This window comes from Aphelocoma coerulescens, chromosome 10, assembly GCF_041296385.1.
Source record: "Aphelocoma coerulescens isolate FSJ_1873_10779 chromosome 10, UR_Acoe_1.0, whole genome shotgun sequence".
Lineage (NCBI taxonomy): Eukaryota > Metazoa > Chordata > Aves > Passeriformes > Corvidae > Aphelocoma > Aphelocoma coerulescens.
The window spans coordinates 19,594,117-19,662,384 of record NC_091024.1 but is presented as its reverse complement, the minus strand read 5'-3'; the positions used below and the strand labels follow the sequence as shown (position 1 = coordinate 19,662,384).

The 68,268-nt window shown below is 58.4% G+C and overlaps 4 protein-coding genes across 5 annotated transcripts in view; 3 read left to right on the top strand and 1 right to left on the bottom strand.

Moving 5' to 3' along the window:
- The window catches only part of PML (PML nuclear body scaffold), a 9,230-nt gene extending 7,167 nt beyond the window's left edge, over nt 1-2,063 (top strand). The window contains exons 6-7 of one of the 2 annotated variants that reach the window (XM_069026038.1): nt 1-135; nt 1,500-2,063. The exon at nt 1-135 is cut by the window's left edge and continues 58 nt beyond it. In XM_069026038.1, the coding sequence (XP_068882139.1) occupies nt 1-135; nt 1,500-1,588 (224 nt within the window). In that variant the 3' untranslated portion in view covers nt 1,589-2,063. Of the gene's footprint in view, nt 136-1,407 lie in introns of both variants that reach the window. The other variant, XM_069026037.1, reaches the window with a different exon arrangement.
- An 8,693-nt stretch (nt 2,064-10,756) lies between these two features.
- Nucleotides 10,757-12,892, top strand: LOC138116501 (immunoglobulin superfamily containing leucine-rich repeat protein 2-like). The gene has a single exon (XM_069025876.1). It carries the CDS (start codon nt 10,757-10,759, stop codon nt 12,890-12,892), a length of 2,136 nt encoding a protein of 711 aa, XP_068881977.1.
- Nucleotides 12,893-21,019: 8,127 nt separating this feature from the next.
- Nucleotides 21,020-24,556, top strand: ISLR (immunoglobulin superfamily containing leucine rich repeat). The gene is made up of 2 exons (XM_069026000.1): nt 21,020-21,088; nt 22,291-24,556. The coding sequence occupies exon 2, from the start codon at nt 22,300-22,302 to the stop codon at nt 23,545-23,547; it is 1,248 nt and encodes a 415-aa protein (XP_068882101.1). The 5' UTR covers nt 21,020-21,088; nt 22,291-22,299; the 3' UTR covers nt 23,548-24,556.
- Nucleotides 24,557-27,533: 2,977 nt separating this feature from the next.
- Nucleotides 27,534-54,858, bottom strand: STRA6 (signaling receptor and transporter of retinol STRA6). The gene is made up of 18 exons (XM_069025953.1): nt 54,797-54,858; nt 50,019-50,203; nt 47,044-47,122; nt 45,886-45,971; nt 45,672-45,811; nt 45,414-45,580; nt 43,830-43,949; nt 42,444-42,511; nt 41,442-41,518; nt 40,872-40,933; nt 40,526-40,706; nt 39,107-39,182; nt 34,029-34,162; nt 31,916-32,033; nt 30,947-31,048; nt 29,367-29,530; nt 28,927-29,058; nt 27,534-27,712 (listed from the first exon to the last, which is right to left on the bottom strand). The coding sequence occupies exons 2-18, from the start codon at nt 50,141-50,143 to the stop codon at nt 27,534-27,536; spliced, it is 2,010 nt and encodes a 669-aa protein (XP_068882054.1). The 5' UTR covers nt 50,144-50,203; nt 54,797-54,858.
- Between the last annotated feature and the right edge of the window lie 13,410 nt (nt 54,859-68,268).

Sequence of the window (68,268 nt, the reverse complement as noted above, 5' to 3'; positions counted from 1 at the left end):
AGATCTCTCCCAAAATCCTGAAGCTGGAATGTGACCATGTGCCGGGCCCCAGCCATCTCGAATCCCACTGGGAATTCCAGAGGGAGCCCCGCGCCTCCACGTCGCGGCACAACTGCAGCCGCGCCGAGGACACAGGTGGGGAGCGGGAATGGCGGCATCCTCGTTATCCCGGCTTTTCCTCGTCCCATGGGATCTTTCCCCACTGTGTCCCCAGTAGGGGAATCTTGGCCAAAGATGTGGATGCTCCGGATCCATGGGGTGAGGGATCCATGGGGTGAAGGATCCATGGGGTACAGGATCCATGGGGTGAAGGATCCATGTGAAGAATCCATGGGGTGAGGGATCCATGGGATGAAGGATCCATGGGGTACAGGATCCATGGGATGAAGGATCCATGTGAAGCATCCATGGGATGAGGGCTCCATGGGGTGCAGGATCCATGGGATGAAGGATCCATGGGTGCAGGATCCATGGGATGGAGGATCCATGTGAAGGATCCATGGGGTGAGGGATCCATGGGTGCAGGATCCATGGGATGAAGGATCCATGGGTGCAGGATCCATGGGATGGAGGATCCATGGGTGCAGGATCTATGGGATGAAGGATCCACGTGAAGGATCCATGGGATGAAGGATCCATGTGAAGGATCCATGGGGTGAGGGATCCATGGGGTGAAGGATCCATGGGGTACAGGATCCATGGGATGAAGGATCCATGTGAAGCATCCATGGGATGAAGGCTCCATGGGGTGCAGGATCCATGGGGTGCAGGATCCATGTGAAGGATCCGTGGGATGAAGGATCCATGGGGTGAAGGATCCATGTGAAGGATCCATGGGGTGAAGGATCCATGGAATGAAGGATCCATGGGATGAAGGATCCATGGGGTGCAGGATCCATGGGATGAAGGATCCATGTGAAGGATCCGTGGGATGAAGGATCCATGGGGTGAAGGATCCATGGGGTGCAGGATCCATGGGGTGGAGGATCCATGGAGTGAGGGATCCATGGGGTGAGGGATCCATGGGGTGCAGGGATCCATGTGAAGGATCCATGGGATGAAGGATCCATGTGAAGGATCCGTGGGATGAAGGATCCATGGGGTGCAGGATCCATGGGGTGCAGGATCCATGGGGTGAGGGATCCATGGGGTGCAGGGATCCATGTGAAGGATCCATGGGATGAAGGATCCATGTGAAGGATCCATGGAATGAAGGATCCATGGGATGAAGGATCCATGGGTGCAGAATCCATGTGAAGGATCCATGGGGTGAAGGATCCATGGAATGAAGGATCCATGTGAAGGATCCATGGGATGAAGGATCCATGTGAAGGATCCATGGAATGAAGGATCCATGGAATGAAGGATCCATGGAATGAAGGATCCATGACGTCCCCACCATTGCAGGGGTTGCTCCCACCGAGCTCTGGGTGGTTCCCGGTGCGAATCCTGGCAATGTTGATCCCGTGGGATGCCCAATCCCAGGATTTCCCTTGCAGAGAGCAGCAGCATCATCATCTCCAGCTCGGACGACAGCGACGAGGACACCGTGGTGGTGGCGGTGACACCGGGGTCACCACCCTGCTGATTCCCGCATCCCAGAATTCCCATCCGGAGCTCGGGGCCGAGCCTGCCCCATTCCCAGACATCCACTTGGGATTCCCTCTTCTTCTTCCCAAATTTCCTCCTGAAGCGGGCATTCCGGAGCGGCCCCAGATCCCACCGGGATCCGCTTGGAGCTGGGATTCCTCCCCTTTGAGGCTCGCGGTGTTCCCCGGAATGCGGCTCTGCTCTTTGATCCCAAAATGGAATTTGGGATGGAATGTGCCGGCGGATCCTGTTCCGGAGCCTCCCCCACAGGGGACATTTCCCCTTTGGATCAGATTGGGGAGATGATCCCGAGCGATCCCATCGCCACCGGGAGCGGGGAATTCCTTCGGGAACGAGCACGGCTGCTTTGGGGTTGGGATTGGGGTCGGTTTTCCAGGGGAACGAGGGATTCAAATCCCGGGGGGTTTTTTTAATGTGGAATCTCCCTTCAATAAACCCATTCCCAGAGAAAATCCCGACCCTGCCGCCACTTCCTCCCTCGTTCCTTCCCGTCCTGCTTTTCCTGGCTCTCCCCATCCATCCCTAACAGAGGGGAAAACCGGGAATGTCGGGGTAAAACCCGTCCCCGCTCCCTGCTCCTGGCACGGATCCCGGGAATGGGACGGGACAAATCCCGGAGAGATCCCAGGGATGAAATTCCCACTTCCAACCCCATTCCCACCACTCCGGGGCTGCGGAGAGCCGGGAGAGAGGGAAAGGGACGCCCCATTTCCCAGGAAAAGGGGGTGGGATTGTCCTGGAGGGAAAACAGGGAACGAACCTGGGGTTTGGATGTGGAGTTGTTGTTATCCCGCTCTTCCCGCTGGGATATTCCCGAGCTCCTCCTGGCCCGATCCAGCCTTTTTTTCCATTAGGATCTCACGGTATCCCATGGAATGGAGCCGCATCCAGATGGGATGAGCAGAAAGCAGCGAAAATCCCAGGATTTCTGCCTTCCTGCCTCAATCCCGGCCGGATACGGGGCTCTGCTTTGATCCCAGATGCCGTTTTTGGGGTTTCCCCCCTCCAGGATTTTTTCCATGGCATTAAATTCCTGTTCCTTGTTCCCAAGGGTGCTCCCAGAGCCATCCCAGCCTTCCCAGATGGGATTGGGATCCCTTCTCCCACCTCTTCCAGGATTTTGGGGACATGGGGACACCAGCACAGGGGTGGCACCAGGCCCTGTCCCCATTCCAGCCCCTGGGATTCCCAAATTCTGGAATTCCTCGGCCTCAAGGGCATCCCCAAAAGTGACCACGGCCCTTACTGGGGGAGGGGGAGACACAGAAGGATCCCAAAATCCTGATCCCAACCCCTTTTCCCAGGAGATCCTGGAGATGGTGGCACTGCTGTGCCGTGGTGCCACCGTGGAGGTGGCACCGAGTGTCCTGTGGAGGTGGCACTGACTGACCCATGGAGGTGGCATTGAGTGTCCATGGAGGTGGCACCGAGTGACCCATGGAGGTGGCACCGAGTGACCCCATGGAGGTGGCACCGAGTGTCCTGTGGAGGTGGCACTGACTGACCCATGGAGGTGGCACTGAGTGTCCATGGAGGTGGCATTGACTGACCCATGGAGGTGGCACTGGCCAAGCTCGTCAGGACTCGGGAACAGTGCCAAGGTCCTGGCAGGGCAAAACCTCGTCCTTGAGGAGCTGGAGGAGCCGTGAGGGACTTGGAAACGGTGCCAAGGTCCTGGCAGGGCAAAATCTTGTCCCTGGGGAGCTGTGAGGGCATCCCTGGGGTGACCCCAGCTGGGCAGGACTCGGTACCTGGGCCAAGGTCCTGGCAGGGAGAAACTTCATCCTTGGGGAGCTGGAGGAGCCGTGAAGGACTCGGGAAGTGCGCCAAGGTCCTGGCAGGGTAAAGCTCATCCTCAGAGGGCTGGAAGAGCAGTGATGGACTCGAGTGACTGCGCCAAGGTCCTGGCAGGGCAAAACCTTGTCCTCAGGGGGCTGTGGGAACATCCCTGGTGTTGCAGTGGGGATACTGTAACACGCCTATATCAAACCAGGAGTCCCGTGGAAAAGAAATATATACGGACGGATTCTTGCTAGATGTTTCAGAGATGTTTATTTCCCCAGCCGCATGGCCGGGGCTCTGCCGAGAGACTCCTGGTTTGATATAGGCGTGTTGCCGTATCCCCACTGCAACATAATGGTAGAGAATTGAGGGCAGAACGATCCCCGATCCCTAAGCGACTTTGTGTGAGTAAACCCTGGAAACTTTGGATTCTTCTTCTTGGTTTTGTTTTGCTATTCCATATCTAAACTATGGAGGAACCATGGGAAGACTCTTGGTTTTCAGAGCTGCATATGGACATTTATCTTAAACTTAAAATGATTCTTGAACAACGCTTTGTAAATTTTAGCTTGATTCAAGCTCAGAAAGAACTGAAACACTTCCTGGCATGGTTGTTTAAGAACTTTTTCTCTGTTTCTTGGGATTTAATTCTTACCAAGAGCTTTTGGAAGACCGTTTGGACCCAGTTAATATTTGAGTCAAAATATATGCCGATGGAAGAATATTTTCGTGAATATTATTTAATAACCGAGACTGTTGAGCAATGTCAGCTGTGTCTTGGTGAAGGGAAGCCTGGCTCAGGGACCGTGCGGCCTCGGCCACGTGCACCGAGCGCTCTGCGAGCAGCAGCGAGACGGTTCCCGTGCGCGGGCGGAGCCACGCGAGCCGCAGTGTCAGTGGCGGAGCGAGGCGCGGCAGGAGCGGCGCGGCCCAGCAGTGCCCGCCCGGCCCCGCGCAGCGCGTGGTGGAGCGAGCCCCGTGAGCGCCCGAACGAGAGGGGCGGCGCGCGGGCGGCGGCTGGCGGCAGAGTGGAGCCGTGCCCAGCCGAAACGCGCGCTGGAGCAGGGCACGGGGGGGTCATCGCTCGGGGGCCTGGCCGAGATGCAGCGCCTGGCAGTGGCAACGCAGCTGAGAGCAGAGGAGGCGACGCACGGAGAACGGAGCGGCGCGGCCCGGCCCGGCCCGCGCGACCCCAAACGCGACCCTGGGAAGAGCGCGCCGATAATTCCAACACGGGAGCGACCGAAAGAGAGAGCAAAGACACAGCGAGACAGAAAACAGCAGCCACTCGGAAAAAGGAAAAGACCATAGTAGCTAAGATCTTAGGGACAGTGAAATGGTATAATGTTAAACAAAATTATGGTTTTATAACAAGATGTGATAACCAGCAAGACATATTCGTGCATAGAACTGCTATTAAAAAGAATAACCCTGAAAAATGCATCCCAAGCTTGGGAGATGGGGAGGTGGTGGAATTCAAAATCATACAAGGTAGAAAAGGGTTACAAGCGTCGCAGGTCACTGGGCCTGATGGTGTTCCTGTAAAAGGCAGTATATATGCAAAAAATCGTAGTCATGTTAGACAATATCTCCATTGTAAACCCCCCCTACAGTCTCCCTTTCCTAATCCCACCTTTCCCTTTTACCCTATGTCCTATTACCCCCAGTGTATTCCCAATCCGTTTTTCCATCCATGGTTCCCCTCACAAACCCCTGCCTTTGCCAATTGTTTCCCCAAAAATCCCTTTCCGATGCCGATGGGGGGATGAAAAGGGGGAGGGAAGAGATTGAACCCTCTCCTGCCTCAGTTTCCCCACAGGCATGTCCAGAGAGTTCTGTCTCCCTTCTGTCAGCCCTAAGATGTTCCAAAGAATCTGTTTGGACATTTAAAGACTCAGGAGAGTGGCTTGTTTTGTTTTGAAACAGTTCTTGTTATGGTTATCCAGTTGTCTTCATTCTCCTTTTATTAAAATAAAACGGGTGAAATGTTGGGGTCCCTCCCCTGCCATGTAGCCCTGAGGGAGGCACGGGGTTTCCCTGCCCCTGCTCAGCCTCGTTCCCCATTGGTTGGTTTGTGTTCCCCTGCGTGGGCAAAGCAGCTCGGGCCCCGACTGTAAGAGTCTCTCGGCAGAGCCCGGCCATGCGGCTGGGGAAATAAACATCTCTGAAACATCTAGCAAGAATCTGTCCGTATAGATTTCCTTTCCACGGGACTCCTGGTTTGATATAGGCGTGTTGCAGTATCCCCACTGCAACACCCTGGGGTGACCCCAGCTGGGCAGGACCCAAGAACTCCCCAGGGGTGCCAGGAACCCCCCAGGCCAGCTCGAGATGAACCCTTTATTAATCGATTAATTAATGAAGCTGAATGATTGATTAATTAATTAATATGCCAGTGGAATAAATGGCATCAAATGACAAATGAATGCCACAAAGTAAGTGAGAGGTCACTGACGGCGGCGTGTCCTCCTGGGTGGCCCGGGTGGCCGGGGGACACTTGGGGACACCTGGGGACATTTGGGGACATTTGGGGACCCCTTGTCCCTGGCAGGGGTGGCACTTGGGGACACCTGGGGACATTTGGGGACACCTTGTACCTGGCAGGGGAACACTTGGGGGCACTTGGGGACACCTTGTCCCTAACAGGGGGACACTTGGGGACACCTGGGGACATTTGAGGACCCCTTGTCCCTAACAGGGGGACACTTGGGGACACCTGGGGACACTTGGGGACACCTGGGGACACCTTGTCCCTGGCAGGGGAACACTTGGGGTGCTTGTCCCTTGTAGGGGGACACTTGGGGACACCTCGTCCCTGACAGGGGACCTTTGGGGACACTTGGAGACACCTGGGGACATTTGGGGACACCCTGTCCCTGGGCAGGGGGACACTTGGGGACACCTGGGGACACTTGGGGACACCTTGTCCCTGACAGGGGGACACTTGGGAACCTTGTCCCTGACATGGGGGACACCTGGGGACACTTGGGGACACTTGGGGACACTTAGGGACGCCTTGTCCCTGGCAGGAGGACACTTGGGGACACCTGGGGACACCTGGGGACACCTGGGGACCCCTTGTCCCTGGCAGGGGTACACTTGGGGACACTTGGGCACCCTGTCTCTGACATGGGGGACACCTGGGGACACTTGGGGACACCTTGTCCCTGGCAGGGCAACATTTGGGGTGCTTGTCCCTTGTAGGGGGACACTTGAGGACCCCTTGTCCCTGACAGGGGACCTTTGGGGACATTTGGGGACACCTTGTCCCTTGTAGGGGGACACTTGGAGACACTTGGGGACACCTGGGGACATTTGGGGACACCCTGTCCCTGGGCAGGGGGACACCTGGGGACACCTGGGGACACTTGGGGACACCTTGTCCCTGCCAGGGGACCTTTGGGGCCACCTGGGGACACTTGGGCACCCCTGGTGGCCCGGCCCGGCCCGGGGTGGCCCCGGTGGCCCGCGGCGCGCGGGCGCTGTCGCCGAGCGGGGCTGGGTGTGACAAGGCAGAGCCACCGCCAGGGGGCGCCCTCGCACAGCGGCTCAGGGCCTGCGGCGGCTCTGGGGGTACCGGAGCCGATACTGGGAATACTGGGAATACTGGGAATGCTGGGAATACTGGGGATACTGGGAATACTGGGAATGCTGGGAATGCTGGGGATACTGGGAATACTGGGAATACTGGGAATGCTGGGAATACTGGGGATACTGGGAATACTGGGAATGCTGGGAATACTGGGGATACTGGGGATACTGGGAATACTGGGAATGCTGGGAATACTGGGGATACTGGGGATACTGGGAATACTGGGAATGCTGGGAATACTGGGGATACTGGGGATACTGGGGACACTGGGGATACTGGGGACACTGGGGGCACTGGGGATACTGGGGATACTGGGGACACTGGGGATACTGGGAATACTGGGAACACTGGGAATAATGGGGATACTGGGGATACTGGGAACACTGGGGATACTGGGAACACTGGGAATACTGGGAATACTGGGGATACTGGGGATACTGGGGATACTGGGAATACTGGGACCACGATACTGGGGATACTGGGGATACTGGGAACACTGGGGATACTGGGGATACTGGGGATACTGGGGACACTGGGGACACTGGGACAGTGGAGACAGTGGGGACACTGGGACACTGGTGACACTGGGGACCCCAATACTGGGGACACTGGGGACACACATGTGACACACGTGTGACACTGGGGACACTGTGGACACTGGGACACCGACACTGGGGGCACACGTGTGACACTGGGGACACTGGGACACTGGGGACACTGGGGACACTGGGGACACTGGGACAGTGGGGACACTGGGGACACTGGGACAGTGGGGACAGTGGGGACACTGGGGACACTGGGGACACTGGGACAGTGGAGACAGTGGGGACACTGGGACACTGGTGACACTGGGGACCCCAATACTGGGGACACTGGGGACACACATGTGACACACGTGTGACACTGGGGACACTGGGGACACTGGGACACCGACACTGGGACACCGGGGACACACGTGTGACACTGGGGACACTGGGGACACTGGGACACTGGGACAGTGGAGACAGTGGGGACACTGGGGACACTGGGGACACTGGGACACCGACACTGGGGACACTGGGGACACTGAGGACACTGGGGGCACACGTGTGACACTGGGGACACTGGGGACACTGGGGGCACAGGTGTGACACTGGTGACACTGGGGGCACACTCCCCACCCCCTCCCCCATGTGTCCCTCGTGTGTCCCCAAACATCCCATGGTCACCCGTGGGTGGCGGCTCTGCTGCGCCCGGCGCGGGGGGGGAGGGGTGGGAAAAGGGGCGATCCCAAAGGCTCCAGGATGGTATTCCCGGAGTCCCCGGGCTGGGGGATCAGGATCAGCTTTTCCCTGCCCCAATCTTCCCCCAAAACTCATCGATCCCATAAAAACGGGGCTGGAACTTCCAGGGGGAAAGAACAGCGCCCGAAAACCCCAAATCCTGGGAAAGAGGGTCTAAAAATACCCCCCCCCCCAAAAAAAAAAAATCCCACTGTCCCAAAGGTCCCTGTGGCACCAGGAAAATCCTGTTTTCCGGGAGGAACGGGAATCTCTGCGGGTGTTTTTAGGGCCAGAGTAGCTCTGCTGGAAGGATATTGATGATCCCAATAGGATGTGATCAATAATTCACAGCCCCATCAATCCATTCCTAAAGCAACTCTGGGAAAAGGGATCCAGGAGCGGGAGAGAGGGAAAATGGGATGGGAAAAAAATGGGATAAATCCTGTCTGAGTATAGAAATGGATTTGTGGCATCCATCCTTCCATCCCTGTGTCCATCCCTGTGTCCATCCCTGTGTCCATCCCTCCATCCATCCATCCATCCATCCATCCCTGCATCCATCCATCCATCCCTCCATCCATCCATCCATCCATCCATCCATCCATCCATCCATCCATCCATCCATCCATCCATCCATCCATCCATCCATCCATCCCTCCCTCTCTCCCTCCATCCATCCATCCATCCATCCATCCATCCATCCATCCATCCCTCCCTCCCTCCATCCATCCCTCCATCCATCCATCCATCCATCCATCCATCCATCCATCCATCCATCCATCCATCCATCCATCCCTCCCTCCATCCATCCCTCCATCCATCCATCCATCCATCCATCCATCCATCCATCCATCCATCCATCCATCCATCCATCCATCCTTCCCTCCATCCATCCATCCATCCCTCCCTCCCTCCATCCATCCATCCATCCATCCATCCCTCCCTCCCTCCATCCATCCCTCCATCCATCCATCCATCCATCCATCCATCCATCCATCTATCCATCCCTCCCTCCATCCATCCCTCCATCCATCCCTCCATAGGATATGGGGAATGAGGAATGGGGCCGGTGTCTGTCACGACCCCCCCCGAATCCCGGCTGATCCCCCCCGGCGCTCCGGGTTGGGACTGGCGGGATCAGGAGCGGGGGAACCGCGGGATGGCGGGGCGGGGAATCGATCCCGCTCCCAAAATCGATGCTTCTCCCTCCAGCCGCGGGGTGTCGGAGGTTGGAGGGGGGGGAACAGCCCCCACGTCCAGGCGGGGCTCCCTTTATCCCTCTTTTCCAAGGCATGACCCCTCCGGGATGCGGATGCGGGGGCAGGGTCCCTTCTCGGGGACCCCCGCGGGTTCCCCCCGCTCCCATCCCCGTCCTCCCTCTGCCTTTAAAACCCCCCGGACGGGGCCGCTGCAATTCCCGCCTGGATCGGGAATAGCGGCACGGGAAGGTCCGATCTTCCTTCCCCCGACCCCACAAGGCACGCCCGGGACGGGACGGGACGGGGAGAGCCGCGCCCCGACGGCACAGCGGCCGCTCCGGGTGGAAAACCGGGAACGGGAAAGCGGCAGCGGAGCTCTGGAGAACGCCCGCGGCCTGAGCCGGACCCCGCGGGGTTTTTTTTTTTGGGGGGGAGGGGGGTGAGGTTTCCTCTATTTTTTGGGGGGTACCGGCGGTGCGGGAGCGGCCGCGGGTGGGCGGGAGGCGCCGGGTGGGTGGGTGGGTGGGTGGGTGGTGGGCTGGGAAAAGGGGGCGGCGAGCGGAGGGGGAGGCTGGCAGGAATGCAAATCGCTGCCTCTCTGGCAGCCCAGAGCCCGCACGGCCCCGCCGCCGCTCGCAGCTCAGCCCCGGAGCCGCGGGGGCAGCGGGCGGGGTCCCCCCCGGTTCCCCCCGCCTCTCCCGGCTGGCGAAGGCTCCGCAGGAGGAGGATGAGGAGCGCCGGGAAGGGCTGCGGGTGGCTTAGAGGCACCTAGGACAGGGTAAGTGGCGGCGGGGGACGGGGGGCAGGGGTGGGGACGGGAGAGGGGGAATAGGGCGAGGATGGACTGCGAGAGACGGGGGAGGCGAGGGAGGGAAGTGGGCACTGGGAGAGCCGGAGGGAAGGGAGAGGAAAGGGAAGCGGGAGGAATAATTGGGAAGGGAGAGGGATTGAGGCAGAGGATAAAGAAAATTAGGGTTAATTAATTATTTTGGAGGGGGGGGGGAAGGAAAAGCCCGATCGAGCCGGGAAAAAAAAGAGAGTGAGAAGGGTGGGAAAAGCCGGCCGGAGGGGAGGGAAGGAAAAGCCCCATGGAGCCGGGAAAAAGAGAGTGAGAAAGGTGCAAAGAGCCGGCCGGGAAGCGGAGGAAAGCGACGGGGGAGAGGGCGAGGACGGGACGAGCTGGAGCCGGGAGAGGTGGGGGGAGCCGGGCACAGACAATGGGGCGCGGCCCCGCCGCCTCCTCCTCCTGCCGCCGGGCGGGGCCGGGGGGCGGCGGCGCTGAGCCCCGCGCTGTCCCCTGCCAGGGGGACATGGCCCCGCTGCTGGCCCTGCTGCTGGCCGCCCTGCTGGCCTCGGGCCGGGCGTGCCCCGAGCCGTGCGCTTGCGTGGACAAGTACGCGCACCAGTTCGCCGACTGCGCCTACAAGGAGCTGCAGGCCGTGCCCGCGGGGCTGCCCTCCAACGTGACCACCCTGAGCCTGTCGGCCAACAAGATCAGCTCGCTGCCCCGCGGCGCCTTCGCCGAGGTGACCCAGGTGAGCTCGCTGTGGCTGGCGCACAACGAGATCGCCGCCATCGAGCCCGGCGCTCTGGCCGTGCTGGTGCAGCTCAAGAACCTGGACATCAGCCACAACCAGATCGCCGAGTTCCCCTGGCAGGACCTGCGCAACCTGAGCGCGCTGCAGCTGCTCAAGATGAACAACAACCGCATGGCCCTGGTGCCGCAGGGCGCCTTCCGCACGCTCAAGGACCTGCGCTCGCTGCGCATCAACAACAACCGCTTCGCCACGCTGCCCGAGGGCGTCTTCGACTCGCTGGGCTCGCTGTCGCACCTGCAGATCTACAACAACCCCTTCGAGTGCTCGTGCGCGCTGCAGTGGCTGAAGCGCTGGATGGAGAGCACGCTCATCTCCATCCCGGAGAAGGACTCGATCGCCTGCGCGCTGCCCGAGCGCCTGCGGGGGGTGCCGCTGGCCAAGGTGCCGGACTTGCAGTGCGCCGCGCCCACCGTGCAGCTCAGCTACTCGCCCAACCTGGACGCGGCCGAGCTCTTCGACGGCTTCACGCTGAGCCTGCACTGCGCCGTGACCGGCTCGCCGCCGCCCGAGCTCCGCTGGAAGATCCGCACGGCCGGCCAGAGCCTGGAGCTCAGCGGGAGCCCCCCGGAGAGCGCCGGGAAGGAGCAGCCCCAGCAGCAGGAGCCCGAGCGCTTCCTGGTCTTCAAGAACGGCACCTTGGTGATCCCGCACTTGAGCAAGCGCGAGGAGGGCACCTACACCTGCCTGGCCACCAACGAGCTGGGCAGCAACCACACCTCGGTGAACGTGGCGGTGGCGGGCGCGCAGAAATACCCGCTGCAGCCCGGCAGGGACCCGCTGGGCGGCAAGGGCCAGGCGGGTGACAAGAAACCCGGCGCCAAGGGGGCGAAGAACAGCGTGCTGACGCCGGAGGAGAGGAGCAAAGCGCTGGGCCCCACCCGGCAGAGCCAGCCCTCGGCGGCGGCGGCGGAGGAGGAGGAGGAGGAGGAGGAGGGGACGGAGCTCGAGGGGCAGGGCCAGGGCCGGGTCCCTTTGGAGCCGCCAGCCTTGGAGAAGAAGTGCGGCTCGGCGGCGAGCAGCACCAAGTACATCTCCAACCACGCCTTCAACCAGAGCGGCGACTTCAAGCAGCACAGCTTCGAGCTGGGCGTCATCGCCCTGGACGTGGCGGAGCGCGATGCCCGCGTCCAGCTCACCCCGACCCAGCCGCGGCCCGGCGGGGGCCACCTCGGGGTGCTCTACCTGTGCCAGCAGGGCCGCCGGGGCCACGCCCTGGTGCAGTGGTCGCGGATCGAGGCCGGCGTGAACTCGTACTGGTTCCAGGGCCTGAACCCCGGCACCAACTACTCGGTGTGCCTGAGCTACCTGGGCGAGGAGTGCCAGGTGCAGGTGGTGTTCAGCACCAAGAAGGAGATCCCGTCGCTGATCATCATCGTGGTGGTCAGCATCTTCCTGCTGCTGCTGGCCACGCTGCCGCTGCTGGGCGCCACGTGGTGCCACCTGCTCGCCAAGCTGCACGGCAAGCCCTACAAGCTCATCATGAAGGCGCAGAACCCCGACCAGATGGAGAAGCGCATGGCCGCCGACTTCGACCCCCGCGCCTCCTACCTGGAGTCCGAGAAGAACTTCGAGCCCGGCCCGGCCGGCGAGGCCGAGGAGGAGGACGAGGAGGACGAGGAGGAGGATGAAGAAGGAGCGCGGTGGAGGCGCAGGAGGGAGGCAGAAGGCGCGGCCGAGCTGGAGCGGGAGGAGAGCGTGGCCGCCAGCTCCATGGCCGAGTCGCAGTCCAAGGGCGGCGCCGAGGAGTTCGAGGTGCGCTCCGAGTACAGCGACAAGCTGCCCCTGGGCGCCGAGGCCGTCACCATCTCGCCGGAGATCAACGGCAACTACCGGCAGCGGCCCCGCTGAGCCCCCGAACCCCCCCCGACCCCGGCCCCGGCCCCGGCCCCACCGCCCCCCGCTCCCCCACCCCCCGCTCCGCCCGGGGAAAATCCTCCGGGAACGAGCGGAGCGGTCCCCGCCTCTCCTCCTCCTCCTCCTCCTCCTCCTCCTCCTGGCCCTCGGCCCCCGGGGATGCTCGGTGCCGCCGGGATGAGCCTCCCACGATTTCGTTTCCATTTCGGGCTCCCGGCTCGGCGACAACAACAACGATTCCCGGTGCCCCGGCCGCCCCTGCCACCCGCGAGCCGCGGCTTTGCTTCCCCCTCCGGGGAAAACAACGAAAAAAAACGGGGAAAAAACGCCCAAAAGCAAAAAGGCCGAGAGCCCAAAATTCTCTTTTCTGGAATCGGTTCAGTCCCCGGCAGGTCCCCGCCGCTCCTCGGTGCCCGGTGAGTCCCCTCTGCTCCCCGGTTCTCTCCTGTCGCTCCCCGGTCCGGCCCCGCCGAGCCCCGGAGCTGTCCCACCGAGCCCCGAGCTGTCCCCACCGAGCCCCGAGCGGTCCCACCGAGCCCCGAGCGGTCCCACCGAGCCCCGAGCTGTCCCACCGAGCCCGGAGCTGTCCCCACCGAGCCCCGAGCTGTCCCCACCGAGCCCCGAGCGATCCCACCGAGCCCGGAGCTGTCCCCACCGAGCCCCGAGCTGTCCCCACCGAGCCCCGAGCGATCCCACCGAGCCCCGAGCGGTCCCACCGAGCCCCGGAGCGATCCCACCGAGCCCTCGAGCGGTCCCCACCGAGCCCGGAGCTGTCCCCGCCGAACCCCGAGCTGTCCCCACCGAGCCCCGGAGCGATCCCACCGAGCCCCGGAGCGGTCCCACCGAGCCCCGGTCCGGCCCCGCCGAGCCCTGGAGAGATCCCACCGAGCCCGGAGCTGTCCCCGCCGCTCCTCGGCGTCCCCGTCCCCGCGCCGCTCGCCGGTGGATCCCCGCCGCTCCCCGGTGGGTGCCCACGGCGCTGCGGTGCATCCCGATTTTCCCCGGCGGCTGATGAGACTCCCGGTCCCTGCCACTTCCCGGGCGGTTCTCCCGGTGGATCCCGGGGTTCCTCGGTCCCCGTTCCCGGATGGGTGCCGACATTCCAGGGCCCCGCCACTCCCGGCCGGTTCTCTCCATCCCCCGATGGATATTGGTGCTGCCCGGCCCCCGCCACGCCCGTTCCCCCGGTGGATCCCGGTGCTTCCCGCTCCCTTCCATCCCCATTCCCTGGTGGGTCCCGGTGCTCCCCAGTGGCTCCCGGCTCTTCCCGGTCCCTTCCATCCCCATTCCCGGTGCCTCCCGGCGCTCCCTGGTCCCTTCCACTGCCATCCCCGGTGGCTCCCGGCTCTCCCGGTGGGTCCCTTCGATCCCCATTTCCCGCTGGGTCCCGGTGCTCCCCGGTGGGTCCCGGCGCTCCCCGGTCCCTTCCATCCCCACCCCCATCCCCCGGTGGCTCCCGGCTCTCCCCGATCCCTTCCATCCCCATTCCCGGTGGCTCCCGTCTCTTCCCGGTCCCTTCCATCCCCATCCCCGGTGGCTCCCGGCTCTCCCCGGTCCCTTCCACCCCCATTTCCCGCTGGCTCCCGGCGCTCCCCGGTGGTTCCCGGCTCTCCCCGATGCCTTCCATCCCCATTCCCGGTGGCTCCCGGCTCTCCCGGTGGGTCCCTTCCACCCCCATTCCCGGTGGCTCCCGGCTCTCCCCGGTCCCTTCCACCCCCATTCCCGGTGGCTCCCGTCTCTTCCCGGTCCCTTCCATCCCCACCCCCGGTGGCTCCCGGCTCTCCCCGGTCCCTTCCATCCCCACCCCCGGTGGCTCCCGGCTCTCCAGGTGGGTCCCTTCCATCCCCACCCCCGGTGGCTCCCGTCTCTTCCCGGTCCCTTCCATCCCCATCCCCGGTGGCTCCCGGCTCTCCCCGGTCCCTTCCACCCCCATTTCCCGCTGGCTCCCGGCGCTCCCCGGTGGTTCCCGGCTCTCCCCGACCCCTTCCATCCCCACCCCCGGTGGCTCCCGTCTCTTCCCGGTCCCTTCCATCCCCATCCCTGGTGGCTCCCGGCTCTCCCCGGTCCCTTCCACCCCCATTTCCCCGGTGGTTCCCGGCTCTCCCCGGTCCCTTCCATCCCCATTCCCGGTGGCTCCCGGCTCTCCCGGTGGGTCCCTTCCATCCCCACCCCCGGTGGTTCCCGGCTCTCCCCGGTCCCTTCCATCCCCACCCCTGGTGGCTCCCGGCTCTCCCCGGTCCCTTCCATCCCCATTCCCGGTGGCTCCCGGCTCTCCCCGGTCCCTTCCATCCCCACCCCCATTCCCGGTGGCTCCCGGCGCTCCCCGCCGCTCTCCCCGCTCGGCACCCGGCGAGCCGGGACAGCTCCGCTCCCCCTTAAGCACCGGGCACTCCCGGATGCGCGGTCCCCGATCCCCCTCCCCGCTGCCGGCGGGGCCCTCTCGATGTGTTTTTGGGTAGAGTAGCCTTGTAGCCAAGTGTCTGTGCCGCAGACGCGCCCGGGGCCGCCAGCCCAGGTCGCCACGGTGGCCACGGTGGCCCCCAGGCCGCTCCCGGCGAGAGCCGCGGGCGCTTTTTGCTTTCTGCGCGCTTCTGTCTGTGAAAGAGTGAAATAAAAGGGATTGAAAGCGGAGCCGCCTCGGTGCTTGGGGGGCGACGAGGGACGCGAGGGAGTCGCCCAGGAGCCTTTGGGCGAGGAAATCAAACCCTCCTCGCCGCCGCTAGAAAAAGCTCCATTTATTTCCCCGGCCGTAAAAAAAAAAAAAAAGCAGCCGCGCTCCTGGGTGGGAAATGGAAGCGCTCCAATCCCAAGAAATTCAGCCCGGAGGGAAAAATGGGAATTCTGCTCTCCCCTGGCGGCTGCTGGAGTGGAAAAACGGCGCGGAGAGATGGGATTGATGTGGGTTTAAGGCGGTTTTTGGGATTTGGTGTCTCATCTTGGTGGTTTTATGGCGAGTTTGTGTCGTTTGGTGTCTGATTTTTGTCGGGTTTTTCTATTTTTTTATCGGTCGATATCAATTTCTACCCATTTTTTTCCCGTCTTTTTATCATTTCACCTGCACTTCCAGCATTTTATCCATATTATTTCCATCGTTTTAGCCATATTTAATTTTTATCTGTAGTTTATTTAATTTCATCAATAATTTATTTCATGTCATCAATTATTTATTTCTTTTTTTTAAGCATTGCTACAATCTTGATGCAATTTCTCTCACTTTTAATGTCATTTCTACCATTTCATCTATAATTTATTGAATTATAGCTATATTTTTATATGATTTTACGCATGATTTCTGTGGTTTTATATATTTTATGTGACTCCATGCATGATTTTTATCATTTTATATGAATTTCTATCATTTTATCTGTATTGCCTTTCATTTTTATAGCGTTCCCATCATTTTATCTGGAATTTCTTTCATGTTTTTATAAAATTCCCATCATTTTACCCAGAATTTCTTTCATTTTTACATAAATTTTCCCCCACTTTCGCTCTAATTTCCACCATTTGCACTTAATTTTTTTTAAAAAAAATACAATTTCCGTCCTTTTACCTCCAATTTTTTGCCACCTTTTCAATTTCCTTCTAATCCCATTTTAATTTGATATCACTTCATATTTAATTCATGCAAGCCCCGCCCCGCGGATTTTAGATTTATTTTTTTTAAAACCCAAGTTAAACTCCTCCCCCCTTTTTTTTTTTTGGGCCTTTTTCTCCCCAAACTCCTCCCCCCCCCAGACCCTCCCAAAATCCCCCAAAAAATCCCAAAAAAATTCCCCCCCAAATCCCTAAAAATTAAAAAAATTCCCCCCAAAAATCCCCCCAAAAAACCCCAAACCCCCAAAAAATCCCCCAAGGAAATCCCAAAAAATCTCCCCCAAATCCCCAAAAAATCCCTAAAAAGTATAAAAATGTCGCCCCCAACATCCCCCCCAAGAAACCAAAAAATCCCCCCAAAATCCCAAAAAAAATCCAAAAAAATCCCCCCACCAACCCAAATAAACCCCAATAAATCCCAAAAACATCCCCCAACCCCCCCCCAAAAAATCCCCAAAATATCTCCCCAAAATCCCCAAAAAATCCCCCCAAAAATCCCTAAAAATATTTTATAAATCCCCAAAAAACCCCAAAAAAATCCCCAAAAAATCCCCAAAATTCCCATAAAATCTCTCCAAAAAATCCCCAAAAAATCCCTAAAAAATCCCTAAAAATAAAAAAAATTATATTAAAAAAATCCCAAAAAATCCCCCCAAAATAGCAAAAAAAAATCCCAAAAAATTCCCCCCAAAATCCCGGGAATCCGAGGCTGCTCCAGGCGTTTCCCTCCCCTCCCGCCTGTGGATATTCCCAATAATTGAGCGTCACGCTCGGGAGGCGCGGCGGGAATGGGAAAAGAACAATCAGCGCGGCCTCATTAATTAGGGAATCGTGGATTTCCCGGGAAATTCCCGGCAGCGGCATCGGGCCGGGATTTGCTGCGCTCCAGGAGCGATCCCAAAGGCACAGGAAGAGGGGTGGGGGTGGGGCTCTGCATCCAGAGGGGGCTTTTCCCGGGAAAAAATTCCCGCTGGGAATCGCAAAGCATCCCGGAGGATGAAGATGGAGCTTTTCCAGGGAAAAATTCCCACTGGGAATCCCAAAGCATCCCAGAGGATGAGGGTGGAGTTTTCCTGGGAAAAATTCCCACTGGGAATCCCAAAAGATCCCGGAGGATGAGGGTGGAGTTTTCCCGGGAAAAATTCCCACTGGGAATCCCAAAGCATCCCAGAGGATGAGGGTGGAGTTTTCCCGGGAAAAATTCCCACTGGGAATCCCAAAGCATCCCAGAGGATGAGGATGGAGCTTTTCCTGGGAAAAATTCCCACTGGGAATCCCAAAGCATCCCGGAGGATGAGGGTGGAGTTTTCCTGGCCAGAATTCCCACTGGGAATTCCAAAGCACCCCGGAGGATGAGGATGGAGTTTTCCTGGGAAAAATTCCCACTGGGAATCCCAAAAGATCCCGGAGGATGAGGGTGGAGTTTTCCTGGCCAGAATTCCCACTGGGAATCCCAAAAGATCCCGGAGGTTGAGGATGGAGTTTTCCCGGGAAAAATTCCCACTGGGAATCCCAAAGCATCCCGGAGGATGAGGGTGGAGTTTTCCCGGGAAAAATTCCCACTGGGAATCCCAAAGCATCCCGGAGGATGAGGATGGAGTTTTCCCGGGAAAAATTCCCACTGGGAATCCCAAAGCATCCCGGAGGATGAGGGTGGAGTTTTCCTGGGAAAAATTCCCACTGGGAATCCCAAAAGATCCCGGAGGATGAGGATGGAGTTTTCCCGGGAAAAATTCCCACTGGGAATCCCAAAGCATCCCGGAGGATGAGGGTGGAGTTTTCCTGGCCAGAATTCCCACTGGGAATCCCAAAAGATCCCGGAGGTTGAGGACGGAGCTTTTCCTGGCCAGAATTCCCACTGGGAATCCCAAAGCTTCCCAGAGGATGAGGATGGAGTTTTCCTGGGAAAAATTCCCACTGGGAATCCCAAAGCATCCCGGAGGATGAGGGTGGAGTTTTCCTGGGAAAAATTCCCACTGGGAATCCCAAAAGATCCCGGAGGATGAGGGTGGAGTTTTCCTGGCCAGAATTCCCACTGGGAATTCCAAAGCACCCCGGAGGATGAGGGTGGGGTGGGCACTGCCAGGATCCATCCTATGGGATCGGGAAGCGCTGCCCGGGACAGGTGACAATCCATCCCAAAAAAACCCAAAAAAACCTGGAAAAGCCGGTCCTGGGGACAATCCCAAGGCCAGCACAGCATCCCTGGAATGCTCCGAATTCCCAAAAATCCCCTCGCGCCTGGCTCGGCTCTGCTTTTACCGCGGCTGGGAGGGCGGCGGGGACGAGCGGAGCATTCCCGAGGGAATTCCAGCTCTCCCGGGAGGGGGGGAAGGGGGGATCCCGCTCCTCCCGGCTCCATCCCGGCTGGATCCCCGCTGGAGCCGCCCCAGTTGGACCAGTTTGGGGTGGGCGGGGCTCCAGGATCGCAGCCCGACATTGCCAGGGGGGAAATCTGCGGGATGGGATTTCCAGGAAGGCAGTTTTCCAAAGTTTCCTGGGGAATTGGCGGCAGGGACGAGGAGGTGGCGCGGGGGGACAGCTCCGGGTGACCTCCCCGGGCAGTGGCACCTCTGGGTGACCTCCCCGGGCAGTGGCACCTCCGGGTGACCTCCCCGGGCAGTGGCACCTCTGGGTGACCTCCCAGGACAGTGGCACCTCCGGGTCACCTCGGTGGTCAGTGGCACCTCCGAGTGACCTCCCCAGACAGGGTCAGCTCCGGGTGACCACCCAGGACAGTGGCACCTCCGGGTGACCTCCGTGGGCAGTGGCATCTCCGAGTGACCTCCCCGGACAGGGTCAGCTCCGGGTGACCTCCGTGGTCAGTGGCACCTCTGGGTGACCTCCCCAGTCAGTGGCACCTCTGGGTGACCTCCGTGGGCAGGGACAGCTCTGAGTGACCACCCAGGACAGTGGCACCTCTGGGTGACCCCTCCAGACAGTGGCACCTCTGGGTGACCTCCCTGGGCAGTGGCACCTCTGAGTGACCTCCCCGGACAGTGGCACCTCCGAGTGACCTCCCTGGGCAGGGACAGCTCCGGGTGACCTCCCTGGGCAGTGGCACCTCTGAGTGACCACCCAGGACAGTGGCACCTCTGGGTGACCTCCGGGGGCAGTGGCACCTCCGAGTGACCTCGCCAGACAGGGTCAGCTCCGGGTGACCTCCGTGGGCAGTGGCATCTCCAAGTGACCTCCCTGGGCAGGGACAGCTCCGGGTGACCTCCCAGGACAGTGGCACCTCTGGGTGACCTCCCCAGTCAGTGGCACCTCTGGGTGACCTCCCCGGGCAGGGACAGCTCTGAGTGACCACCCAGGACAGTGGCACCTCCGGGTGACCTCTCCAGACAGGGGCACCTCCAAGTGACCTCCGTGGGCAGTGGCACCTCCGGGTCACCTCGGTGGTCAGTGGCACCTCCGGGTCACCTCCCCGGACAGGGGCACCTCCAAGTGACCTCCGTGGGCAGGGACAGCTCCGGGTGACCTCCGTGGTCAGTGGCATCTCCAAGTGACTTCCCTGGGCAGGGACAGCTCCAAGTGACCACCCAGGACAGTGCCACCTCTGGGTGACCTCCCCAGTCAGTGGCACCTCTGGGTGACCTCCGTGGGCAGGGACAGCTCCGGGTGACCTCCCTGGGCAGTGGCACCTCTGAGTGACCTCCCTGGGCAGGGACAGCTCTGAGTGACCACTCAGGACAGTGGCACCTCCGAGTGACCACCCAGGACAGTGGCACCTCCGAGTGACCTCCGTGGTCAGTGGCACCTCCGGGTGACCTCTCCAGACAGTGACACCTCTGGGTGACCTCCCTGGGGAGGGAGAGCTCTGAGTGACCTCTGTGGTCAGTGGCACCTCCGGGTCACCTCCCTGGGCAGTGGCACCTCTGAGTGACCACCCAGGACAGTGGCACCTCCGAGTGACCTCCGTGGTCAGTGGCACCTCCCAGTGACCTCCCAGGACAGTGGCACCTCCGGGTGACCTCTGTGGTCAGTGGCACCTCCGAGTGACCTCCGTGGTCAGTGGCAGCTCTGAGTGACCACCCAGGACAGTGGCACCTCCGGGTCACCTCCGTGATCAGTGGCACCTCCCAGTGACCTCCCTGGGCAGGGACACCTCCGAGTGACCTCCCTGGATCTGGAATCTCCTTCTCCTGCTCCCTGCTCCACCCCTCGAGCCCCACACCCCCTTTCCCGGCCCCGCAGCCCCTCCGTGGGGTCACCCCGCCACCCGCTGTCCCCAAACCCTGTCACAACTCACCGGAGGCCACCTCGTGTCCCCCAGTGGCCACCCACGCCCTGCCCAGGGGGTGGCGAGGACAAACCCCGAGTTATGGGGCGGGGGTTGGTGGGGGAGAGGTTTTAGGGGCGAGGAGGGATTTTGGGGAGCGGGGATGGGGGTGGGGTCGGGGTTTTTGGGGGCCGGGAGGGCGGAGGAAGGGCCCCCGCAGGCAGGAGCGGGGTCGGTGCCATGGAAAACAAACCGGGCCCGGGGGACGGGGAGGGGACGGGAGGAGGAGGAGGAGAAGAAGCCCGGGCAGGGCCCAGGGAGAGCCGGTGGCGAATTCCAGAGGAGCGGGGACAAGCGGGATCCATCCGCCGGTGACGGGGGAAGGGGGAGCGGGGGGCTTGGGAAGCGGGGAAAAGCCGGGAAAAGCCGGGAAAAGCCGGGAAAAGCCGGGAAAAGGAGGGAAGGAAGGAGGCAGGGCGCTTATTCACGGCTCTGGAATGCGGCGTGCGGGCCCCGCTCACGCCGCCCCCGCGCCGCGGGACGGGGAACGGAGCCCCGGCGGAGATGGGCTGGGATGGCACCGGAGCGCGGGCTGGGAGCTCCTGGAGCCGAAAACTTCCAGGATTCCCCCCTCCCCAATCCCTGCGCCCCCCACATCTGGCGTCTGTCCCCTCCTGGGCATCCCAAAATGTCATCAAGCCCTCCTTCCCCCGCCATCCCCCAGGACCCCCCAGAGCCACGGCGGGGCCTTCCCCACAGCTCCAATCCCAATCCCAATCCCAATCCCAACCCCGGGGTCTCTCCCTCCGTTCCTGCCCCGCTTTGCGCCCTCCCCCTGATCCGGGCGGGTTTATTCCTCCTCTGCATTCCCAAGAAAACGTCTTTTCCACCCCCGCCCGCCCGCGCTCTCCCGCTGGGAATGGCAGGGTTGGGAGCTGGAAGAAGCAGGGAAATTTTCCTACGAGGCTGAGACAAAGGGGTCTGGCTGCCAGCTCCTGGAGGAGCGGGAATTAACCTCTTCCCGGTGGGACACGGCCTCCGGAGCCGGGATTGGAGCATGGAAAGTATGGAAGAGAGGGAAGAAGGAGTTAGTTTGGAAACATTTCCCTCCCACCCACCGCACACCCCCCTGGCTGAGGAGAAGCGCCAGAGGAGCCGGGTTTTTCCATGACACGGGAAAATCTGGAGCAGGGGATGGCGGAGGGGAGGGGGGGGGTTGGTCTGAGGTCTGGGAGGCCGCTGGAAATCCCAACGATTCCATGATTTAGGGTTGGGCGAGAGCTGCTCTCTCCCTGTCCCTCCTCATTCCCGAACCCCCAACTCCCGCTTCGCGTCCCAAACAACATTCCGAGGGTGGGATTTCATCCCAGGCCCGGAAAAGGCGTTTTCCAGAGGGAGAAGGAGAGGCTTGAGGGGGGAAGCTCCCCCCCACTCAGGCCGGGCTTGGTGGTGAGGAGACGCCTGGGCCCGATTAGGGAATATCCCAAAGGGCCTTTTCCAGCCAGAATTCTTCATCGTTCGGCGGGGAAAAGCGGCTCCGCATCCCCTCATTGCCCGTCTGTGTTCCCGGCAGGCCGGAAGGATGAAGCCGCTGCTGGGCTGCCTGGCGCTGGCGACGCTCCTGTCGCCGAGCCTGGCCTGTCCCAGCCCCTGCTCCTGCTCCACCAAGAAGAACGGGCGCCTGCTGGCCGAGTGCGCCTACCGGGAGCTCCGCGACGTCCCGCGGGGCTTGTCGCCCAACGTCACCATCCTGACGCTCTCCGCCAACCGCCTGGGCCACCTGAGCCGCGGCTCGCTGGCCGAGGTGCCCGAGCTGCAGTCGCTGTGGTTGGGCTACAACCACATCGCGGCCGTGGAGCCGGGCACCTTCTCGGCGCTGCTGCAGCTCAAGAACCTGGACCTGAGCCACAACCGGCTGGCCGAGTTCCCCTGGCAGGACCTGCGCAACCTGAGCGCGCTGCAGATCCTCAAGCTGAGCAACAACCGCCTGGCGGGGCTGCCCCGCGACGCCCTGCGCGGCCTGCGGGAGCTGCGCTCGCTGTGGCTCAACGACAACGAGCTCACCACGCTGGCCCAGGGCACCTTCGAGGCGCTGCCGGCGCTGGCGCAGCTGCAGCTCTTCCACAACCCCTTCAACTGCTCCTGCAAGCTCTTCTGGCTCAAGGAGTGGGCGGACAGCACCTCGGTGGTCATCTCCAGGGCCGGCTCCACGCTGTGCGCCGCGCCGGCCCGGCTGCGCGGCCGGGCGGTCACCGACATCCCCGCTCAGCTCTGCGTGGCCCCCTCGGCCCAGCTGACCTACTTGTCCAGCCTGGCCAACGCCACGCCTCGGGACGGCCTCACGCTGACCCTGCACTGCAGCGTGGCCGGTAGCCCGCCTCCGGAGATCCATTGGCAAATCCGGACGGCCGGCCGGCGCGTGGACATCCACGGGCCCACGGTGGCGCGGGATGGCAGCGCCAAGGCGGGCCGGCAGCGCTTCCTGGCCTTCAAGAACGGCACCATGGCCATCCCCGACTTCGGCAAGGAGGATGAGGGCACCTACACCTGCCTGGCCGTCAACGACGTGGGAATTCGGGATGTGTCCGTCAACGTGGCGCTGGCCGGCTCCGGGAACCCGGCCGAGGAGCTGCCCCGCGATGACCCCCACGCCGGGCACCCCGGTGGGCACAGCTGTGCTAAGGGGGACGAGCTGGATCCCTCCGGCATGGGCGAGAAGTTGGTCATCGTCTACCACGTGCCCAGGGAGGCGCGGAGCGGCGCGGGAGTGGCCGAGCCGCGGATCCGTGTGGGAATTCTGCTGGCTCTGGGGCTGCTGCTCTGCTGGTGAAGGGGGGCAGCGCCTCAAGGATCCCCGTTTTTCCATAGTTTTTCCTCTCGTAGTGCCTTTGCTGAGCTTCTGGGATCCGGGAGCGCTCCGGAACCCGAGGGGGCCACCGCGGGCCCAGGGCTGGTGGTCCAGCCCTTCCTGGGGTAGATCCCAGGCGGATCCAGCTGGGATCTGCTGCCGCTTCCCGGCGGTCCCAATGTGCCACATCCCGCTTTTCTCCCTGCCGAGATCCACGTGTGGCAAAGGGAACAATCCCAGAGGCAGCTGGGAGCTGCCACCGGGGAGGGATCCGAGGATAAAATCCCTTCCCTGGAAATCCATTCCCCTGGGGGCCTGGGGTGGGAGCAGGATGGGGATGGAGCCACAGCCTTGGAATGGGCAGTTTTATGGAGAAATTCCCAGATTTTCTCCCTGTCAGATGCTGGCAGCATCCCTGAACCCCTCCGAGGCGCTGGAATGCCGCAGGAATTCCAAACCCCTCGCTGCCATCCCTAAAACCCATCCGGGCTGGACCCACTGGGGAAGGCTTGAACCAAAGATTCCCAAACCATTCCCGGTGGGAAACCCAGCGGGATGGAGGGAAAATGGGGAAAAGCAGAGCTGAGCTGCCTTTAAGCCATAAACACTCGCCAGGGGCCTCAGCATTCCCGGCGGGACAAACATTCCTTATCCAGGAATTCCGGGGAACCCCTCGGAGGGGGGCATTTGGGAATGTTCAGCAGCCCCGGATTGGGATCCGGTGCCGGAATTCCCGCTGGGATCTGGGCATGTCCTGCAGCCCCCTGGCCTTGGCTTTAATTAATGCCTTTAATGAATGCCTTTAATTAATAAATACCTGGAATAAATGCCTTTAATAATTACCTTTAATTAATGGATACCTGGGATAAACACTTTTAATAATTACCTTTTATAAGTGCCTTTAATAAAGAATTGCCAGCAATAAAGAATTACCTGTAATAAAGAATTACCAGTAATAATTACCTTTAATTAAGAATTACCTTTAATTAAGAATTACTTTTTTTAAACACCTTTAATAAACTCCTTTTTTTTTTTTCCCTAAGCCAGCCGGGCTTCTCTTGATTTGTGCACCCCAAAATCCCCCAAAAAATCCCCCAAAAAATCCCCAAATCCCCCCGAGCCGGCAGCTCCTGGGGGTCCCATGAATCCCACAGACCCTGCTGGATCAGGGGACACCTCCTTGCATTCCCAGATCCCCCAAATCATTCCCAGTGCCGGAGCTTTCCCAAATCCTTCCCAGTGCCAGAGAATCCCCTCAGATCCCACAAATCCTTCCCAGTGCTGGAGAATCCTCCCAGTTCCCCCAAATCCTTCCCAATGCCAGAGAATCCTCCCAGATCCCACAAATCCTTCCCAGTGCCAGAGAATCCCCTCAGCTTTCCCAAAATCCTTCCCAGTGCCAGAGAATCCTTCCAGATCCCACAAATCCTTCCCAGTGCCAGAGAATCCTCCCAGATCCCACAAATCCTTCCCAGTGCCGGAGAATCCTCCCAAATCCCCCAAATCCTTCCCAGTGCCAGAGAATCCCCTCAGCTTTCCCGCAAATCCTTCCCAGTGCTGGAGCATCTTCCCACTTTTCCCAAATCCTTTCCAGTGCTGGAACATCCCCAAATCCTTCCCAGGGGTGGAGAATCCTCCCAGATCCCACAAATCCTTCCCAGGGCCAGAGAATCCCCTCAGATCCCACAAATCCTTCCCTGTCCCACGGCATCCCCTCAGATCCCACAAATCCTTCCCAGGGCCAGAGAATCCCCTCAGATCCCACAAATCCTTCCCTGTCCCACAGCATCCCCTCAGATCCCACAAATCCTTCCCGGTGTCGGAGCTTTCCCAAATCCTTCCAAGTGCTGGAGAATCCCCAAATCCTTCCCAGCGCCAAAGAATCCTCCCAGATCCCATAAATCCTTCCCAGGGGTGGAGAATCCTCCCAGGTCCCACAAATCCTTCCCGGTGCCGGAGAATCTCCCAACCCTCCCCTCCCCCACTCCAATCCTGGAAGGAAACCCCATTGCTGGGATTTTGGGAACACCAAAATCCCTCCCCACCCCCCAATCCCTGTTCGCAGCAGCCTGATCCCAAAAGCAGTGGGAAAAGCTGAGCCCGGAGCTCTCCAGCCCCACAATTCCCAGATTTTAGGGAAAAAGGGAAGGGGCAGCTGAGGGGGTCCAGAGGTGAAAACATCCCAAGAAGATCCCGGAGCTCCTGGATTCCCATAAATTTTTCCCATCATGGGATAAAAAACCCCGGCCCCAATGGAAGTTTCGGGTTCGTTTTCTCAGGATCCGACCTTTAAGCTCGGTTTTATCCCTGGGAATTGCGGGATGCGGGGGTTTATTCCCAAAATTCCAGCGCTGGGAACAGGACTGGGAGATGGGGACAGGGATTAAAACAATTCCATCCAGGCCTGGAATTCTCTGCCCTCCTCCCACGGCAGCTTTGGAAAAGGGAATTCCTCCCCCTCAGCCGGGGTTTTATGGGAATTATCCGTGGTTTTAAGCATCGGTCCCAAAACCTCCTCCCAAAACCTCCGGGATGGGCGTGGAGTGGGATGGGAGGGATGAGGATGAGGATTTGGGGTTTCCAGGCCAACCGGGAACCACCGGGAAGGGGAAAAAAATCCCAAATCCTGCCCGGGGCGCTGCTCCTATCCCGGAAACCCCACAAATCCATGGATACACCCCCTGCCATCCCCAGGGATCCAGCCCCGCCCGTGGTGTGGAGCCTCCACGGATTTGGGGGATTTTTATTTTTGTAGGGATTTTTTTAAGGAATTTTAGGGATTTTTGGAGCCGCAGGGGTCGGGATGGGCTGGAAAGGAATCCTGGGAAAAGGGAGGGGATGCTCCCAGGAAACCCCAAAGCATGGGAATGGCCTTTGGGGACCTCCAACCCATCCCAACATTCCAGAGGGAGGGAACGGGGTCCTTGGGATCCTGCGGAGAGCAGGTCTGGTCACTCCCAAGGAGATCCCGGGATGATCCGGGATGATCCCGCAGCTCCGTGTGGGGCGGGCTGCGAATTCCCAAGGGAATCTTGGGGTGTTTGGGATGGAAGGAGCCACCCAGGAGCCTGCTGATTCCAGCCCAAAAAGTCGGGAATTCCAGGATTTAAGGGTAGGAAGAGGTGATCCCACACCTCCTTGTTCCCATCCCGTTGGGGTTTTAGTCCCAGAATTCCCCGTTCCCATTCCCACCCTTCCCAAAATTGCGGTTTAGGGGCTTTCCTGAACCGTGGGAATGCGAAGGGAGCGGTTTTCCCATCAAAAAGTTGGATCAAGGATTGGATCCTGGCAGCCCTAAAATCTCCGCTGGGTGAGGTCATCCCAAACATCCCCCGGATTCGAGGCTGGGATGATCCCAAATCCTGCCAGAAGTGGGAATATCCAAGGGAAAAGGCACATCCCGGAAGTAGGAATGAGGTATCCATTTATTATCCTTCCGAGGGAGGCTTTCCATGGATCCCAGCCCTGGAAAACCGTGGGATTGCCATAAAACCGGGAATGGGAGAGGACGGGAGCAGAGCAGGAGCAGCTGGGATTTGATCCTTCCCAAAACTGGGGAAAAAACCAAAAACCCCATCCAGGGAGTTGAGCCGGAGCCCAAACAGAGCCAGGATTGGGAAGGAAAAGTTGGGAATGGGAATTTTCTCTGCGGGGAGAGCACGTGGAGCTCCAGGGCTGGCTGAGGATCCCACCACGCTCCTCTCCCTCTCCCAATTCCCTGGGAATTGCCCCGTGCTGGAAAAGTGACTCCCGAAAAACTGCCGGGATGCCGGGAGGGTTTTCCTCGGCTCTACTCCATCCATGCCGGGCTTGGAGCCGTCACCTCCGGACCTCAGGAGCGACTCGGCGTGAATTTAGGGATAAACCCCCGGAGAGAATCCGGAAAGGATTGGGAAAAGGGATGGGAAGCGTCCGAAATTCCTGCCGGGGGCAGATGGGGTTGGGATGGGGGTGGGATTCCCGGGAATTCAGGGCTTGGGGACGCCGAGCCGGGCGCCGTTGGCGGAGGCGTCGGCCAGCGCGGTTTTGCGGGAAGAGCTCAGCGAGGGGTTGCGCAGGAGGGTGTAGGCCAGGCACCAGCGCGCCCGGATGCGCCGGATCCGAGCTTTTCCCGGAGCCAGGTGCTTGTGGTGCAGCAGGTGGAGACCTGGAAGGAGACGGGAGCAACGGGAAAAGGATTCGGTGAGGTAAAGTGGATCCCGGAGGGAAAGGGAGGTGGGACACCGGGAATGGGGTGGGATGTTGGGAAGGGATTCCTGGAATGCCCAGAGAGGCTGCGGTTGCTCCTGGAGGTGTCCAAGGAAAGGTTGGATTGGGCTTGGAGGAGCCTGGGATGGTGGGAGGTGTCCCAGGATGGGCTTGAAGGTCCCTTCCAAGCTGTTGGGATGGTTCCAAAGCATTCCGGGATTGCCGGATTCCAGCCCCAGTCACACCTCGCTGGAGGCACCAGGATTCCAGCACATCCTGAGGAGCTGCATCCTACCCTGGCATGGGATCAGCGCCATGGATGGAGGGATGGATGGAGGGATGGATGGATGGATGGATGGATGGATGGATGGAGGGATGGATGGAGGGATGGATGCAGGGATGGATGGATGGATGGATGGATGGATGGATGGATGGATGGATGGATGGATGGATGGATGGAGGGAGGGATGGATGGATGGATGGATGGATGGATGGAGGGATGGAGGGATGGATGGATGGATGGATGCAGGGATGGATGGAGGGATGGATGGAGGGATGGATGGATGGACGGACGGATGGATGGACGGACGGATGGATGGACGGATGGATGGATGGATGGATGGATGGATGGATGGATGGATGGATGGATGGATGGATGGATGGATGGAGGGAGGGAGGGATGGATGGATGGATGGATGGATGGATGGATGGATGGATGGATGGATGGATGGATGGAGGGAGGGAGGGATGGATGGATGGATGGATGGATGGATGGATGGATGGATGGATGGATGGATGGATGGATGGAGGGAGGGATGGATGGATGGATGGATGGATGGATGGATGGATGGATGGATGGATGGATGGATGGATGGATGGATGGAGGGAGGGATGGATGGATGGATGGATGGATGGATGGAGGGATGGATGGATGGATGGATGGATGGATGGAGGGATGGATGGATGGATGGATGGATGGATGGATGGATGGATGGATGGATGGATGGATGGATGGAGGGATGGATGGAGGGATGGATGGAGGGATGGATGGAGGGTTGGCTGCATCCCTGGATCCATGGATATACAGAGGTGTCCCCACCCCAACCACAGGTGCCACCAAGAGATCACCAGAGGGTCCCTTCTCCCCAAGCCCCCCGGTGTCCCAGGTCCCACCTTCCTCCAGGCGGGTGTCCCGGGGCAGTGCCGGCATCTCCGGCCGCTGGAGCAGCAGGAAGCAGAAGGCTTTCATCAGCGGGTGGCCCTGGCTCACCTCCACCTTCAGGAAGTGGCAGTAGCTGTGGTACCCTGAGGGGACACCGCTCGCTCAGTGGGGACACCATTCCCTGAGGTCCCCCGAGGTCTCCTGAGGTCCCCTGAGGTCCCACCCCTTTAGCCCAGGACATGAGGCAGCCACAGGTGAAACCCCCAAGGTGACCCCACATTTTTTGGGTGAAGGAAGCAGGACCCAGCAGGAATCGGGAGAAGCCACCTGCTCCCCTTGGCCCCTTCCCACCCCCAACCCCGGCAGCTCCAGGGCATGGAGCGCCCATCCCAACCCCTCCATGGTGGCACCAGCACCCCTCTGGTGGCACAGCGACCTCTGGGCGCCCCACCTGGGTCAAAGGTCTCCACGCCACGCTGCAGCAGGCTGGTGTCCAGCCGGCAGAAGTGGACGGCGTTGTAGAGGCCGGAGATGACCACGCGCCACACGCCGGCCAGGACCCCCAGCAGGACGTTGGTGGGGAAGAGCAGGAAGGTGACGATGTACAGGGCGCGCCTGCGAGGAGCACCAAAAACACCGCGGGATGGCCTTTGCCTTCCTTTCCCGGGAAAACTCCGGCCAAACCAAACTTCCCGTGGCCGCCTCAGGCGTCTCCACCCCGTGGGGAGAAGCAAAGGCCCGCCCGGGCTCCTGGAGAAGCGTCAGGAGCTGCTTTTCTCCTCGGAGATTGAGGAACCGGCCAAAGTACGGGGTGGGGGATGTTGGGATGGAGGCCAGCGGCGCCAGGAGAGCCTGGGGGGTGGGACATCCTGGTCTCGGGTGGTGACACCATCTCTGATTGAGGGACATCTGCTGGTGGCCTGGGATGGGCACCGACCCCAGGAGAGCCTCGCTGCCACATCCAGTGGACACTTGGACACCTCTGTCACCCTGGTCTTGGGTGGTGACACCATCTGTGATTGAGGAACCTCTACTGGTGGCCTGGGATGGACACCGGCCCCAGGAGAACCTCACTGCCACACCCAGTGGACACTTGGACACCTCTGTCACCCTGGTCTTGGGTGGTGACACCATCTCAGATTGAGGGACCTCTGCTGGTGGCCTGGGGTGGACACCAGCCCCAGGAGAACCTCACTTCCACACCAGGTGGACACTTGGACACCTCTGTCACCCCGGTCTTGGGTGATGACACCATCTCAGAGCGAGGAACCTCTACTGGTGGCCTGGGATGGACACCGACCCCAGAAGAGCCTTGCTGCCACACCCAGTGGACACTTGGGTCCCTCTGTCACCCTGGTCTTGGGTGGTGACACCATCTGTGATTGAGGAACCTCTACTGGTGGCCTGTGGTGGACACCGGCCCCAGGAGAACCTCCAGGCCCTGCCAGGGGGTGGGACATCCTGGTCTCGGGTGGTGACACCATCTCTGATTGAGGGACATCTGCTGGTGGCCTGGGGTGGACACTGACCCCAGGAGAGCCTCGCTGCCACACCCAGTGGACACTTGGACACCTCTGTCACCCCAGTCTTGGGTGGGGACACCATCTGTGATTGAGGAACCTCTGCTGGTGGCCTGGGGTGGACACCGGCCCTAGGAGAATCTCCAGGCCCTGCCAGGGAGGTGACAGAGGAGGTGGAAGGAGGACATTTGGGTCCCTCTGTCACCCCAGTCTTGGGTGGTGACACCATCTGTGATTGAGGAACCTCTGCTGGTGGCCTGGGGTGGTCACCAGCCCCAGGAGAACCTCACTGCCACAGCCAGTGGACACTTGGACCCCTCTGTCACCCCGGTCTTGGGTGGTGACACCATCTCAGAGTGAGGAACCTCTACTGGTGGAGCAGGATCACCCTGGCTGGTGTCACCTGACCGAAATCCAGGCCAAAACATCTGGAGAAACCTCTGTGGGAGGCTGGAATTGTCCCCCAAAGCCAGAGCGGGGACAGGAGGGGACAACGGCGGCGGCCCCGTACCTGTTGGTGAGCTCCTTCCGCAGGGAATGCTGCTCCAGGAACTGGGAATGGGCCAGCAGGTGCTGCACGAGGATGGCCACCAGCAGGGCCAGCCAGAAGGGCCTGGGCGGGAGGGAAGAGCCAGATGGACACCGGGAAGGTCCCGAGACACCGGGAACACCCCAAAACACCGGGAACATCCCAAAACACCGGGAACATCCCAAAGCACCGGGAAGGCCCCAAAGCATCAGGAAGGCCCCAAAAGACTGGGAAGGTCCCAGAACACTGGGAATGCCCCAAACACCGGGAAGGTCCCAAAACACCAGGAATGTCCCAAAGCACCAGGAGTGTCCCAAAACACTGGGAATGCCCCAAAACACCGGGAACACCCCAAAACACCAGGAACATCCCAAAGCACCGGGAAGGTCCCAAAGCACCAGGACTGTCCCAAAACACTGGGAATACCCCAAAGCACTGGGAATGTCCCAAAGCAGCGGGAACATCCCAAAGCACCGGGAACATCCCAAAACACCAAGAATGCCCCAAACACCGGGAATGCCCCAAAACACCAAGAATGCCCCAAACACCGGGAATGTCCCAAAACACTGGGAATGTCCCAAAACATCAGGAATGTCCCAAAACACCAAGAATGCCCCAAACACCGGGAACATCCCAAAACACCGGGAATGTCCCAAAACACCTGGAAGGTCCCAAAACACCGGGAATGTCCCAAAACACCAGGAATGTCCCAAAACACCAAGAATACCCCAAACACCGGGAATGTCCCATAACATCAGGAACGTCCCAAAACACCAAGAATGTCCCAAAACACTGGGAAGGTCCCAAAACACCGGGAACATCCCAAAGCACCAGGAATGCCCCAAAACACTACCCTGGACAGCAGAAACCTCCAACGGTGCTGGAAAGACCCCGAACGAAGCATCCCAAATCCCCTTCCTTTGGGATTTCCAGCCTTTCCCAAGGGCTCACCACATGTTCCGCAGGATCCCAAAGAGCAGGGATCCGGTGCCGGTCTGGAGCGGGATCACCACCAGGAAGGTGAAGGCCACGGAGCAGAGGAAGAAAATCACCTGCTGGATCAGGAGACCTGGGAAGGGGCACACGGAGCGGGAATCCGGCATGGAAAATCGGCTCTTTTCCCCAAATTCCTGCTGGGAAACCCTCCAGATCCCTTCCCACATCCCCTGATCCCAACGGGATTTCAAGGAGAAATTCCAGCTTTTGTCGCTCGCCCTGCAGCCTCGGAGGCCTCATCCCAAATCGCAGCCGGAGCCGGGATCCGGGGGCGAGGAGAGCCCGGAATTTGGCGAGGACCAGAGGTTGTGGCAGCTCTTCCCGGGCAAATATTTGGGATGCAGCCAAAGCCGGGCGTCACCCCAGCCCCCCTCTTCCTCCTCGTTGAATTCCCAACCCAATTTTTCCCAATTTTTCCCAATTTTTCCAATTTTTCCCAAATTATCCTTTTTTCCCCCAATTTTTTCCCATTTTTTCCAATTTTTCCCAATTTTCCTCAGTTTTCCAAATATTTTGTTTTTCCAATTTTCATGGGTTTTCCCCAATTTTTTCCAATTTTTCCCAAGTTTCCCAAATATTTTTTTCCAATTTTCATGTTTTTTCCCCAATTTTTTCCCAATTTCTCTCAATTTTTCCCTTTTTTTCCCATTTTTCGTTTTTTTCCCAATTTTCCCAATTTTTTCCAATTTTTCCTATTTTTCCCAAGTTTCCCAAATATTTTTTTTTCCAATTTTCATGTTTTGTCCCCAATTTTTCCCAATTTTTTCCCAGTTTTTCTCCATTTTTCCCCTTTTTCCATTTTTCGTTTTTTTCCCAATTTTCCCATTTTTTCCAATTTTTCCCAATTTTCCCCAGTTTTCCCACATATTTCGTTTTTCCAATTTTCAAGTTTTTTCCATTCTTTCCAATTTTTCCCAATTTTTCCCGATTTTTCCAGAATTTTCCATTTTTTCTCATTTTTTCCCCATATTTTCCCAATTTTTTCCCTTTTTTCCATTATTTTCCAAATTTCCCCACTTTTTTGGTGTTTTTCCAAATTTTCCCTTTTTTCCCAATTTTTCCAGTTTTTTCCCAATTTTTCATGAATTTTCCCAATTTTTCCAAATTGTTCCAATTTTTCCATTTTTCCCCAATTTTTTCTGAATTGTTCCAAATTTTCCCATTTTTTTCCAAATTTTCCCAATTTTTCCCAATTTTTCCATTTTCCCCAATTTCTCACAATTTTCCCAATTTTTTCCAATTTTTTCCATTTTTCCCCAATTTTTCCAAGTTTCCCAATTTTTCCAAATTTTTCCCAAATCTTTTCTGTTTTTCCAATTTTTTCCCAATTTTCCCCTTTTTTTCCCAATTTTCCCCAATTTTTCCAAGTTTCCCAATTTTTCTGTTTTTCCCCATTTTTTTCCAATTTTTTCTGATTTTTCCTCTTTTTTCCCAATTTTTCCCAATTGTTCCCAATTTTCCCATTTTTTTTCAATTTTCCCAATTTTTTCCAATTTTTCCCAATTTTTTTGTGGTTTTCCAATTTTTCCAATTTTTCCCAATTTTTTTGTGGTTTTCCAATTTTTCCAAATTTTCCCCTTTTTTCCCAATTTTTTCCAAATTTCCCCAATTTTCCCAATTTTTTCCCAATTTTTTCCCAATTTTTTTCAAACTTTTTCCAAATTTTCCCTTTTTTCCCAATTTTCCCAATTTTTTCCAATTTGCCCAATTCTTCCATTTTCTCCATTTTCCCCAATTTCTCCCAATTTTCCCAATTTCTTCCAATTTTTTCCAATTTCTTCCAATTTTTTCCAATTTCCCCCAATTTTCCCCCATTTTTCCACATTCCCCAATTTCCCCAATTTCCCCAATTCCCCCAATTTCCCCAATTCCCCCTTTCCCCCCCAGTTTTCCCAATTTTTCATATTCTTTCCATTCTCTCCCAATTCCCAGCCATTGATCCTTCCCGATCAACACCGGATTGCTTTTGAGGAAAGGGGGACAAAACCCCTCCTGAAAATGGGGTAAAACCCAGGGAATCGGCGCTTCATCCCAAAAAACCATCAGGATTCATCCCGAAATCCCTCACCCAGGCAGGCGAAGGCCGCCTGGAAGCTGGCGAAGCTCATCCAGCAGACGACGGCGCTCCGGGAAGGCCGCAGGGAGCGGGGCTCGGAAAACACGTCCAGCACGGAGCCGCGGTAGAGAGCCCGCAGGTTGGATCTGGGAAGAGATTCCGGCTGCATCCCGGGCCGGGAATGGGGATGGGGATGTCGGGAATGGGGATGTTGGGAACGGGGATGTTGGGAATGGGGATGGGGACGCTGGGAATGGGGATGGGGATGGGGATGATGGGAATGGGGACGGGGTTGTTAGGAATGGGGATGTCGGGAATGGGGATGTTGGGAATGGGGATGGGACTGTTGGGAATTGGGATGTTGGGAATGGGGACGGGGTTGTTGGGAATGGGGATGTTGGGAATGGGGACGGGGATGTAGGGAATGGGGATGTCAGGAATGGGGATGTTGGGAATGGGGATGGGACTGTTGGGAATTGGGATGTTGGGAATGGGGACAGGGATGTTGGGAATGGGGATGTTGGGAATGGGGACGGGGTTGTTGGGAATGGGGATGTTGGGAATGGGGATGGGGATGTCAGGAATGGAGATGTTGGGAATGGGGATGGGAATGGGGACGGGGATGTTGGGAATGGGGATGGGGATGATGGGAATGGGGATGGGGATGTCGGGAATGGGGACGGGGATGATGGGAATGGGGATGTCGGGAATGGGGATGTTGGGAATGGGGACGGGGTTGTTGGGAATGGGGATGTCGGGAATGGGGATGTTGGGAATGGGGATGGGACTGTTGGGAATTGGGATGTTGGGAATGGGGACGGGGTTGTTGGGAATGGGGATGTTGGGAATGGGGACGGGGATGTCAGGAATGGAGATGTTGGGAATGGGGATGGGAATGGGGACGGGGATGATGGGAATGGGGATGTCGGGAATGGGGATGTCGGGAATGGGGATGTTGGGAATGGGGACGGGGATGTCGGGAATGGGAATGTCGGGAATGGGGATGTTGGGAATGGGGATGGGACTGTTGGGAATTGGGATGTTGGGAATGGGGACGGGGATGTAGGGAATGGGGATGTCGGGAATGGGGACGGGGATGTAGGGAATGGGGATGTCGGGGATGGGGATGTTGGGAATGGGGATGGGACTGTTGGGAATTGGGATGTTGGGAATGGGGACGGGGATGTCGGGAATGGGGATGTTGGGAATGGGGACGGGGTTGTTGGGAATGGGGATGGGGATGTCAGGAATGGAGATGTTGGGAATGGGGATGGGAATGGGGACGGGGATGTTGGGAATGGGGACGGGGATGATGGGAATGGGGATGGGGACGTTGGGAATGGGGACGGGGATGATGGGAATGGGGATGTCGGGAATGGGGATGTTGGGAATGGGGATGGGACTGTTGGGAATTGGGATGTTGGGAATGGGGACGGAGTTGTTGGGAATGGGGATGTTGGGAATGGGGACGGGGATGTAGGGAATGGGGATGTCGGGAATGGGGATGGGACTGTTGGGAATTGGGATGTTGGGAATGGGGATGGGGATGTCGGGAATGGGGATGTCGGGAATGGGGATGATGGGAATGGGGATGGGACTGTTGGGAATTGGGATGTTGGGAATGGGGACGGGGATGTCGGGAATGGGGATGTTGGGAATGGGGATGTTGGGAATGGGGATGGGACTGTTGGGAATTGGGATGTTGGGAATGGGGACGGGGTTGTTGGGAATGGGGATGTTGGGAATGGGGACGGGGATGTCAGGAATGGAGATGTTGGGAATGGGGATGGGAATGGGGACGGGGATGATGGGAATGGGGACGGGGATGATGGGAATGGGGATGGGGATGTTGGGAATGGGGATGTCAGGAATGGGGATGGGGATGTTGGGAATGGGGATGTTGGGAATGGGGATGGGGATGATGGGAATGGGGATGGGGACGTTGGGAATGGGGACAGGGATGTTGGGAATGGGAATGGGGATGTCAGGAATGGGGATGTCGGGAATGGGAATGGGGATGTCGGGAATGGGGACAGGGATGTCGGGAATGGGGACAGGGATGTTGGGAATGGGGACAGGGAGGTCAGGAATGGGGACGGGACATTGGGAATGGGGATGGGGATGATGGGAATGGGGACAGGGATGTTGGGAATGGGGATGGGGATGCCGGGAATGAGGATGGGGATGTTGGGAATGGGGATGGGGATGATGGAAATGGGGATGTTGGGAATGGGGATGGGAATGGGGACGGGGTTGTTGGGAATGGGGATGGGGATGTCAGGAAAGGGGATGGGGATGTCGGGAAAGGGGACGGGGATGTTGGGAATGGGAACGGGGATGATGGGAATGGGGACGGGACATTGGGAATGGGGATGGGGACGTTGGGAATGGGGATGGGGATGTTGGGAATGGGGATGGGGACGTTGGGAATGGGGACGGGGATGATGGGAATGGGGACGGGACATTGGGAATGGGGATGGGGATGATGGGAATGGGGACAGGGATGTTGGGAATGGGGATGTCGGGAATGGGGACGGGGTTGTTAGGAATGGGGATGTCGGGAATGGGGATGTTGGGAATGGGGATGGGACTGTTGGGAATTGGGATGTTGGGAATGGGGACGGGGTTGTTGGGAATGGGGATGTTGGGAATGGGGACGGGGATGTAGGGAATGGGGATGTCAGGAATGGGGATGTTGGGAATGGGGATGGGACTGTTGGGAATTGGGATGTTGGGAATGGGGACAGGGATGTTGGGAATGGGGATGTTGGGAATGGGGACGGGGTTGTTGGGAATGGGGATGTTGGGAATGGGGATGGGGGTGTCAGGAATGGAGATGTTGGGAATGGGGATGGGAATGGGGACGGGGATGTTGGGAATGGGGATGGGGATGATGGGAATGGGGATGGGGATGTCGGGAATGGGGACGGGGATGATGGGAATGGGGATGTCGGGAATGGGGATGTTGGGAATGGGGACGGGGTTGTTGGGAATGGGGATGTCGGGAATGGGGATGTTGGGAATGGGGATGGGACTGTTGGGAATTGGGATGTTGGGAATGGGGACGGGGTTGTTGGGAATGGGGATGTTGGGAATGGGGACGGGGATGTCAGGAATGGAGATGTTGGGAATGGGGATGGGAATGGGGACGGGGATGATGGGAATGGGGATGTCGGGAATGGGGATGTCGGGAATGGGGATGTTGGGAATGGGGACGGGGATGTCGGGAATGGGAATGTCGGGAATGGGGATGTTGGGAATGGGGATGGGACTGTTGGGAATTGGGATGTTGGGAATGGGGACGGGGATGTAGGGAATGGGGATGTCGGGAATGGGGACGGGGATGTAGGGAATGGGGATGTCGGGGATGGGGATGTTGGGAATGGGGATGGGACTGTTGGGAATTGGGATGTTGGGAATGGGGACGGGGATGTCGGGAATGGGGATGTTGGGAATGGGGACGGGGTTGTTGGGAATGGGGATGGGGATGTCAGGAATGGAGATGTTGGGAATGGGGATGGGAATGGGGACGGGGATGCTGGGAATGGGGACGGGGATGATGGGAATGGGGATGGGGACGTTGAGAATGGGGACGGGGATGATGGGAATGGGGATGTCGGGAATGGGGATGTTGGGAATGGGGACGGGGATGTTGGGAATGGGAATGTCGGGAATGGGGATGTTGGGAATGGGGATGGGACTGTTGGGAATTGGGATGTTGGGAATGGGGACGGAGTTGTTGGGAATGGGGATGTTGGGAATGGGGACGGGGATGTAGGGAATGGGGATGTCGGGAATGGGGATGGGACTGTTGGGAATTGGGATGTTGGGAATGGGGATGGGGATGTCGGGAATGGGGATGTCGGGAATGGGGATGATGGGAATGGGGATGGGACTGTTGGGAATTGGGATGTTGGGAATGGGGACGGGGATGTCGGGAATGGGGATGTTGGGAATGGGGATGTTGGGAATGGGGATGGGACTGTTGGGAATTGGGATGTTGGGAATGGGGACGGGGTTGTTGGGAATGGGGATGTTGGGAATGGGGACGGGGATGTCAGGAATGGAGATGTTGGGAATGGGGATGGGAATGGGGACGGGGATGATGGGAATGGGGACGGGGATGATGGGAATGGGGATGGGGATGTTGGGAATGGGGATGTCAGGAATGGGGATGGGGATGTTGGGAATGGGGATGTTGGGAATGGGGATGGGGATGATGGGAATGGGGATGGGGACGTTGGGAATGGGGACAGGGATGTTGGGAATGGGAATGGGGATGTCAGGAATGGGGATGTCGGGAATGGGAATGGGGATGTCGGGAATGGGGACAGGGATGTCGGGAATGGGGACAGGGATGTTGGGAATGGGGACAGGGAGGTCAGGAATGGGGACGGGACATTGGGAATGGGGATGGGGATGATGGGAATGGGGACAGGGATGTTGGGAATGGGGATGGGGATGCCGGGAATGAGGATGGGGATGTTGGGAATGGGGATGGGGATGATGGAAATGGGGATGTTGGGAATGGGGATGGGAATGGGGACGGGGTTGTTGGGAATGGGGATGGGGATGTCAGGAAAGGGGATGGGGATGTCGGGAAAGGGGACGGGGATGTTGGGAATGGGAACGGGGATGATGGGAATGGGGACGGGACATTGGGAATGGGGATGGGGACGTTGGGAATGGGGATGGGGATGTTGGGAATGGGGATGGGGACGTTGGGAATGGGGACGGGGATGATGGGAATGGGGACGGGACATTGGGAATGGGGATGGGGATGATGGGAATGGGGACAGGGATGTTGGGAATGGGGATGTCGGGAATGGGGACGGGGATGTCGGGAATGGGGACAGGGATGTTGGGAATGGGGATGGGAATGGGGACGGGGATGTCGGGAATGGGGACGGGAATGGGGACAGGGATGTTGGGAATGGGGATGGGGATGTCAGGAATGGGGACGTTGGGAATGTGAACAGGGATGTTGGGAATGTGGACAGGGATGTTGGGAATGGGGACAGGGATTTCGGGAAGGGGGACAGGGATTTCGGGAAGGGGGCCGGCGCCGTGGGTCTGGGGACGGGCCCCACCTGTGCGCGCCCAGCGTGCGCAGCAGCACGGCGCCGGTCAGCAGGCAGCAGAGCGCCAGCGAGCAGATGTAGCAGACTGCGGGGAAAACCGGGAAGAGCCGGAAAAACCTCATGGATCCAGGTCGGGATGGGCACCGGGAATGGGGCTTTAGCGGGAATTGTGCCTCGGGGATGAGGGATTGGTGCCGTGCCTCAGTTTCCCCAGTTCGGGCTCGCTCGGTTTCATCTCCCAGGTGGGAAGGGCAGAGGTGGTGGGAGGGGATTGGGAAAAATCCCTGGAGAGAGCCGGGATGGGGCTCTTGGGAAAGGGGGAGCTGGGGGAGGGATGGAAATGTGAGGGGAAAAAACGGGATGAGAGAGGTTTGGGGGTCCGGGAAAAGGCACAGAAATCCTCCCTGGAGTTGGTGGTATCCCAAGGAAGGACGGGGGGCATCCCTGCTATCCCTTTATCCCTGGAATTCCCAAATCCCTGCTATTCCCTCATCCCTGCTATCCCTTCATCCCCAATATTCCCTCATCCCTGCTTTCCCTTTATCCCTGGAATTCCCAAATCCCTGCTATTCCCTCATCCCTGCTATCCCTTCATCCCCAATATTCCCTCATCCCTGCTTTCCCTTTATCCCTGGAATTCCCAAATCCCTGCTATCCCTTTATCCCTGGAATTCCCTGATCCCTGATATTCCTTTATTCCTGGAATTCCCTCATCCCTGTTATCCCTTTATCCTTGGGATTCCCAAATCCCTGCTATCCCTGAATCCCTGGAATTCCCAAATCCCTGCTACCCCTTTATCCCTGGAATTCCCTCATCCCCGCTATCCCTTCATCCCCGGAATTCCCTGATCCCTGCTATCCCTTTATCCCTATTCCTCTATCCCTGCTATTCCTTCATCCCTGTTACCCCTTTATTCCTGGAATTCCCTCATCCCTGCTATCCCTTAATCCCTGCTATTCCTCAATCCCTGTTATCCCTTTATCCCTGGAATTTCCTCATCCCTGTTATCCCTTTATCCCTGGAATTCCCCCATCCCAGCTATTCCCTCATCCCAGCTATGCCTTCATCCCTATCCCTTTATCCCTCCTATCCCTTGGCCCCAGCTCTTCCCTCACCCCCCCATCCAAGGATTTCCACTCTCCAGGGATCCGGGGGGCCCATCTGTTCCATTCCAGCAGATTTCCATCTGCCGGCTCTTCCCTCCGGCTCTTCCCTCTGGCTCTTCCCAACGGCTTTTCCCGACGCCTCTTCCCGCCTTGGCACGCGCCAGCCTGGCACAGCACCATCCCGGCGCCTGCCAGCCGCTCCCAAAATCCCCCTGGAACCCACCCCATCCCTGACCGCCCTCCGTGCTCGGAATCCTCCTGGAAACGCCCCCTCTCCTCCCCAAATCCCCCTGTGGAATCGGGATCCGACCGGGAACGCACCTTCCAGCGACCACAGGTAGTGGCGGACGGTGCGGAGCTCCTTCTCCATGTCCCCCGGCACGGCCGGATTGTCCGAGGGCACCAATCCGAACTGGACCAGCAGCACCACTATGTCCTTGGTCATTCCCGCCCGGATAATCTGGATGGTGGGGACGAAGGCCACCAGCAGCAGCAGGGCCACCTGCCAGGGAGCGGCCGAGCCGCGTGAGCTCCGGGCCACGGATCCCGCGGGATTGAGGGATTTAGGGCTTGGCCGAGCTCCCCGGAGCGCGTAATTCCGTAAGGAATGTTAATGCCGTTGCCGGTGATCCCGAGGGGACGCGGCCGGGAGTGTCGCCAGAGTCACCTGGTAGACGGCGATGACGGCCATGGCGAGGGACACCACGAGCTTCAGCGGGATCCGGAATCCTGGAGGGAAAAGCGGGAGAGGAGCCAGGATTTGGGATGGTGGGGGAGGAGCGGAGCAGGCTGGGGGCTCACCCAGCAAAGGGTGGAGAGCTCTGGAATGGGATTTCCACGGGGAATTCCTGTTAGGATGGAGAGCTGTGAGTGGATGGATGGGTCATTCCTTCTTTTCCATGGAATCTTGGGTGACAGCAGTGGGGTGCCACCTCCCTGGGACACTCCCTGCCCCCTCCGTGGATGGGAAGAGCCAGGAGTGGCTCCGCATTCCCGGGATTTAACCCCCTCAGGGCAGGATTTATTCCCTTATCCAAGCCCACCCCCCCCCAGCTGCTCCCATCCTTCCCTGGCCAAGCTTTCCTAGGAAAACTCCCTGAAAGTGTCCCAGGACGTGGCTTGGAGCACCCTGGGATAGCGGGAATGGCCGGCACGGCCTGGCTGATCAATAAATCCCTCCCAATCCCAGCTGTTCCCTGATTCCCTGATCCCGCTGGGATCCCATCCCGCATCCCACCTTCCTCGGGAGTGTAGATGTAGGAGCGCAGGTAGGAGCGGATCCGGGACTGGAGGCTCTCCTCGATCGGCACCGAGCTGTGGGAGGTGGGAGAGGGTGACGATCCCGGCCTTTGGGAATGGGATGAGCCAGGAATGGGATGAGCCGGGAATGGGATGTGCCAGGAATGGGATGAGCCAGGAATGGGATGTGCTGGGAATGGGATGTGCCGGGAATGGGATGTGCCAGGAATGGGATGAGCCAGGAATGGGATGTGCTGGGAATGGGATGTGCCGGGAATGGGATGTGCCGGGAATGAGATGTTCTGGGAATGGGATGAGCCGGGAATGGGATGTGCTGGGAATGGGATGTGCCGGGAATGGGATGTGCCAGGAATGGGATGTGCCGGGAATGGGATGTGCCGGGAATGGGATGTGCTGGGAATGGCATGAGCCGGGAATGGGATGAGCTGGGAATGGGATGAGCCAGGAATGGGATGTGCCAGGAATGGGATGTGCCGGGAATGGGATGTGCCAGGAATGGGATGTGCCAGGAATGGGATGTGCCGGGAATGGGATGTGCCGGGAATGGGATGAGCCGGGAATGGGATGTGCTGGGAATGGGATGAGCTGGGAATGGGATGTGCCGGGAATGGGATGTGCTGGGAATGGGATGCGCCGGGAATGGGATGAGCCGGGAATGGGATGTGCTGGGAATGGGATGAGCTGGGAATGGGATGTGCCGGGAATGGGATGTGCTGGGAATGGGATGTGCCAGGAATGGGATGTGCCAGGAATGGGATGTGCCAAGAATGGGATGTGCCGGGAATGGGATGAGACGGGAATGGGATGAGCCTGGAATGGGATGAGCCAGGAATGGGATGAGCTGGGAATGGGATATGCTGGGAATGGGATGAGCCAGGAATGGGATGTGCCGGGAATGGGATGTGCTGGGAATGGGATGAGCCAGGAATGGGATGTGCCAGGAATGGGATGAGCCAGGAATGGGATGTTCCATCCTTACCTCCCCTTCCGGCCTCGCTTGGACAGCACGGCCTTGAGGTACTTCCTGTAATACCCGCTCCCAGGAATCTTGAGGGAATCAGGGATAAATCCATGGATTTTGGAGGGGGGCAGAGCGTCCCTGTCCCCGCTCAGCCACCCCTCATCCCTGGCATCTCCCAATGGGAGCTTCCTGGCTCTCGTTGGGATGAGGAACGTGCGATGTCGGGGTGGGAAAGTGGGAATAATCTGGCCTTGGTCCCAAATCCACCTGGGATTCTCCTTCCCGCCGGCCGGCTCCCGGCCTGGGGTCACCTCAGGCCACGCCTGGCCGGCCTTTCCCGGCTTCTCCTCCTCTCTTCCCAACAAAGCCCCGGCGCCGCTCCACGTGCCGGGGATTATCCGGGAAAACGAGGAGTGGTTGATGCCGAAAGCCTCTTGTGTAAGGAGCTTATTCCAGAGGCGGATTTCCCCATCCCAAACCCAGTCCTGGGATAGCAACGGAGAACCCCCAGCGGCAGCGCCACGGGAATGTGCGGAGCTCCCGATCCCGATTCTGGTCCTGATCCCGATCCCGAACCTGGTCCTCGTCCCAATCCTGATCCCGATCCCAGTCCCAATCCCGATCCTGGTCCCAATCCCAATCCTGATCCCAATCCCGATCCTGGTCCTGATCCCAATCCCAATCCTGATCCCAGTCCTGATCCCAATTATGATCCCTATCCCAATCCCGATCCTGATCCCGATCCCAATCCAGATCCTAGTCCTGATCCCAATTACGATCTCTATCCCAATCCTGATTCTGATCCCCGTCCAGATCCCCATCCTGATCCCGGTCACAATCCCAATCCCGATCCTAATACCGGTCCCAGTCCCAATCCCTGTACTGGTCACAATCCAAATCCTGATCCCAGTCCCGGTCCTGATCCCCACCCTGATCCCGGTCACAATCCAAATCCCAATCCCAGTCCTGATCCCGGTCCCAATCCCGATACTTATCCTGGTCACAGTCCAAATCCCAATCCCAATCCCAGTCCTGATCCTGGTCCCAATCCCAATCCCTATCCTGGTCACAGTCCAAATCCCGATCCCAATTCCAGTTCTGATCCCGGTCCCAATCCCGATCCCTATCCTGGTCACAATCCCAATCCCAATCCCAGTCCCAATCTCAATCTCTATCCTGGTCACAATCCCAATCCCGATCCCAATCCCAGTCCTGATCCCAGTCCCAATCCCGATCCCTATCTTGGTCACAATTTCTATCCTGATCCCAATCCCGATCCCAATCCCAATCCCAATCCCAATCCCAATCCCGACCCCAATTCCCACCCCACCCCCATCCCCCTCCTGCCGCTGATGTGGGCCCCGATCCCGGTGGGAGCGTGCCCAGGTGCCGGCGTGTCCGTACCTCCCGCTCCGGGCTGTCCCCGCGGAGGCTGCGGCCGAGCAGGGCCGGGTACCAGAGGCTGAGCAGGAGCAGGGACAGCACGGTGGGGACGTGGGACAGCAGCGAGTAGAGCCGGTGGATCTGTGGGGACACGGGGTCACTGCCACCGGCCGGGGGCACGGAGGGACACGGGGTCACTGCCACCGGCCGGGGGACACGGGGTCACTGCCACCGGCCGGGGGACACGGAGGGACACGGGGTCACTGCCACCGGCCGGGGCACGGAGGGACACGGGGTCACTGCCACCGGCCACAGGCACGGAGGGACACGGGGTCACTGCCACCGGCTGGGGGACACGGGGTCACTGCCACCAGCCGGGGCACAGAGGGACACGGGGTCACTGCCACCGGCCGGGGGACATGCAGGGACATGGGGTCAATGCCACCAGCCAGGGTCACTGCCACCACCCCAGCCAGGGGACAAGGGGTCACTGCCACCCCAGGGACATGGGGTCGCTGCCACCAGCTGAGGACACGGAGGGACATGGGGTCACTGCCACCAACCCAGGGACAAAGGATCAATGCCACCACCTCAGGGGTCACTGCCACCACCCCAGCCAGGAGACACGGGGTCACTGCCACCACCTCAGGGGACACGGGGTCAATGCCACCATCCCAGACAGGGGACATGGGGTCAGTGCCACCACCTCAGGGGACACGGGGTCAATGCCACCACCCAGGGGACATGGGGTCAATGCCACCACCTCAGGGGACATGGGGTCAATGCCACCACCCAGGGGACATGGGGTCAGTGCCACCACCTCAGGGGACACGGGGTCAATGCCACCACCCAGGGGACATGGGGTCAGTGCCACCACCTCAGGGGACACGGGGTCAATGCCACCATCCAGGGGACATGGGGTCAATGCCACCAGCCCAGCCAGGGGACAAGGGGTCACTGCCACCATCCCAGGGGACATGGAGTCACTGCCACCACCCCAGGGGACAGAGGGTCAATGCCACCACCCCAGCCAGAGGACACCTCTGGGAGGTGACAAGGGAGCCACGACACCCCAGGGCCACTCCAGGGAGGTGACACCACCTCAGGGCCACCTCCAGGATGGGCTGAGGACACCTCAGGGCCACCCCAGCAGGCGACAACACCTCAGGGCCACCTCCAGGGAGATGACAACACCTCAGGGCCACTCCAGGATGGGTTGAGAACACCTCAGGGCCACTCCAGGAGGTGACAACACCTCAGGGCCACTCCAGGAAGCCACAACACCTCAGGACCATCCCAGGAGGTGACACCACCTCAAGGCCACCTCCAGAAGGTGACACCACCTCAGGGCCACTCCAGGATGGGCTGAGGACACCTCAGGGCCACTCCAGGATGGGCTGAGAACACCTCAGGGCCACCCCAGGAGGTGACACCACCTTAGGGCCACCTCCAGGAAGCCACAACACCTCAGGACCATCCCAGAAGGTGACACCACCTCAAGGCCACCTCCAGGGAGGTGACCCCACCTCAGGACCCCTCAGAGAAGCCACCTTCCTTCCCTGTGGGCCACCTTGCTGTCCCTCACCCGGCCTCGGGGCCACTCACCTTGGGCGACTGGGGACACTCGACCTTCTGCCACACGTGCACCAGGCAGTGTCCCCAGGCCAGCAGGGAGCCGGCCAGGTAGCCCAGGCGGTGGCGGCTGGTGGCGCAGGCGAGCAGGGGGAAGTAGAAGGCCGGATAATAGAGCAGCGCCAAGATCTTCCAGTACTCTGGGAAAACGGGAAGAAGGGCGGGATGAGCTCGGGGCGGCGCGCGGCCGTGTCCCCGAAGGTGCCACCGTGGGGACGGTGGTGGCCTCACCGCGGGCGCTGTGGGACGAGGGCGACGCGAGGGGCAGCGGCTCCTTGTCCAGCACCAGCTGGCACAGGGATGAGAAGAGGATGCCGAAGACGGCCACGGCCGGCCCGCGGGAGCTCTCCTCTTCCAGGAAATTGGCCGGGCTGGAATGATGGCGGCGAAGGATGAATTGCTGGGAATTCCGAGCCCTTTTTCCCCAGGGATGGGGAGGAGGTACCTGAGCAATCCCGGGACGCCGTTGCAGCAGCTGAGGTGGAGACGGCGGCGCTTCACCAGGAAGGACAAGGCCAGGATGACGGCCAGCTGGGAAAGGGATGGGAAAATCCATGGAAAAGGGCTCCTGGGAGTGGTGGGAGTGGTGGGAATTCCAATGGAGGCACCAATTCCATGGAAAAGGGGTTCTGGAATGGTGGGAATGCCAAGGGAGGCACCAATTCCATGGAAAAGGAGTTCTGGAATGGTGGGAACTCTATGGAGACACCAATTCCATGGAAAAGGGCTCCTGGGATGGATGGGAATGGTGGGAATTCCAATGGAAGCACCAATTCCATGGAAAAGGGGTTCTGGAATGATGGGAACTCTATGGAGGCACCAATTCCATGGAAAAGGGGTTCTGGAATGGTGGGAACTCTATGGAGGCACCAATTCCATGGAAAAGGGGTTCTGGAATGGTGGGAACTCTATGGAGGCACCAATTCCATGGAAAAGGGGTTCTGGAATGATGGGAACTCCATGGAGGCCCCAATTCCTTGGAAAAGGGGTCTGGAATGGTGGGAATGGTGGGAACTCCATGGAGGCACCAATTCCATGGAAAAGGGGGCCTGGAATGGTGGGAATGGTGGGAATTCCAATGGAGGCACCAATTCCATGGAAAAGGGGTTCTGGAATGATGGGAACTCCATGGAGGCACCAATTCCATGGAAAAGGGGGCCTGGAATGGTGGGAATGGTGGGAACTCCAATGGAGGCACCAATTCCATGGAAAAGGGGTCCTGGGAATGATGGGAATGGTGGGAATGCCAAGGGAGGCACCAATTCCATGGAAAAGGGGTTCTGGAATGATGGGAATGGTGGGAATTCCAATGGAGGCACCAATTCCATGGAAAAGGGGTTCTGGAATGATGGGAATGGTGGGAATTCCAAAGGAGGCACCAACTCCATGGAAAAGGGGTCATGGAATGATGGGAATGGTGGGAATCCCATGGAAACACCAATTCCATGGAAAAGGGATCAATAAATCCATGGAAAAGAGCTCCAGGACATGCCGGGAGCGATTTGGGAGGAATTTTGGAGTTACCCTGAAAACTCGGGATTTTTGGGGGGGGGATGGCCCAAAAGTTGGGATGGGAGAGGGGAATTTTGGGGTGGATACTCACGGAAATGGGAGCCATGCAGGTGTGGTACATCCGGGGGGAAACAGTGGGGTGGCACTCCGGGATAACGCCGGGAAAAAGGCTGGAAAAGGAGGGAAATCCCAAATTTGGGTGGGTTTGGGGTGGAAAAAGGATGGGAAAAATGATGGAAAATGGGGAAAATCCCATATTTGGGATGGTTTGAGGGAAAAGAGTGGGAAAAATGGTGGAAAATGGGGAAAATCCCATATTTGGGATGGTTTGTGGTGGAAAGGGATGGGAAAAATGGTGGAAAATGGGAAAATCCCATATTTGTGTGGGTTTGAGGTGGAAAAGGGTGGGGAAATGAGGGAAAATGGGGAAAATCCCATATTTGGGATGGTTTGAGGAGGAAATGGATGGGAAAATGGTGGAAAAGGGGGAAATCCCATATTTGGGATGGTTTGAGGGAAAAGGGTGGGAAAAATGATGAAAAAGGGTGGAAATCCCATATTTGGGATGGTTTGAGGGGAAAAGGGATGGGGAAAATGATGGAAAATGGGGAAAATCCCATATTTGGGATGGTTTGAGGTGGAAAAGGGTGGGAAAAATGGTGGAAAATGGGGGAAATCCCAAATTTGGGATGGTTTGAGGGGAAAAGGATGGAGAAAATGATGAAAAATGGGGAAAAACCCAAATTTGGGATGGTTTGAGGGGAAAAGGGTGGGGAAAAGGGTGGAAAATGGTGGAAAATGGGGAAAATCCCATATTTGGGATGGTTTGAGGTGGAAAGGGATAGGAAAAATGAGGGGAAATTGGGAAAATCCCATATTTGGGCTGGTTTAAGCCAGAAAATGATGGGGAAAATGGTGGATCCCATAAATCACATGGAATCCTTGGGAATTCCTTGGGCAGTTGATCCCAAAAGCAGTGGGGTCCCACGGGGATGGGGATGGGCAAGGAGATCCCAAAGTTTCTTCGGCCATGGAGGATTTGGGATGAGGAGAATTCCCTCGGGATGGGATCATCTCCCGCTTCTCTTTAGGATTGTCAGGGGTGGGAGCGGATTTTCCCAACGGGAATTCCACGGATTGGATGTTTTGGGGGGGAATTGGGGAAAAGGGAGGGGGATCCGTGGGGATCCCCGCTGCCGGATCCATCCTGGCCCCGAAAAACCCCGGATTGCCGGAGGGGCCAAAAACCGGGAATAAATCAGGGAATGACGGGGCCATTGGTCCGTGGGAAGGGGATCCCTTGGGGACCCTTGGGGAGATTTGGGGTCACTCGGGGACCCTTGGGGAGATTTGGGGTCATTCGGGGACCCTTGGGGACATTCAGGGACACTCGGGGACACTCAGGGACATTTGGGGACCCTCGGGGGTCCTTGGGGACACTCGGGGACACTTGGGAATACTCAGGGACCCTTGGGGACCCTTGGGGGACACTTGGGGTCACTCGGCAACATTTGGGGTCACTTGGGGACCCTTGGAGACATTTGGGGACATTCAGGGACCCTTGGGGACACTCAGAGACACTCGGGGACACTCGGGGACACTGGGGGACATTGGGGGACACTCGGGGACACTCAGAGACCCTTGGGGACATTGGGGGACATTTGGGGACATTCAGGGACACTGGGGGACCCTTGGGGACACTGGAGGACATTTGGGGACCCTTGGGGACACTCAGAGACACTCAGGGGACATTTGGGGACCCTCGAGGACCCTCAGGGTCATTCGGGGACACTCGGGGACCCTTAGGGACATTGGGGGACCCTCGGGGAACCTTGGGGACATTTGGGGACCCTCGGGGACACTCGGGGGAACACTCGGGGACAGCCGGGGACACTTGGGGGTTACTCAGAGACACTCGGGGACACTCGAGGACCCTTGGGGACATTCGGAGACACTCGGGGTCACTCGGGGGACATTTGGGGACACTTGGGGACATTTGGGGCCACTGGGGGACATTTGGGGACCCTTGGAGACACTCGGGGTCATTCGGGGACACTCGGGAACACTCGGGGACACTCGAGGACCCTTGGGGACATTGGAGGACACTCGGGGACACTCGGGAACATCCGGGGACACCCGGGGACACTCGGAGACACTCGGGGACACTGGAGGACATTTGGGGACCCTCGGGGACAGTCAGAGACACTCGGGGACCCTTGGGGACACTCGGGAACATTCGGGAACGCTCGGGAACATTCGGGGACATTGGGGGACACTCGGGGTCACTCGGGGACACCCGGGGTCACTCGGGGACACCCGGGGACACTCGGGGGACACTCGGGGTCACTCGGGAACATTTGAGGACACCCGGGGACACTGGGGGGTTACTCAGAGACACTCGGGGACACTCGGGGGACCCTTGGGGACACTTGGGGACATTTGGGGACACTCGGGAACACTCGGGGACACCCGGGGACACTCGGGGACATTGGGGGACACTCGGGGTCACTCGAGGACAGTCAGAGACACTCGGGGACCCTCGGGGACACTCGGGGTCACTCGGGAACATTCGGGGGCACCCGGAAACACTCGGGGTCACTCGGGAACACTCTGGGGTTACTCAGAGACGTTTGGGGACACTCGAGGACCCTTGGGGACATTCCGAGACACTCGGGGTCACTCGGGGGACCCTTGGGGACACTCGGGAACACTCGGGGATCCTTGGGGACATTCAGAGATACTCTGGGACACTCGGGAACACTCGGGGACACTCGGGAACACTCGGGGTTACTCGGAGTCACTCGGGATCATTCGGGGACCCCCGGGGACCCTCGGGGACATTGGAGGACACTCGGGGACACTCGGAGTCACTCGGGAACATTCGGGGACCCCCGGGGACACTCGGGGACACTTGGGGACACTCGAAGTCACTCGGGAACATTCGGGGACAGTCAGAGACACTCGGGGACACTCGGGGTTACTCCGAGAAACTCGGGGTCACTCGGGAACACTCGGGGACATTCGGGGTCACTCGGGGGACACTCGGGAACACTCGGGGTCACTCACTCATCGCTGGGCGCGGCGGACTCTGTGGGTTCGTAGATGTACCAGTCGGATCCCAGGTCCTCATCCAGGAAAATTCCCGGATCCAAGGGGAAATCCCGAATCCCGGCGGAGCCGTTGGACGCCATGGCTGCCCCCTCCTCCTCCTCCTCCTCTTCCTCCTCTTCCTCCTCTTCCTCCTTCGCTCCCTGGAAAAGTGGGAGAGACTCGTGGGATCTGGGAAAAGCGGGATGGAGGCGCCGATCCCGCAGGTTTGGATCCCAAAATCCCAAGCGGGACTCGCGCTTTTATGGGAGCCGGAGAGGCCGAGCCCCCCCCTCACCCCCCTTCCCAATCCCGAGGGATGATCCCGCTGATCCCGGCCGCTCCCAGCCTTTGTTTGGGTTTTCCAGGAGCTCTTAGGGCTGGAAAAGCAGCGCAAAGGTCAGGGATTGCCCCATCCCAAGGATTTGGGGCCGGGCTGGAGCCGCGCTGTCCCCAAGGTGCCACCAGCGCCTGTCCCCGCGCGGATCCAAGGGAAGGACGATTTGTCCCGGCGCTCCCGATCCCGAGAATCCCGGGATGAGTTTGGAACCGGGATAACCCCCACCCCAAAAATAACCTCAACCCGTCCCCAAATGCCACCAGCGGGGCTTGGGGGCACCCCCCGAGCCCCAGGGACACCCCCGGACTTGGGGACACCCCAGGAACGACTTGGGGACACCCCGGGAACGGCGCGGGGACACCTCGGGAGCAGCCCCAGGGTCACCCCAGGAGCAGCTCGGGGACACCCCGGGACTTGGGGACACCCCGGGAACAGCTCGGCACCCCGGAAACGACTTGGGGACACCCCGGGACTTGGGGACACCCGGGAGCAGCCCCAGGGACACCCCCGGACTTGGGGACACCCCGGGAACGGCTCGGGGACACCCCAGGAACGACTTGGGAACACCTCGGGAGCAGCCCCAGGGTCACCCCAGGAGCAGCTCGGGGACACCCCGGGACTTGGGGACACCCCGGGACTTGGGGACACCCCGGGAACAGCTCGGCACCCGGGAACGACTTGGGAACGACTTGGGGACACCCCGGGACTTGGGGACACCCCGGGACTTGGGGACACCCCGGGAACAGCTCGGCACCCCGGAAACGACTTGGGGACACCCCGGGAACAGCTCGGGGACACCCCGGGAACGACTTGGGGACACCTCGGGAGCAGCCCCAGGGTCACTCCAGGAGCAGCTCGGGGACACCCCGGGACTTGGGGACACCCCGGGACTTGGGGACACCCCGGGAACAGCTCGGCACCCCGGAAACGACTTGGGGACACCCCGGGAACAGCTCGGGGACACCCCGGGAACGACTTGGGGACACCTCGGGAGCAGCCCCAGGGTCACTCCAGGAGCAGCTCGGGCTTGGGGACACCCCGGGACTTGGGGACACCCGGGAGCAGCTCGGGGACACCCTGGGACTTGGGGACGCCCCAGGAACGACTTGGGGACACCCCGGGAACAGCTCGGGGACACCCTGGGACTTGGGGACGCCCCAGGAACGACTTGGGGACACGCCGGGAACAGCTCGGGGACACCCCAGGAGCAGCTCGGGGACACCCCGGGCTTGGGGACACCCCGGGAACGACTCGGGGACACCCCGGGAATACCTCGGGGACACCCCGGGACTTGGGGACACCCCGGGAACAGCTCGGGGACACCCCCGGGGTCACCCGGACAGGACAGGACCAGGGAGCGGGACGCGATGAATTCCCGAGTTTTCAGGCACAAGGAAGGGTTAATTCCCGGTTTTTTCAGGCACAAGGAAAGGTAAATTCCCGTTTTTTTCAGGCACAAGGAAGGGTTAATTCCCGGTTTTTTCAGGCACAAGGAAGGGTTAATTCCCGATGAGTTTTCAGGCATAAGGAAAGATAAATTCCCGGTTTTTCAGGCACAGGGAAGGGTTAATTCCCGGTTTTTCAGGCACAGGGAAGGGTTAATTCCCTTTTTTTTCAGGAAGAAGGAAGGGTTAATTCCCTTTTTTTTTCAGACACAAGGAAAGGTAAATTCCCGATTTTTTCAGGCCGAATTCCCAGCGGGATCAGCATTCCCGGGCAGCTGCCCCCACCCAGCCCCGCTCCCAGCGCACATCCCGGTTTTTCCCTGGAATCCGATCCCTTTGCTCCTCTCCGTGACCTCTCCCCAAACAAGGCCGGCCTTTGATGGGCTCCCAGAGCTCCTTCCCATCCCTCGTTCCCGGGAATCCCAGCTGGGAAGGGGAAAGAGGGGGATCCAGGAGGGAATTCCCAGCTCCCAGCCCGGCCTAAAGTCCGACCTAAAGTCCGGCTTGTAAGAAAACCGACCGAGATCCCATTCCATGATTGTGCAGGGATTATCCAGGCCGGGGCAGGGGGATAATCCAGATCTCCCTAAATTCCATTCCCATTCCCGATCCCTGCAAATCCAGGCGGTTCCCAAAACATGGATTTAGGACCCGACCCCCCTGCGGCACCACCCGAACTCAGCGATCCGGCCCCAAAAAAGATCCCAAAAAATTCCTTTGGAGCAAAGGGATTGAAGCTTCCCAAGTCTCTCCCAGGTTTTTTTTGGGGGGGGGAGGGGGAAAAATCCCTGGAAAAGCAGCGCTTGGAAAGTGGAAAAGCTCCAGCGGCGAGGAGCCCACGCCCATCCCGGAGCATCCCGAGGGATCCCGGGAGCCGCCCCTGCCGCCGGGATGGGCTCATCCCGAGGGATTGAGGAGCTCGTGGGGCTGAGGAGGGAAGGCGGGAAGCGGGAATCCGCCGATCCCAAGGGAAAAGCTCCTCGGGAAGGGCTCATCCCGCTGTGGGATCTCATTCCCACCTCGGGTCAGTTGTCACCGGATCCAATCCCAAATTCCCCTTGGAGTCCCCATTCCCACAACTCCCGGAGATCCATGGAGCTGTTCCTGCTCTTTCTGACCCCATTCCTGGTTCTCACTTGATCCAATCCCAAATTCCCTCTGGTGCCCCCATTCCCACAACTCCCGGAGATCCATGGAGCTGCTCCAGCTCTTCCCAACCCCATTCCCGATTCTCACCTGATCCAATCCCAATTTCCCCCCGGCGCCCCCATTCCCAAAACCCGGATATCCATGGAGTTTCTCCAGCTCTTCCTGATCCCATTCCCGGTTCTCACCTGATCCAATCCCAAATCCCCCTCGGAGCCCCCATTCCCAAACCCCAGGAGATCCATGGAGCTGTTCCCGCTCTTCCTGATCCCATTCCCGGTTCTCACCTGATCCAATCCCAATTTCCTCCTGGCGCCCCCATTCCCAAAACCCCAGGAGATCTGGGAAGCTGCTCCCACTCTTCCCGATCCCATTCCCTGTTCTCACCTGATCCAACCCTGATTTCCCCCCAGTGCCCCTATTCCCAAACTCCCGGAGATCCATGGAGCTGCTCCAGCTCTTCCTGACCCCATTCCTGGCACCCCCATTCCCAAAACCCCAGGAGATCCATGGATCTGTTCCCGCTCTTCCTGACCCCATTCCTGGTTCTCACCTGATCCAATCCCAAATTCCCCTTGGAGTCCCCATTCCCACAACTCTCGGAGATCCATGGAGCTGCTCTGGCTCTTCCCAACCCCATTCCCGATTCTCACCCCCTCCCACCCCAAATTCCCTGCGGAGCCCCCATTCCCAAACCCCCAGGAGATCTGGGAAGCTGCTCCCACTCTTCCCGACCCCCTTCCTGGCACACCCATTCCCAGAACCCCGGGAGATCCATGGATTTGTTCCCGCTCTTCCCAACCCCATTCCCAGTTCTCACCTGATCCAACCCCAGTTTCCCCCTGGCACCCCCATTCCCAAACTCCCGGAGATCCGTGAAGGTGCTCTCGCTCTTCCCAACCCCATTCCCGGCACCCCCATTCCCAAAACCCCAGGAGATTCATGGATCTATTCCCATTCTTCCTGATCCCATTCCCAATTCTCACCCCCTCCCACCCCAAATTCCCTGCAGAGCCCCCATTCCCAAACCCCCAGGAGATCTGGGAAGCTGCTCCCACTCTTCCCAATCCCATTCCCGGTTCCCACCTGATCCAACCCCAAATTCCCCCCAGTGCCCCCATTCCCAAACCCCAGGAGATCCATGGAGCTGTTCCCACTCTTCCCAATCCCATTCCCAGTTCTCACCTGATCCAATCCCAATTTCCCCCCGGCGCCCCCATTCCCAAAACCCCAGGAGATCCATGGAGTTTCTCCAGCTCTTCCTGACCCCATTCCCGGTTCTCACCTGATCCAATCCCAATTTCCCCCCAGTGCCCCTATTCCCAAACTCCCAGAGATCCATGGAGCTGCTCCAGCTCTTCCCAATCCCATTCCCAGTTCTCACTTGATCCAATCCCAAATCCCCCTAGGAGCCCCCATTCCCAAAAGCCCAGGAGATCCATGGAGCTGCTCCTGCTCTTCCCAACCCCATTCCCGGTTCCCACCTGATCCAACCCCAAATTCCCCCCGAAGCCCCCATTCCCAGCACTCCCAAAACCTGATCCCGGGATGCCGCATCCCCCAAGGACAGGGAACCCGAGGATTAAACTCCTCCGGGGGGGGGGAGGGGGGGGAGGGTGTAAGAATTTGGGGATTTTGGGGGGATTTTTGGGAATTTTGGGGGATTTCTGGGATTCCCCGCACCCCCAGGGCAGGATCGGATTCCAGCAGGAGCCGCATTCCCAACCTGGAGCGCTCCCGGCCCAGGCGGGAGGAGGAGGAGGAACAACAACAACACCACCGGGAAAGGGGTGGGAAAAGAGGGAAAGATCCCAAATTCAAGTTACCTCCTTCCTTCTTCCCGCTTTTCCTGCTTCCAGCCGCCCTTCCCCTCCCTGGAGCGCGCCCGGAGCTGAGCGGGGCTTTGCTAAGCTCGGTCTAAAGTCCGGAGCTTGGGGAGGCTCCGGCGGCTCCGGAGGCTCCGGGAACTTTATCCCGGTATGGCCGCGAGGGAGCCTTGGGAATTAAAGCCGGGGGATTTGGGGATTTGGGAATTAAGCGCGAGCCGCCAACCCCGTGCGGGGTTTGGGGGGGCGGGAGCGGGGGAGGAGGCGGCTCCGAGCTTTTCCTGGGAATTTGGGAGCTCCTGGGATGGAGGGGGAAGCGCAGGGATTGGGATGGGAACATCTCCAATTCCTGCCGGGATGAGCTCAGGGAAAACCGAGCCCCATCCTGTCCCCAAATCCCCGAATCCCGAGGTTTTAGTGGGGTTTATTGGGAATTCGGGAATAAACATCCCTGGGATGGAGGAGGGAAGCTCAGGGAAAGCCGAGCCCGATCCCATCCCTAAATCCCGAGGTTTTAGTGGGATTTATTGGGAATTTGGGAACAAACATCCCTGGGATGGAGGAGGGAAGCTCAGGGAAAGCCGAGCCCGATCCTGCCCCTAAATCCCGAGGTTTTAGTGGGGTTTTTTGGGAATTCGGGAATAAACATCCCTGGGATGGACTGGGAGCACAGGGACTGGGATGGGAACATCCCCAATTCCTGCCGGGATGAGCTCAGGGAAAACCGAGCCCCATCCTGTCCCCAAATCCCCGAATCCCGAGGTTTTAGTGGGGTTTATTGGGAATTCGGGAATAAACATCCCTGGGATGGAGGAGGGAAGCTCAGGGAAAGCCGAGCCCGATCCCATCCCTAAATCCCGAGGTTTTAGTGGGATTTATTGGGAATTCGGGAATAAACATCCCTGGGATGGACGAGGGAAGCACAGGGAAAGCCGAGCCCGATCCTTCCCACAGATCCCGAGGTTTTCTTGGAGTTTTCCCTCTCCCAGCACAGGAATTTGGGAATCAACATCCCCGGGAACACCAAAACCCGGGATGAGGCGCAAGGGATCCCACACGCTCCCAGAACAGCGGGAAAAGGGATGGAAAAGGGTTTGGGATGCAAAAAAGGGCGGGAGCAGCTCCAGCCGCATCCCGACGCCATCCCGCCGGACACGCAAATCCAGGGAAGGCCTGGAAAAACCTCGGGAAGGGGGGACAAATCCGCACGTGACGGCGAGCGAAGCCCAGGAAAACTCATCCGGCTGGAAAATTCCGCTTAATTTTTAGCCCGGACCTCGTGACCTCCGGGATTGTTGGGATTGTTTCTCTTTTCCCGCTTCCCTGGGATGGTTTTTTTAAAGGGAAAACGCCGCTGGAGGATCCCAAAGGATCCCGAAGGATCCCGAAGGAGCTTCCTGGGAATGCTGAGAATGTGGGAATGGCCTGTGGAGAGAGAAAGGCTGGGATTGGGAATCACCAGGGGAGGGGGATTTCCCTAATCCTAAAGAGAATTATCCCAGTAAAATCCGTTGTGATTCCCGCAGGGATCATCCCAGGGCTGCCCGACCCCCTCCAGGCTTCCGAACAACCTGGAAAAAAGCTGGAATTCCAGGAGTCTGGGTGTTTTTCCCCCGGAAAAGGGGTCTTGGGAAGCGGCCAGCCTTGGATTTGGGGCTGTCGGGCCATCCTGGAAAAGCAGGAAAACATTCCTGGTTTATCCAGGCTGCTCCGAGGTTGGGACATTTCCAGGAGTTGAGAATTTCCTGGTTTCCCCCCTGGTTTATCCTGGACCGCTGGATCATCGTCGGGATCCAGGGAAATCCAGCATCCCCCAGGCCACACCGCGCTCCAGGGGGGTCTTTTCCTCGGGAAAAGGGATTTTCCATGGAAAAACGGAGCTGGGAACCCTCCTTTGGCCAGAACACACCTCATCCCAATTCCCATAGAATGCTCATCCCGATTCCCACCCCATCCCCATCCTGATTCCCACAGAATCCTCATCCCGATTCCCACCTCATCCCCATCCCAATTCCCACAGAATCCCGATTCCCACCTCATCCTCATCCCGGTTCCCATGGAATCCTCATCCCAATTCCCACCTCATCCCGGTTCCCACCTCATCCCCATCCCAATTCCTGTGGAATCCTCATCCCAATTCCCATGGAATCCTCATCCCGATTTCCACCTCATCCCGGTTCCCATGGAATCCTCATCCCAATTCCCACCTCATCCCGGTTCCCACCTCATCCCCATCCCAGTTCCTGTGGAATCTTCATCCCAATTCCTGCCTCATCCTCATCCCAATTCCCACGGAATCCTCATCCCGATTCCCACCCCATCCTCATCCCGTTTTCCACAGGATCCTCATCCCAATTCCTGCCTCATCCCAATTTCCACAGGGTTCTCATCCCGATTCCCCTGGAATCTTCATGCCAATTCCCACCTCATCCCCATCCTTATTCCCACAGAATCCTCATCCCAATTCCTGCCTCATCCTCATCCTCATCCCGATTCCCATGGAATCCTCATCCCGATTTCCTCCTCATCCTTATCCTGATTTCCATTTGATCCTAATCCCAACTTCCACAGGATCCTCATCCCAATTCCCACCTCATCCTCATCCTGATTCCCAAGGAATCCTCATCCCGATTCCCACCTCATCCCGATTCCCACCCCATCCTCATCCCAATTCCTGTGGAATCCTCATCCCAATTTCCACCTCATCCCGATTTCCACCTCATCCTGGTTCCCACGGAATCCTCATCCCAATTCCCACGGAATCCTCATCCCGATTCCCACCCCATCCTCATCCCATTTTCCACAGGATCCTCATCCCAATTCCCGCCTCATCCCAATTTCCACAGGGTTCTCATCCCGATTCCCATGGAATCTTCATCCCAATTCCCACCTCATCCCCATCCTTATTCCCACAGAATCCTCATCCCAATTCCCACCTCATCCTCATCCTGATTCCCATGGAATCCCCATCCCAATTCCTGCCTCATCCCAATTCCCATGGAATTCTCATCCCGATTTCCACCTCATCCTGATTTCAACTTCATCCCGGTTCCCATGGAATCCTCATCCCAATTCCTGCCTCATCCTCATCCCGATTCCCGCCTCATCCCCATCCCAGTTCCCACCCCATCCCCATCCCAATTCCTACCTCATCCTCATCCCAATTTCCACAGGGTCCTCATCCCAATCCCCATGGAATCCTCATCCCGATTCCCACCTCACCCTCCTCACGGTAGGATGCGAAATCCAGGGAAATATTTGGGATCAATCCCTCGAATCCTGGGATCCCAAGATGTGCTTTTGTCCCCCCAAAAGAATCCCAGGAAAGAGCAGGATTCCCAAGGATTCTTCCGGGGAAGTGCGGGATTTATTTGGGAATTCCATCCAAGGCATTTTGGGGCTGGAATTTTGGGGTTGGGATTTTTCCAGGGATTTTGGGGTTAGGATTTTGGGGCTGGAATTTTGGGGTTGGGATTTTTCCAGGGATTTTGGGGTTGGGATTTTGGGGCTGGAATTTTGGGGTTGGGATTTTTCCAGGGATTTTGGGGCTGGAGTTTTGGGGTTGGGATTTTTCCAGGGATTTTGGGGCTGGAATTTTGGGGTTGGGATTTTGGAGCTGGGATTTTGGGGCTGGAATTTCAGCTCCGTGCCTTTGCAGGTGCCTGGGCTGATCCCATCCTTGGGAATACAACGAAAATCCCAAAAAACCTTTTCCCGCCCCGGGGCCTCCGGCGCTGTCTCATCCCAACCCTTCCCCCCCCTCCCCAGGGATAATCCTGTTGTTTCAGCCTTGGAATGTGGGGTTTTTTATGGAATGTGGAGCTGTCTGGGACAGGAGCCACCTGCCAGCCGGGCCCGGCTCACGTTTCATCCCGAAAAAACTGTGGGAATGAAGGGAAAGGCATCCGGATCGGGATCCCGATCCCGGCGTGTTCAGCCCCAAAAAATCCGCGCTGGGATAAACCCCGGGATGCTCGGCGGGCTGGGAGCTCGGGGGATATTCCCAGGGGATTTTCCAGTCGGGAATGCCGCGCTGTGGGAAGAGCAGCCGGGAAAACAGCGCTGGAACCCAAAAGTGATCCCGGAAGGCTCCGGAATTCCACTGGAGCCGCTTCCAGAGCCCCAATCCCCCTTTTCCAGCCCATCCCGGCCTCCTGGGACACCCTCATCATGCTGGGATCCCAAAGGATCCCATCCGAGATCCCAAACTGGGAAGAGTGGGATTGGAGCTGGAAACTCCTGGGAGCAACGCTCGGGGCTTTTATCCCAACACTGGAATTCCCTGGAGGCTCCAGAATTCCCTGGGAATTCCAGCATTCCCTGCAGGCTCCAGAATTCCCTGGAGGGTCCAGAATTCCCTGGGAATTCCAGAATTCCCTGGAGGCTTCAGAATTCCCTGGGAATTCCAGCATTCCCTGGAGGCTCCGGCATTCCCTTTGAAGTGGAATTCCCAGGAAAAGGAGCCCTTCCCACCCGGTGTCACCCAGGACATTCCCGGAGATTTCCTGGAATGCAGCCCTGCCATTACCCGGATTCCCGGAAAACAAACCCGATCCAAAGCCTCGGGAGAGGGGCGGAAAATTCCCGGTGGCTCCCAGCGAGGATTTTCCAGGCATTTTCCCAGCTGGAATCACGGCTGCCTGGGCTCGGGGAGCTGTCCCAGAATCCCGGGAAAAGCTCCTGAATCCCCACGGATGCCGAGCTCCACATCCCACGGATCCTGCGGCACTCCTGGCTGCCAGGCCGAGGAGAAAATCCTGGAATTCCAAATTCCAAGTGGAGAGAGCCCGGTTCAACCACCGGGATCAGGGAGCAGGGAAAGCCTGGGAAGAGCCGCAGCTTCCAGAGGTGGAAATTCCCCTTCATCCTGCCCAGGGGTACGGCCAGGATTCCTTGGGATGGGATGGGATGGGATGGGATCCATGGGATGGGATCCATGGGATGGGATCCATGGGATTGGATGGGATCCACAGGATGGGATGGGATGGGATGGGATGGGATGGGATGGGATGGGATGGGATGGGATGGGATGGGATCTATGGGATTGGATGGGATCCATGGAATCCATGGGATGGGATGGGATGGGATCCAGGGGATCGGATCCATGGGATGGGATCCATGGGATGGGATGGGATCTATGGGATGGGATCTATGGGATGGGATCCAGGGGATGGGATGGGATGGGATGGGGTGGGATGGGATGGGATGGGATCCAGGGGATGGGATGGGGTGGGATGGGATGGGATCCAGGGGATGGGATCCATGGGTTGGGATGCATGGGATGGGATGGGATCCATGGAATCCATGGGATGGGATCCATGGGATGGGATGGGATCTATGGGATGGGATCCATGGGATGGGATGGGATCCAGGGGATGGGGTGGGATCCATGGGATCCAGGGGATGGGATCCAGGGGATGGGATGGGATCCATGGGATGGAATCCATGGGATGGGATCCAGGGGGTGGGATCCATGGAATCCATGGGAATGGGATGGGATGGGATCCATGGGATGGGATCCAGGGGGTGGGATCCATGGAATCCATGGGAATGGGATGGGATGGGATCCATGGGATGGGATGGGATCCATGGGATGGGACCCCAAAGCCGAGTCCTCGATCCCGTTCTCTTCCCGCAGGGGCTGTGGGATGATCCCGGCATTGGCTCCTCTCCAGATGGATCCCAGGAGATTCCTTCCCCACCCCCCCCTCCTCTTCCCAAATTCCTGCTGGGCCGAGCCGGAGCAGGGATGGATCAGGGAAGGATTGGATGGATCAGGGATGGGTCAGGGATGGATCAGGGATGGATCAGGAATGGATCAGGGATGGACCAGGGATGGATCAGGGATGGGTCAGGGATGGATTGGATGGATCAGGGATAGGTCAGGGATGGATCAGGAATGGATCAGGGATGGATCAGGAATGGATCAGGGATGGACCAGGGATGGATCAGGGATGGGTCAGGGATGGATTGGATGGATCAGGGATGGATCAGGGATGGGTCAGGAATGGATCAGGAATGGATCAGGGATGGATCAGGAATGGATCAGGGATGGACCAGGGATGGATCAGGGATGGGTCAGGGATGGATTGGATGGATCAGGGATGGATCAGGGATGGATTGGATGGATCAGGGATGGATTGGATGGATCAGGGATGGGTCAGGGATGGGTCAGGGATGGGTCAGGGATGGATCAGGAATGGATCAGGGATGGGTCAGGGATGGATCAGGGATGGGTCAGGGATGGATCAGGGATGGACCAGGGATGGATCAGGGATGGCTCTGGAATGTTCTTGCTGCCCCCAGGATGTTCCAGGGATGTCCCTAAGGCTGGAATTTTGTCCCTCATTCCCAGGGCCAGCTCTGAGGTGGCTTTGGGATCAGATTTGGATTCCCATCCCTGTTCCCGTGGGATTCCCTGTGGGATTCCCTGCAGGATTCCCTGCCTTCCACAGCATCCCTTCCTGCCTCCGCTCTTTCCCTCATTCCGGCGCCTCTGCCACCCTTGGAATGTGGATTTTACGGGAATTCCAGGGCTTCGGAGCTGCTCCCTTCTCCTCGTTCCTCAGACCTGACCCTTCCCAGCTGCGCATTCCCAGCTGGATGCGCCATTCCCGCCCGGATCCGTCGGGAATTGACCATCCAGCCTCTCATTAGCGAGGCTTGATTGAGTTTTAGCCAATCCGAGGCCGTTCCCAGCGGGAATGCCGTCAATCTCCCCCTCTTCCCGGGATCTGCCAGGACCCGCTTCCATTAAGGATGAAAAGCCTTGGATTTTGGGAAGCCTCAGCCGGATCTGGGAAGGATTTGAGCCTCCAAAAATCAGGATGCGGCATCCGGAGCGGGATGGGGCTGGAGCAGAGCGGGGGGTCCCGGGCTGAGGGTGGAGAGCCCAAAGCTATCCTGGAATCCAGGCAGGATTTGGGGCCTCCAGAATTTGGGAATCTCTCCCTGAATTCCCAGGATTTGGCTGATTTGGGGGATTCTCTCCCTAAATCCAGGCAGGATTTGGGGGATCCAGAATTTGGGACTCTTTCCCTGAATCCAGGGTTTGGCTGATCCAGAATGTGGGAATCTCTCCCTGAATCCAGGCAGGATTTGGGGGATCCAGAATTTGGGAATCTCTCCCTGAATCCAGGCAGGATTTGGCTGATCCAGAATTTGGGAATCTCTCCCTCAATTCCCAGGATTTGGCTGATCCAGAATTTGGGATTCTCTCCCTAAATCCAGGCAGGATTTGGGGGATCCAGAATTTGGGAATCTCTCCCTGAATCCAGGGATGGCTGATGCAGAATTTGGGAATCTCTCCCTGAATCCAGGTGGGATTTGGGGGATCCAGAATTTGGGACTCTCTCCCTGAATTCCCAGGATTTTCTGATCAATAATTTGGGAATCTCTCCCAGAATCCAGGTGTGGCGGATCCAGAATTTGGGAATCTCTCCCAGAATCCAGGTAGGATTTGGCTGATCCAGAATTCGGGGTGTTTCTCCCTAAATTCCCAGGATTTGCCTGATTTGGGGGATTCTCTCCCTAAATCCAGGCAGGGCTTGGGGGATCAATAATTTTGGGAATCTCTCCTTGAATTCCCAGGATTTGGCTGATATATAAGTTGGGAGTCTCTCCCTGAATTCAGGTGTGGCTGATCCAGAATTTGGGAATCTCTCCCAGAATCCAGGCAGGATTTGGGGGATCCAGAATTTGGGAATCTCTCCCTGAATCCAGGGATGGCTGATGCAGAATTTGGGAATCTCTCCCTGAATCCAGGTGGGATTTGGGGGATCCAGAATTTGGGACTCTCTCCCTGAATTCCCAGGATTTGGCTGATCCAGAATTTGGGACTCTTTCCCTGAATCCAGGGGTGGCTGATCCAGAATTTGGAAATCTCTCCCTGAATTCCCAGGATTTGGCTCATCCAGAATTCGGGGAATCTCTCACTGAATCCAGGCAGGATTTGGGGGATCCAGAATTTGGGAATCTCTCCCTGAATCCAGGGATGGCTGATGCAGAATTTAGGACTCTCTCCCTCAATTCCCAGGATTTGGCTGATCCAGAATTTGGGAATCTCTCCCAGAATCCAGGCAGGATTTGGGGGATCCAGAATTTGGGAATCTCTCCCTGAATCCAGGCAGGACTCGGCTGATCCATCATTTGTGGGGTCAGGAATGCCGGCACCGGCCAAGGACACGTTTGCCGGGATCAGAGGCCCCATCCCATTCCCGCAGCGCCGGTATCCCGGGAAATCAGCATTCCAGGTGCCACATCCATCAGTCCCGCCTTCCCAAAGCCACGGGGGCGCATCCCGGTGGGAATCCCGCTCTGGCGCCGGATGCCGGGATTGATGGATGGGGCCCAGCTCTGCGGGAAAGGCCACGGCACCGGGATAACGATTTTTCCCTCATTTCCTTGCAACCTGTGGATAATGAATTCCCAGGCACGGATCCGTAATTATCCCGGGAGCTGGACAATTACCATGGATCATGGATCATCTCCCGGCCACCGGGATGGAGCTGCCAGTTCCAGGGAGGGAAAAAAAACAGGGAAAAGTGCTCCACAGGATCCTCGGGAATTTCCCAGATGGGAGAATTTGGGATGAAGGGGCCTTGAAAGGCCTTGAAATCCCTTAAAATCAGCCCCTCCCTCCGGAAGCTGTTCCCGTTTCGCTTCCCGGCTGGAGCCAGGAGGGAAAAGGAGATGGATTTTTGGGATCTTGGCAGCCGGGCTTGGTCACAATCCCACAGGAGATGGGGCTGCTCCCAGCAGAGAGCTTCCAGGGGTCTGGAAAATGGGATCAAACTCACTCCTGGATCCATTGATGTTGAGGCTTATCCCTTTGGATTCTCTATGGAGTTCCTGGGATTTCAGGAGCTTCCAGGGGTCTGAAAAACGGGATCAAACCAGCTCCAGATCCATTGATGTTGAGGTTTATCCCTCTGGATTCTCCATGGGAATATTCTGGCTCCTGGAGCTTCCAGAGGTCTGGAAAACGGGATAAAACCCACTCCCGGATCTGCTCTCACTGATTTATCCCTCTGGATTCTCCATGGGAATATTCCGGCTCCCAGAGCTTCCAGGGGTCTGGAAAATGGGATCAAACCCACTCCAGATCCATTGATGTTGTGGTTCATCCCTCTGGATTCTCCATGGAGGTCCTGGGATTTCAGGAGCTTCCAGGGGTCTGGAAAATGGGATCAAACCCACTCCAGATCCACTGATGTTGAGGTTTATCCCTCTGGATTCTCCATGGAACTCCTGGGATTTGAGGAGCTTCCAGGGGTCTGGAAAACGGGACCTTCATGGAACAAAAATCCCAGGAATTAGGGCAAAAAAATGCCCAGGGAGCCAAGATCCCCTTGGATTTTTGACCAGGATATGGAAAGAAAATGAAGGATTCCTCAGGCACTGAGGGAATTGGAGGCACAAAGTCCGGGAAGAGGGGTCTGGGATGATTTTCTGTGGGATTCAGGCTGGGATTTCCCTTGGAGGGGCTGCTTTGGGCCGAAATCCCGCATTTCTGGAGCGCTCAGGGATGTGGGGTGAGGGTTTTTCTCTGGGATAACGATTCCCTGGAGCTGCTTCCCGTCTCTCCGGGGGATAAAAGCAGGAAAAGATCCCTGCTCCAGCCGCTCTCCCTTGGAAACAGGGAGAGGATTTGGGAGCACCTGGAATTCCAGCGAGGCTGGATCCCAAATTTTGGTGCCAGCCCGGGATCAATGATCCCAAATTTTGGTGCCAGCCCGGGATCTATGATCCCATTCCCAGAGGAATTTGTAGGATTTGGAGGAGCTCAGCCCGGCCCTGATGGGTTCATCACCATGGGAATTCCCAGAGGAATCCCAGGGAAAGGGATTTGGGATGTTTGGATTCCCAGGTGATGATTTTGGGGGGTGGAAAAGGCGCCTTCCCGGTGGTACCGCGAGGGAATCTCATCCCTGAGTGCAAAATCGGGATGGATCTTTGCGGGATCCATCCCAAATTCCCAGATGTGGATCTGGGCTGGGAATGGGCCGGCGTGGAGTGGAAATTCCCATTTTTGGGGGATTTTTTTTTAAGCTAAAATGGGGGCGGGGGAAAAAAAGAAACATCTTTAGATGGAGGAGCTGGAAAACCTCCGGAGGTTTTCGCTGCTCCTGGAAAAGCGCAAACTCCCGGCTCTAATTCCTGCAATTCCCGTCGGCGCCGCCCCTGGAATTGTCACAGACGAGCGGAGAAAATGGGGATAAGATGGGAAAATTGCTGCTTCGGAGCGAGGCGAGGGGGAGGGAGTGGGATAATTAGGGAAGGAGGAGAATTCCAGGCGGGGCCCGTTCCGTAATCGCACGGGTGGGTTGGGATTTGGCCACGGAAATGGGAAGGAAAATGAAGTTGGGGATTTTTTAGCCCGGAGAGGATTCGCAGGCGGCAGCTCCGGGGAAATCCGAGGAGATGGGATGGGATGGGATGGGATGGGATGGGATGGGATGGGATGGGATGGGATGGGATGGGATGGGAAGGAGGAGCGTGGTGCGGAAAGAGCGCCGTGATCCCTAACGAGCTCCCGTGGGCTCCGCTCCGGGGGAAAAAATTCCATCAAAAACCGAAATAATGATGGTGGTGATGATAAGGAATGGAATACATGGAATTCAGCCCGGATCCAAGGAAAAAAAAATCCCTGCGGCTGGCGGGGAAACGGGAGCGGAGCTGGCGGGATGAATCCATGAATAAAACAGCGTTCGCTTGGCTTTTGTTTTCCTGGGAATCTCCTGAAGGGCTTCCGAGGGTTTTTCCTTGGAAAGGGAGGTGTTGGGAAATTCCCTTTGGGAATAAAACCGGGATTGCCGTGAGAGCCGGAGTTTTCCAGCCCTGTGGATGTTTGTTTGGTTGGCATCCCGGAGATTTCCCGGGGGTGGGAACGCGCTTGCGGGGTCCTGGGAATGGGAACCGCTCTTTTTTGGGGAAGATCGGGGCCAGTCCTGGGTGTTTCCCAAGGATTTCGGGGATTTTCCAGCAGATCCTCATTGGAGGTGCCATCCCAGTGTTCTCCTCCCATCCCGTGCCCAGCAGCTCCGAGGAATCCGGGATGGGAAAAAGCATCCGTGGAAAAGGGCTGAACCCACGGAAAACCTTCCCTGTGCACATGGGGAGGCCCTGGGATGGAATTCCCAGAAAAACCACGGCTAGCCCCATCCCTGGAATCGCCTGGAGCACCCCGGGAGAGCGGGAGGTGTCCCCGGAATGGGATGGGATGATCCAAAGTGTTCCAGGGGGATTTAGGGGTGATCCCACGGGTCACATCATCCAAATGCCTTTTCCTTGGAAGGAATCCCGGCGTTCCCATCCCCTCCGGAAGGGCCGGGATCGCCCCTGGAATCAATCCCGTTTCAATCTCCGCTTTCTCCGTTTCTTCGTTTTTCCCGGCCGGATGACTTTTCCCGGTTTTCCGCCTCCGGAGCCGAGCTGGGGCCTGTGCCTGGCGTTAACGAGATTTCCCGGCCTCCAATCTGATTAACGGAGAGAGGGGCGGGAGATGGGATCGGGAATGGGGCAGATCCATAGGGATGGGGCAGATCCATAGGGAATGGGGATGGGGCAGATCCATAGGGATGGGGCAGATCCATAGGGATAGGGCAGATCCATGGGGATGGGGAATGGGGCAGATTCATAGGGATGGAGCAGATCCATAGGGAATGGGGATGGGGCAGATCCATAGGGATGGGGCAGATCCATAGGGATGGGGGAGATCCATAGGGATGGGGGAGATCCATAGGGATGGGAGCAGATCCATAGGGATGGGGATGGGGATGGGGCAGATCCGTAGGGATGGGAGCAGATCCATAGGGATGGGGCAGATCCATAGGGATGGAGCAGATCCATAGGGAATGGGGATGGGGCAGATCCATAGGGATGGGGCACATCCATAGGGATAGGGCAGATCCATGGGGATGGGGAATGGGGCAGATCTGTAGGGATGGGGGAGATCCATAGGGACAGGGAGGGGGAAGATTCATAGGGAATGGGAATGGGAGAAGATCCATAGGGATGGGGGCAGATCCATAGGAATGGGGCAGATCCATAGGGATGGGAGCAGATCCATGGGGATGGGGGAGATCCATAGGGATGGGGGAGATCCATAGGGAAGGGGATAGGGCAGATCCATAGGGATGGGGGCAGATCCATAGGGATGGGGGAGATCCATAGGGGTGGGAGGAGATCCATGGGGAGGGGGGAGATCCATAGGGAAGGGGACAGATCCATAGGGATGGAGCAGATCCATAGGGAATGGGGATGGGGCAGATCCATAGGGATGGGGATGGGAACAGATCCATAGGGATGGAGCAGATCCATAGGGATGGGGATGGGAACAGATCCATAGGGATGGGGACAGATCCATAGGGATGGGGCAGATCCATACCCAGACACCTTCGGCATCCTGCGGACACGGGGCTTCTCCCAGCCCAGAAATCCATGGATTCGGGATGCCGGGAGCAGCTGCTCCGGGTGTAGCGTCCCCTCAAAAGGCCCTGAAAAATCCTTTTCCCACCCCATTTTGGGGCCGGATGGAGCCCAAAATCCCTCCCCCATCCTGGTTTCCCTCTGGATGTCGGGACACGCTCTGGGTTTTCCCGGGAGCTTTGGGTGCACCCGGACATCCCAGAGCCTCAGCGCTCCAGCCCGGAGAGGGAGCTGGATTTACCGGGATGTGCCAGGGGATACGTGGGAATTCAGCATCCTCGTGCTGGCCACGCTCGGGGATGCCCTGGCCGGGATTTGGGATTCCTGGACCATGTTCCGAATGTCCTGATCATGTTCCAGGATGTCCTGGACCAACCCTGGGATGCCCTGGCCGTGATTTGGGATCCCTGGACCAACCCTGGGATGTCCTGGCCGTGATTTGGGATTCCTGGACCATGTTCCGGATGCTCTGGTCATGTTCCAGGATATCCTGGACTGACCCTGGAATGTCCTGGCCATGATTTGGGATTCCTGGACCATGTTCCAGAAGTCCTGACCGTTTTTTGGGATGCCCTGGCCATGCTTTGGGATGTCCTGGACTAAACCTGGGATATCCTGGACCATGTTCCGGATGTCCTGGCCATGCTTTGGGATGTTCTGGACCGACCCTGGGATATCCTGACCATTCCTTGGGATGTCCTGGCCGTGATTTGGGATATCCTGGACCAACCCTGGGATATCCTGGCCATGATTTGGGATTCCTGGACCGCGCTTTGGGATATCCTGGACCATGTTCTGGATGCTCTGGTCATGCTCCAGGATGTCCTGGACCAACCCTGGGATGCCCTGGCCATGTTCCCGATGCTCTGGCCATGATTTGGGATTCCTGGACCACACTTTGGGATGCCCTGGCCATGTTCCCGATGCTCTGGCCATGCTTTGGAATTCCTTGGCCATGCTTTGGGATATCCTGGACCATGTTTCAGATGTCCTGGCCATGCTCCAGGATGTCCTGGACCGACCCTGGAATGCTCTGGCCATGC

Coding starts and splice junctions, on each gene's coding strand:
- LOC138116501 (XM_069025876.1), top strand. CDS start 10,757: ATGGCCCCGCTGCTGGCCCTGCTGCTGGCCGCCCTGCTGGCCTCGGGC.
- ISLR (XM_069026000.1), top strand. CDS start 22,300: ATGAAGCCGCTGCTGGGCTGCCTGGCGCTGGCGACGCTCCTGTCGCCG.
- STRA6 (XM_069025953.1), bottom strand. CDS start 50,143: ATGGCGTCCAACGGCTCCGCCGGGATTCGGGATTTCCCCTTGGATCCG. Junction 40,934..41,441: donor CATCTACACTCCCGAGGAAG/GTGGGATGCGGG, acceptor TTTTCCCTCCAG/GATTCCGGATCCCGCTGAAG. Junction 31,049..31,915: donor GGGATCCTGCGGAACATGTG/GTGAGCCCTTGG, acceptor CCTCCCGCCCAG/GCCCTTCTGGCTGGCCCTGC.